The 72,089-nt window shown below is 38.7% G+C and overlaps 1 protein-coding gene across 1 annotated transcript; it reads right to left on the bottom strand.

The window, feature by feature from the left end:
- Nucleotides 1-12,488: 12,488 nt before the first annotated feature.
- On the bottom strand, nucleotides 12,489-71,644 carry ajap1 (adherens junctions associated protein 1). The gene is made up of 6 exons (XM_008413091.3): nucleotides 70,644-71,644; nucleotides 42,186-42,946; nucleotides 22,475-22,562; nucleotides 22,092-22,334; nucleotides 19,909-20,036; nucleotides 12,489-17,584 (listed from the first exon to the last, which is right to left on the bottom strand). The coding sequence occupies exons 1-5, from the start codon at nucleotides 70,670-70,672 to the stop codon at nucleotides 19,964-19,966; spliced, it is 1,194 nt and encodes a 397-aa protein (XP_008411313.1). The 5' UTR covers nucleotides 70,673-71,644; the 3' UTR covers nucleotides 12,489-17,584; nucleotides 19,909-19,963.
- Between the last annotated feature and the right edge of the window lie 445 nt (nucleotides 71,645-72,089).

Here is a 72,089-nt window from a genome sequence, read left to right as displayed (position 1 = left end):
ATATATATATATATATATATATATATATATAATGTATATATATATATATATATAATGAATTAATTTCAAAGGAAACCTAGTCTGTAGTTTGATGATTTGTTCCATTGTTTTGTAAGAAAGTCCAATGCTGCTGCTGGTGGCTTTACATAAACAAAACAAAACAGTTTAAAATGTCACAGACCAGGCGCAGCGAGAGGCTTTAAGAAAGAGGCTCTGTTTTGTCTAGGCAACGGATTTCATCTGTCTACATAATAAAGCCAGGCAGACCCTTTAGAAATGGACAAGAGAGCAGAGTCTGCGAAAAGCTCAAAAGGTAAATGTTGAATGGTTTGCTCACATGACACCTGCTACAAAGCAACAGGCAGCTTAAGGTGCTGACTTGGCCTTCAAATTTCCCAGATATAATCCAGTGGAGCATCTGTGGGATGGACTGGACAGACAAGTGGAGGCCCCACCTTGCAACTTGAAGGACTTAAAGGATCTGCAGCTAACATCCCAGTGCCAGATACTATTTCCCGCATTCAGGGATCTGGTGGAGGCCATACCTTCACAGACCAGCGCTGTTTTGGAAGAAAACGACAGTGGCAACAACACAAAGCTAAGCAATGGTGTGGAAAAGTAAAACCCTCTACTACTCCACACAGAATCAATCACACACTCACTTTACTAAATGCCCATTATTAAGTTATATATATATATATATATATATATATATATATATATATATATATATATATATATATTTTTTTTTTTTTTTTTTGTATGTTTCAGCAATACTTTTGAGAACAAAAATAAATAAATAAAAAAATGTGTTTGGCCTAAAGATTTTTACTAATTACAAACTGGGTTTTGAAGGAGCTGAATAATTCTGTCCAGGTTTGGCCTATAATTGAATCTCACCTTGTGTGTGTGTGTGTTTTTTTTTAAACATCTCTTAAATGAAAAAGCTCTTTAATTTTGCAGCGAATCTGGAATCTGGCTGCCACGTTTGGCAGCAGTGTTATCCCGTAAATCCAGTCATTTTAAGAAGAGGCAGTGGTTATTTTCTCTGTCGGGCAGAGAGGCTCTGTTTGATTGGACCGACAGGAGGATGGAACAGCTGCTGAGGCATGTTCTGGGTCTGCCGCTACAACTGGTCACACAACACACTGACACACACACCAGCTTTATTTGGGGCTAATTAAAAGTGAGTCAACACATTTCCACTGACTACGGCGGGTGCCACAATACTGAGGCTGATTTCCCTTTTATCCACATTATTGCCTCTTACTTAAAGTCACATTTTACTGCGTGTGCAAATACCAGGATGACAAAGCACCTCGGCTCAACGGCGCAAGCAGCGTGTGATAAAGCCATCCTATTGGAGGGTGCTGCATCCGTTCCACGTCTGTAAAGCTCTTCCCTTAAGCTCAGCAAAGAAACTCTCGATGAAGTCCATTTTCAAGGAATTGAATCAGCCTTTTGGAACAGAGAGTGTGCTGTTCCCTCAACGAGGGATAGCAAAACGGAAGCAGAGTTGAGTCATCAGAGTTTTAGAAGTTGCAGACATATTGTCTGGCTGGATCATCACACACAGGTAGGGTTTAAGAGGCTGCTGCTGCAGAGAGAGCAGGAGCGAGCTCATGAATGTTTAATTAGCATTTTCAACGTGCAGTCAAAACAAGCATTTATATTCCTCGAGTCGATATCCAGTGCGGATGTGAGGAGGCTGATCTATGTTTAGCCATGCAAATGTGGGGATTAAAACTTCAGGCTAGGCTGCAGAGTGGGGACGCATTTGCTGCTAAATTAGTCATTCTCAGAGAAACGCATTTGCAGGCAAACACTTAAAAATGCAAAGACAAAGACCAGATCAGTTTTTTTTTTTTTTATTTCCTCTCCCTTTTTAGTCCTGTGGAATATAGAACAGAGTGTTTGATGTCAACAGTAAACTGTGAATTTACTGCGTTGCCAGGTTTCGCGTGACAAGCCACCCTGCATTTTGAGTGATGGGTTCAGGATCTGACAAACACACACCGTCCTGGAGACATGGCCCATCCATTTCAGCTTCAGGCAGCCCGGGGCACAAAACCTGCCCCTAAAAAAGTCCATTCAGACCTCCTCACTCATGTGTTTTTTTCCCTCAAAGTTGAGTCATTTGTTCCTCCCCCAGACATCCTCTAATTGGATTCCAAATCTTTGGGTGATGATTAATCATATGACCTGCTTCGGAGGTGCTAATGAGGAGCTATTTTAGCTGAATGACATCACCACAAATCACATCTGGCAACGCTAGGCCATAGCTCTGAACCTGTGGCTCTTCCAGGAGCAAAAAGGAAGGGAAATGCCATTGTGATGCTCTCTGAAGGCAAACCATTGATTGACTGAAAGGCTCGATGCTTAAAAGCGCAAACTTTTCAGTTTGAGTCTGGACCTGTGTGTTTTGCCGATTGTTTAGCTTACCTTTCAGCAGTTCGTATAATTGATGTGCATTATTAACGTCAATTATATGAAAAGTGAAAAGTGACACATTTTCAGTTTGTCACTTGAAAATGTGTTGGTGTTTGTTATGTTAACATAACATGTTATGTTACTAGCAATGTTGCTGAGCATCATCGCGTTTTCTTGCAGTGAGCCATTTGAGTCCTCTGCTGTGTCTTTCTTATCTGAGATATTTTTGGTATTTTCTGTTGCGTGATACTGTTAGTCTTTGAAAAACCAATGTCGCCTTCAACGCCTATTTAGAGTAAAAATATGTAGAAGCCATTTCTCTAATATACAGCTTTAAGAAACATGCTATCAAAACATCTGTATATGTGAGCTGTATAAAAACAGACACTGTATGTAAACATATGAAAAAGACGGTGAAGGCTCTGTAATCTTCTGTGTACACAATATTAACATCGTTTGGGGTGATCAGATAAGTAAACATTTGAATATTTAACACATGCCTGCAACGACTCACTGTTATTTGGTGGTTTCATGTATTTGTTTCAAAGCACAGTTAGCCACAAGGAAAATAATAATTTTGTGAAGTGAAGAAAAATAATTGTGAATGAAGTGATGTCACATATTAATACATTTCTCCAGTTATTTTTTTTTCCAAATAACTAATTGCTATCAGTCACTTGTTACTACATTGTTGTAGTTTGTTAATTGCGATTGGCAGAGAGGAGCAGAGCAGATGATCCTGCTCACACAACAGAAAGCCTGCCATAGCCACAGGCTAACCACATGCATTAATTGTAGAAGTGGTCATCTTACCAGAAGGAGACACTGTGTGTTCATCAAAGAAGGACAGTCACACCAGTTTGTTGGCCGAGACACATTTGTTGGGATACTCAGGTCCACTCTTGGCTCTCAAACACGACTCTATTATAATTAAATGATGAAAAGGTTTTTCCTTCAACCATTTGACAAAACTGTTTTAAATGAGCATCTTGATAAAAGTCAAATGTGTTAAAATAATTCTGCGGGGGTGTGCGTGTGTGTATGAGTGTGTGTGTCCCAGAAACAGGGAGCTTATTCTGAAGGAAAAGAGCCTCTAAACTAAAGGCTCAGTCCTCCATTCTGGTCCTAAAAGTTCTCGTAAGAGCGAAGAGGTCTGCTGAGAGGGAGGTGTTCCTGTAGGGTGATGGGGAACAATGAACTCTTTCAAAAAAGATGGAGCCGGGACACTGAGAGCTTTCTATATAATGAAATTTTGAGTTATATCTGAAAGGAGCAAATTCAGGGATAGTAACAATGGTGAAGCACGGTCTCTCCTGGCAGTAACATACTGGACAGTATGTTTTACAGGTTGTTTTTTTTTCTTTTTAATAATCTAGTCAAGACCTGCGACAGCTCACAGCCAGTTTCATTCAGCTCCGTTTGCTTCATTTCTCTAGCGTCAGTTAATAACAAAAGCTGTCTGAGGAAACCTTCCAAAAAATCCCAGGTTCTCCAATGCAGAACGCATTTACTAAATGAGTTTCTTGATGTATTTTATATTTCATCATAATAAAAAGTTGAGGCTTGAGTGTGTTCAAAGTCAAACTCCGCTTCCTTTTAAGACAAAAGAAATCCGTCTGCGTATTTGGATTCAGCCAAAACATTTTAAAGCAGTTTTATTGATACTCTTTCTCAGCAACAACAGCAAAAAAAAAATGCTTGTGTTGCTGTTTTTTCCAGCATATATTTATGGATTAGAAAGGGATGGAGCAGGATTTATGAAAAAAACTAAGTGAGGGTTTTTTTCTCTCCTTATGCTTAAAGAAAGAAAAAAAAAATTGTCAGTGTTTCGTCTAAATATAGTCACCATACAGTGACCTGCGAAAGTCACTTTAGCCACAGAACAGTTTCATATTTCATGGTACAACACCAAATTTTGATGCATTTTTGGGGATGTTTTGTGAACACATTGCAGCGCACAGACTTGACATGAAAAGATATGGATACATGACTTATTTTTATGTTTTTTTTTACAAATAAACAACAAGACAAAAAAAACTGTGTGTTAGATAACTAACATTGCACTCCACCCTAAAAAAACAGCAAACCATAGCATTTCTGGATACAGCTAAATACAGGGCAGTCATGAAAAACATTTGGTGGAGATTGCAAAAGACTTAAGACTGGGATAGAAGATCATTGTACAGAGTTAAAAATTGCCTGGGACATTCTGCTAAAGTATTAATGGAACTGTTTAAATCTTAAGAAATTCTTCTGTTAAAATGGCCTATTAAAAGTATAACTCAGAATTTGTGGCAAGACATTCAAATACATTTATGGATGCTTACCCAACAAATTTGAAATAATTGGAGCAAAGAAAAACAAAATAAAAACAAACAAACAAAAAAAAAACAGAAAACAGAGAAGATATCTGCAGCTGTAATTGCAGCAAAATGTGGTTTTATAAGTTTTGATTTAGGGGCGATAAATACACATGCAAACCGCACTCTTGATATTTCCATTTGAAAAGACAAATATCCTTTAACTTCAAAATTACGTTTCAACATATTTTGGGTCAAGACATAAAATCCCAAGAAATTACGTTGAAGTTTGTGATTGTAATCTTACAAAATGTAAAAAAAAAAAAAAAAAAAGTTCTCACAATTTGAATTATTCAGCAAGCCTGCAAAGCTACGGCAACTGCTGCAGTTTGTCCGTGTAAAATGAAGTGAATGGCAAAAGTTGAAGATGAAAATTTTAGCTAGTCCTTCTGAGGTCACAGTGTGGCGCTTACAGTTCGTGGCCAACTCCTCACTTCAATCCGAGTGAGGGCCTGTGTGAGGACGTACTAAAAAATGGATGCAAACCAGCAAAGATGCAAAGCACATTTAGAGAGGCCATCACCAAGGACTTGGTAATGAATGTTTTAAAAGAGGGCCGTCTGTAGTTCACAGAGTAACTCAGTCCCAAACTTCTCCACTCTACAAACTGAAGCCTCCTTGGGCGAGACAAGGAGGCTCGTCCAAGGAGGCTCCTTGCCTGGGATGCATTCATCTATGTGCTTTAGTGACCGAAAAAAACTGGCTCCACTGTTTACCCTAAGAGGAGTTGTATAGATGAATAGCGTGTAGAGTAAAAGCACCTAAGTGGTCATTAAGTCTCGAAAAGCCCAGTCCATTTACTTGTAACCAGCTCATACAGAAATTGCACAACAAACGCATCTGCCGTCACTTTCTCTACTTTAGCCTCTGTGACAAGAAACGAGAAGTCTGAAAACTCCACTTGTTATTTTTTCAGGTGAGGTAAAAGCCTTTGAAGTAGCGAAGACGAACAAAGTCTAAATCTTGAAGGGCTTGCAGAGAGACAGATATTACCTCCTTCACGGTAATAATGTCATTAAAAAACTATGAAAGGAGGAGTTTGATAGTCCACTCACCTGCACTCCTACCTGTATAGCTGCCACTTTGAGGCGGTTTAGGGCTCCGACGCCAAATTAACTTTGAGTGGCCTGCACAAGTTCGGAGGCAGCACACTCTTTGAAGACCACAGTTTTTGCGGCAGAGATGAATCTCACTGTACTAACGTATCTCCTTGGCAGCTGTTGGCATGTGCTGTCCACCCCATTGATCGGGTCCTTCTGTGGAGGCACGGATGCATAATTCTGTTTAATGTATAAGGAGTAAAGGGGGGCTCCAGGCTTGTCACAGCCAGTGCAGACCGATCCAAGTGGCCTCATACTAATGTGGCCTGGCAGGCCTCCCTCGGGCCAGAGTGTGGCTTCAGGGCGTACAGAGGCGTGCTCAACCTGCCCGCGCTGATTCGTCAAACTGGAGCGAAGAACTGTGTCTCCAGGTGATCCAAAAAAATTAGCTGACAGCGTGAGAGAAAAGAGAGGATGAAGGCTGAGAGAACGTAAGCGGAGAGGAAGAAGACGCGAGGGATCCTTGTAAACCGTTAAAAGGAAAACTAACATGCTGCTTTGAGGCTTTAATCTGTCTTTTTTTATCGAAGAAATTAGTTTAGAAATGGGGTTGTTTGGGAAATGAGCCAAGAAACAGCATTACATATTTCATTTCTTTGAACTGACGTCAGACATTTGTAGCAGTGGAACTTCTTTACTGTAAGAAACAAAAAAAAATAGAAGTAGCTGAAAATAACTTCATTTAAAAGCCAACAATTGAGCCAAGTTTAAACAAAGTGTTAAGAAAATCTAAAGAACTTCAACAGAGCTTACAGAACAAAGTAGATACAACCAGTACTTGACAGAAATTGTGTTTTCTTCAGTGTTGCGGATTGTCTTTGGGTAGCTTACCTCTTGTCTTAATGTAGATAATTTCAGTGGTTTTTCTTTTGTAATTACTCTTTTGTCTCATATTTGCTGTGCTTAATAATGACTGGTATGCATATTTGATCTTGTGGAATTTCTGGTGCTCTTCTCCTGACCGATACCTTTGAACAATGAGACACTCGGCCAAAACAAAATTGTGGCTGGACAGCTACAAATGAAGGTTCAGCAGACGTTAACTCACAGGCATTCCACCATTAACATGGGTTTTATCAAACGTTTCAATCATTTAAAAAAAAAAAAGCCTTTAATGGAGCCCAGATCCAACCCCAAATTTGGAGGTTGGTGGCATATTGGAGGTCTGAATCACAGTGTTATTGCTAGATAGATGGACACGAAAAATACAGTTCATAAAAACACCAGTTATATCTGCAGATAAAACCTGTCAGCAGAAGTTGCTGTGCAGGTTTCTTCCAGCCGGAATGATGAATCTCCGGTACGTCTCTATTCTAAAACACAGAGAGATGGACCCGTTTCAGCGACTGCTTCTCTGACCCGCCAATCTCTCATGCTGGGGATGTCTGGTATTGTGGAGGATGGTCTGCATCAGTCACTTCATCCCCTTCTCCACCAGCTCCCCAACAGAGTAAGCACAGAGTGGAGTGTGTGTGTCAGACCTTGCCAGGTTGAAAAATCTGACTTGGTTTCGTTTTCATTCATTATTTAACTAGGCAATTTGGAGGAATTAAAAGAGATTTGTTCAGTCAGTTATAGAAAATATCACATACAGGATCTACTTCTCTTCAACTATAATATTTCAAGACCCAATAACAACTTCTATCACATTAATTCTACCTGCAAACAATATTGGACTGCAGTTTCAGAGGGGAATGCAGGGTTGGTACAGATGTCAACATGACCAGGTCATTCAAGGACTGGCAGAAATCCTGGAGAGGTTGGAAGCCAACAGGCCTGTCCTGGCACTAAACCTGGGGTTGATCATTTTAATCAGTCAGGAATAGTTAGGTCAGCTCTCCATTAGCAGAACATGGTTATTCAACAAAGACCAAGTGAAATATGGTAGCAGCTTTAGAACAGCCGTTCAAGGAAAAGCACAATAAAGTCTTTACCGTCCAGTATTGTCATTTGGTCCTCTTACACCAGCGTTTCTCAATTCCGGTCCAGATGTTAGATGTTTCTGTTCCAGAACACGTGATTCAAATGATTGCATGACCTCCTCTGCAGCCACCAAAGGCTGCAGAAGCCTATTAATCATCCACTTATTCAAGTAAATTATGTGGTATAAGGGAAATGTCTATATCCTGCAGAGTAGTGGTCCCTGAAGACCAGCATTGAGAAACATTGCCTTATACCAAGATTGTCATCACAGTCAAGCTGAACGTTCCATGGATGAGACCTTTAAGAGAGAAGGGAAAGGAAGCAGAGTAAGAGTATGGTTAGAAGCTGGATGGAGAGGACTGACATTCATACACTGGAGCAGTCATGCAGCCCCTGTTAAAGATCCAAGGAGATAGAGGCAGACACATGAAAAAAAGTCATTAAAGAGGTGGCGAAGAAAGGAAGCTTATGGCTCTGCTTTCAAAGGAAGGATAAACTGTGGGGAGGAAATGTGGATCCGAGGACTGGCTGCAGGGGGCGGAGGGGAGACGTCCCCGCTGGTACTTCATCTCCCTGAGAGACGTTCTGAGATCTATGGAGTGAAACAGCATGCAGGCTGATGACCCTGCAGCCAACAGGCATGGCACAGACAGAGATGCCACTCACAAAGCTGGAACAAGAATATGAATTAATGTCACACTTAATACCTGCAAACAATATGTCGTTTAGATTCCGATGCAACTTTTTAAAATATTAAGGCCCCTTCACTCTGCCAAGGTCTACATGGCAGCTTGTTCATGAATCATTTAACACCTTCAGTGCTATGGCTTGTGCTGTTTAGTAGATAGATTTAATTATTTTCATTCTTCATTGTTTTCAAAATATGTTTTTTTTTTTCAGTTGCATTTCTCAAATTTCTTTTGACATTTGTGCATTTCAGCCCCAAAAAATGTTTTGTACAAACAGCAGAACATCTTGGATTATCTGCAAAAGCCAGTTTCTTTCTCAAAATCTTTAATTCATGTCAGTGAGCATGTCAGTGCTTCAGAATGACAAACCTTTGTTTCACTGTGTAAGGATAAGGCAGTCAAATCAATTAGTCATGTCATCAATATATCTCTGTGCTCTGAAGGGACGATCTGTTTTAAACTATGGCTAAAGCTTGGACGACAAGTTTTGTAAATTGCAATTGTGGGAGATCTATGGCAAGATTCACATAAATGCTTTTACTGTAATTTGTTGACAGACCATGTTGTTGTATAGAAAGAAAAAACAAGACAGAACTGCAGAGCGCACAAAAAGAGAGGATATGAGAACATGAGATAGTCTGTTCAGTGCATGGGGATAACAGTGCAGTCATGCTATGCTTTCCAACATAACTTGGTTATGCATTTTGCATGCAAAGATCTACATTACAAACTTTTGCTTAAATGTTGTGTAGGTTGAGACTATTCAAAAGAAGCCAACACTGAACTTGACACAAACAACTGAAAACGTAGGAGAAAGCAGAGAATTGTACAAAAGCATTTGCAACTTGCTCAAATAAATGAGAAACTGATTGTTTTGGTGTACACAAGCAGCACAATGATCTCAAGACTGAACATGTAGTTTTGAAAATGTCAATTCTGTTCTGAGAAAAGCACCAAAGCGACCGAGAAAACTGTAACGAGAAACCAGCTTCTCTAACATTACCATGAGAAGTTGTGGGCTACAATAAAATGTGTCTTGAGAAAACCTTATGTAAGAAAAATATGAACCCCAGATGTATTATTAAAGATCCGTTATGAAAGTCTAAAAAAAAAAAAAAAAGAAAAGTGCTCACATCATACTGTGAAGTGAAGCTACATGAGAGGAAACCCACTGGTAAATCCTTTCAAAGCAGGCTCATTTCCTGCTGCAGTGAAGTTAAACTGAGTGACATTCACAAGACAAATGGTAAATAGCAAACTTAAGGCAAAGTAAAGCATGTTTTTGTGTTTATCTGTGAGTGTCATATTGTGCAGGCATGCAGCTAAAGTGGACTTTAAAGACCCGTTATAGGAGGGATAATCAACCCCTGTACGCACAAAAAAAAAACATTTCTGAGCAGTTAGTAATCGTTGAGTTCTTTCAGACATAAAGAAAAGCCGGCTGTAGAGATGCTTCACACCTTAATCAGGTTGAAAAATGGCTATTGGAGAAGTAACAGCCTTGTCTACATGCCGCAGTTCATTTTAGAGCTTTTTACCCAGGCGGACGATGGTGCCACAGTTATTTTTGTCAAATTACTAAACCAGCAACGCATGATATGAATCCACTGACTACATCCCACTGACCAAAACAAAGACGATAGCAAGATAGTGGGATATATATATACACACACACAGTGATTTCTTTTTTAATTTCTATAATCATTCCAGTGTATGTACTGGAATGATCTAAAAAAAATAAATAAAAATAAATAAAAAAATAAAATAAAATAAATATATATATATATATATATATATATATATATATATATATATTATTATTTACAATCTTCATTCTGCAAATGACAAATACTATCCACCACCAACCATTTAATAATTATAGAAGTATCCAACCATTTAATAATTATAGCAGTATTGCACCGTATGATTCAATTAAACCTCGGGCAAAGAAACACAGCATTATGATAATTACTGAACAGTGAAATTATAAATAATATTGTGACAAACATAATTCTTTTTTGGATTTGAGAAATCTAATAGCAGCACAGTCACAGAGAAGTAAAAAAAAACAAAACAGATGGATAAGCAACACATGCTGCGTTCTCTTGTTTGACTAATGCCAATGACAGAGCTTTTGCTGCCATTAACTTTGTGTAGTCAGTGTAATAGTCGATTTTGAAATTGTTTCAAAACATCTTTAAATCCCTGACCAGACTCATAAGCTGCTGCAGTCTCCTTCTGAACTCAGACAGCTTCTTTGATCTTCCTGTGCTGCTCACTTTCACTCCAAGTGTAAGGAACACACCAGACAAAATGCCTGAGTTTAGACGGGGCAAACCTCCAACATAATGCTGAGTAACCATCTTCTAAGCATGTGCCTATTTGTAATTCAAGGCATCTTAAGGTGAGGGTGTCCTAATTTATTTCAACCAATAATATTTTGTTAAAACTGCTTGTCTCGTTTCAAGCAATTTTATTTAAACATTGCAATTACATGTTCACTAAAAGCGCTACATATCTGTTTTTTTGTAAAAGAGATTGACAAACCAGAATTTGAACACTTTTGTTTACCAGAATTTGAACACTTTTGTTTCCGCAGTAACAGCCACTGTCACCTAAAAGCCAGTTGAATTAGACTTTCAGCTCAGGGTTTATGGGAAGCCTCAGACTGTCCAAGTCAGCATTCCAGTTGCTTTGTTCAACTTGCACCAAAGCAAGTGGAGGTCGGCATTACCACACACCAAGGTGCATGCGGTGGCATCTGGTCTGCATCTCTGCAGCACAGAGCTTCCTTTGTGAATTTCATATTTTTATATTGTGTCTGCACATATTTCATCCAGTTGTGGTCGTAAACAGAAGTGATGACGCTTGAAGGTTATGTGCAGAATTATATATTTTGTCACACAGAGGTAATGATAGTAAGAAATTTAGCTCACCTCATCTTTGCATTTTTTTTAAACATGAATTTGTCCATCCTCTATACTTGCCAACCGCTGCAGGGCGGCGCTCATCTCTAGCAGTCATTGGGCGATTGGCGGCGTACACGCTACACAGGCAACTGGCTCATCACAGAGCAACACAGGACAAACAACTGTCCACACACACACTCCTAAGGAGAATTTAGAGAGAGTATGTAACCTAACAATCACGTTTTTGGACTGTAGGAAAAAGTCAGAGCAACTGAAGAGACTGTCCATAAATGCACAAGGAAAACATCCTGACAGTTCAGGCAGGGATTCAAACCCAGGAGCTTCTTGTTGCAGGGCACTGGAGCTGCCAACCGTTTCACCATGCAGCCGTCAACATGAATATTCTTTAAAAAAAAGAAAGAAAACAAAGAAAGTCCATATAAGATAATAATAAACATTACTTATGTCTTGCTTGCAGTGATTCAATGAATAAATTAAATCTAGACAAAGAGAACTTGCATCTGTTACAGCAGCAGTATGTATCTTTTATTGAAAAAAAATCCTTTACATATTTGATAAAAATAAAGAAAATCCAGCTACTTTGCCTTCTCCCAGTGCTCCCAGTGCTCCCAGTTCTAACTGCAGAGATCCACCTCTCAGTCGGAAACTGAGACGGGAAATGATGGCGGATAAGCGGTTTACCTGGAACAGTAAGTTGTTTCTCTGCCATTAGCACATTGAGCAGCGCATACACAAGGTTGATTAACAGTACTACGACCTTCCTCCTGGCTCTGATTGGTTGTTTTTGACCAGTGTATTCCTGCAAATGGCGATAGCAACTCTGGAGTATCTGGAGGATTTCTGCTCACAAATCCTCTGTCACTTACCATACTGTCACGACATAATGACATTTTTATCAAATTTGTAAAAAACATATTGTTTTATAAAGTCCCACTCTCCGGTTTTAAATACATTCACATTGTATAACCAGTGATGTTATTCTAAGCTGTTTAGTGAAGTTATTTCTCTGCTCTTACCACAAGACAAGACAAAAAAAAAAAATATTACCGCACGAGCTCATGTTGTTTTATGTTTTATTAATAGCAACATCAGAGTACTAAATGTACAGAGGACGAATCCAGTGAGAATCGCATTTACAGTGCTTGCAAATACAGAGCTTAGTAGTACAAGAATAACCAAATCATAGTCACCTGGAAATTGAAACGTTTACCAATTACTACAAAAGGAAGAGATGTAGTTCATAAGACACAAAACAAAAGTTATACAACGCTTAGCCGTCACAGAGACAGACTGGAGTCCCTTTTTTTGGAGGTGTATAACGTGTGTGCGTGTGTGTGTGTGCATGAATGTGTGCGTTTATATACTATAGTCATATGTCTTATAGAAAAGTTAACAGAGGTACTCATTGATATATTAAACACAAATATAAAAAGTTTAAGAGTCACAAAGTACAAACTCTTCATTTTTATGGCGACAACACAACTGGAGTCGTTTTCCTTCATCGTAAGTATGAATGAGTTTTTGTCGAGTGTGAATGATCAAAGACACTTTCTACTTTTCTCTCCCATATTAGCTCAACTTCAGCCTCGGATTTTGCCGTCACTAAACGCTCTCAGCATCTCTCTTCCCGTTCCTTCCTGCTTCTCAGATTCCCTTTACATGCCGCTCAGTTCAGATCTGCACTCTGTTGCAAAAGGCATCTTACAGTGCTAGAGGCCTTCTGTGTGAATCAACGGCAGATTTGGGTCACGTTACTTCTCGCCCCCCCTCTCGCCGATGCGTAATGAGAAAATCCGGGGTGCTGCAAACAAAAATGTTTTTCTTTTATATTTCCAAGTCTTTCGCTGTATAGATAAGCACCAGCAGTGCTTTAGCTCTTGTGAGAAAAAATTATAAAAAAACATGACCCAAGAGCAGAGTCAGAGCCCTCTGCTGGGATTACAGTAAGCGCACAGTACGAGATTTTCCTGAAACAAGGAGAAGCGGAGTGAGGAGCTACAGTTTCCTCACAGCTAAGGAATTGATTTGGTGAGATTTACTGTCGCATCAAATATTTCTCTCCTCCTGCAGAGTCTCGCCTCATTGAGCACCCTATTGACTTTGATCAAATTCAAAGCACCACCTTGTCGCTGTCAACGCCACGTGTTTAATACGTTTCTGGGCTCGTCGGACATCAAAAGCCGGATAACAAAGCCGACTCGATTCATCGACTCTCTTCCTCTTACGGTAATGCTCTTTAACGATATGGCAGGGGAAAAACCCCCCAAAAAAACAGACCTTGGAAATGTTCTGTCAACATTTAGATGTTCAAACAATACATATGTCGATAAGTTCCACTCCATATGTCTTGACACATGCAAACACAAATCACAGGACCTGTAAAATTGTCTTATCCTTCGTCTTGACAGAGCAAACCTCTGCTGGTCGATAGTGTCTTTGTGCTGAGGGGAGCGAAAGAATTCGTAGGCGAGTGAGGTGACGGGAACAGGAGCTGCAAAATATTCATTCTCCGCGCAAAATAAATGCACCTGCTTAGAAAGTGAGATCTGACTGGCGAAGAATTGATTTCATTCCCTCCCTATTTGCAACAAAGAAACCAGCTATCCTTAAGTATTTACTGAAAATAGAAAGTCGTAGGGAAGTAAGTTGTGTAGGCAGACGATAAGAAATGAGTTCATATGTTGCATTTGTGGCGTTATGCTGCAATTGGTCTACACAGGTTGCCTCGCTGAAGCGTCTGTATTTCCATGCTAATCAGACATCCCAGTTATACCACTATCACGACTGGCATTCAAGCATTACAGGTTAAAATGTGCAGGTGATTTTACAAACCAGGAAATATCTTGTAAACTTTGAGGAAAAATAATTTGTTTTCAGACTATGTGTTTTCATTCATTCAGTTAACACTTTTATTTTTACATCATCAGCATCATGTACTTTATTAGTAGATGTATTCAGTACCTATAGAGAAGCTTATGCCAAATTCTGAAATTTCTGGGGCAAGCGTAGCAAAAATAAAAAATAACAAAAAAAGAATGACAGATGGAAGGAACTCAACATAGATCAAGTTTAGTTGGTTTCTTGGCATCGGTTGTTTTTTTTTATTAATATTCATGTGGTGGTGCTCTTTATATTAAATTCCACTTGAAAGTGTTTGAGAAGAGCAAGTCATTGGTTTTCCAGCCAATCCATAAATGCACCAGAACCTGATAAAGCCCCCCCTGTATTCTTACTTTCAGACCTTCCACTTTTCAGCCAGTGAACTATTGCAGCATCTACTGAAGTATTATACTGGTTAGCTAAAGATATCATACAAGTACTGCTCAAAAGTGCAGATAAGAAGCTTGGCACAAGGTTAGTTTTTGTGTTTTTGAAAGAAATACTGTAGATACACATGTAAACAAAGACACTATCCCCGACCTAGCTCGAAGCCTTCCCAACAACAGGAGAGGCCTTGAAAAATAGAACACACCTGTACACAAATAGAAGCAAATATATAGAAAATACATTTACACGTGTGTAATGTACAGTAGGTTTCGCAACCCCTCTGATAGAGAAGGTAAGAGTCTTCATTCAAAAAATATATGTTATGTCAAAGAAGCAACACAGCCTGACGCATTTGAGGCTGACCAGTTATGCGTTATTCGTTTTTTTTTTTGTTGTTTTTTATGTTGTGTTTGGGCCAAAAAGCAGGAGTTTTGCACCACAGTGTTGATCCCAACTCTATTTTTTTTTTTACACCTCGACAAGGGCTCGCGTTTACACGTAAGGCGTTTTCACACATGCACTACAGTCCTGGAATGTTCTAGAAACAACGTGGCAGCATTTCCCCTGAAATTCTTTCAGAGATTTTTCAGGCTGCCTTGAAAACAAAGAAATAAAAATCCGGAAGAACAGCTAGCGAGAAAATGTGCAAACGTAGCAGCGAATATCTCTATTTTACTGATGACCTGTTGTTTTTTTGTTGGGTTTTTTTGCCATTTGCTCCCTCACCTCACAAACAGTTCTTATTTCTTCCTAATTCTTTCTTTACAACAGTGATTGTAGAAAGGTTGATCATTTTTGAAAACATCAATTTCTCCGTATTCTGTCCTGCTTACAGCTTCTCCCATCCTAAACACTTCTAACTATGAGACCAAATCTTCAGAAGGAACTTTTCTATAATGAAGTGAACAGCCACTTTAAAAATAAACATTAAGAATAATATAAAAATAAAAAATATTGGACCGAACTGTGTGTAGAATCCCCAAGCCATCTTCAAACAATCATGTGTGAAAACGGCCTCCTTGAAAGTATTTGCCATGTTTTCTTGGTACATTTTAGGAATTGTGTAGAAGTCTTAAAAATAAAAAAAAAAAAAAAAAAAATGGACCCATGTGAATTACTGGAAATGAATTTTCCCAACACCCAGTGAAACCGATTAAATCTGTACATATTGCTGTTTGCAGCCCAAAAAAAAAAATGTTTACAATTACAGAATTGTGTTTGTGCTTTGTACAAACCTACAGCACAATTACAGGTAGATTATTAGACAGTTTTCACAAGAGCTTCGTAGCACAAAGGTAATCAGAGCTTGAAGTTTTAATAATAATAAAGTCATTGGTGCTAGGAGGCTCTCGGGAGAGCGCTGCTATTCTTCTCACCACGCAGTTCACTCCACCTGACTTCAGAGACTGTTTCAACCAATTTAGTGGTGGGTAATTGGCTTGTCTTAATCCTTTGACTTTAACAAAACAATCAGGGAGTGTCAGCTTTTTTTTTTAATTGAATTATTTCAGATACGGCTGGATCATTTAGTTCAACACAATCTGTTTAGGTGAAAACTGGTTAAATTTTATTCTCCTTGAACTGCTTTCCTGTTGGTAGAGGACCAGGTGGGTCTATAGAGAGGTGGCCTTTGCAATACATCTGGTAAGGAAACTTGCTGAGGATCATTCTGAGCCTTAGGATTATGTCTCTGTTGCTTCCCGTTCTTCATCCAGAAAACTGGTTCATATATTTTCGGAGATGTTTGAGCCTCTTTTTTTTTCACTTTCCATTTGAATTATACCAAGTATCAGAATTTAGTCTGACTAAATTGCTTAGTAAGAGACTAATTTGTACTTTGCATGAAACCTAGACAGTCCTGAGACGCTATGAATATCCTGTGGAGTTCCCTGCAGTGAGTCTGATTCTCCGTGTTCCAACTATATGAATGTGGTGCTGTTGCATACACCTTCACCACGAAAACCTTCCATATCTGTTTTCATTAACCTCCATGATTAAGAAGCAGTGACGTGAGCATTGGGTTGGCTTGAGCCAGATGCAGATGGGGTCCTTTGTAATAGTTTCGGGTAACAGTGGGGGGGCGTGTAACAGCAGCGGTCCTCCGTTCTCCAGACTTACCACTGTCGGTGCTGCGGCAGACTTTTTTTTGTGTGTTTTTTTTGTTTGTTTTGTGTTTAATTCCTAGGTGTACAAAAATAGACATAACTATTCTGGTTTTAAAATGGGACTTAATACAAATTATGTCTTTAAAGTCAATTGTTCAATAAAGCATAAACCATCTATATATGTTTTGTTGCAACTCTCTTTTTTTGTGATTCGTAGAAATATGTTTTAGACTCCTTTGCAAACCATTTCTCAAAATTACTTCAAAACATTTTCAAACACCCTTGAAGTATTTTCTTTTTTACATTTCTTTAAAAAAAGGACAAAAAAAAGAAAATTAATAAAGGAATAAGAACTGATACAGGTTTAATACAACACACTTTGTTTTAGTCCTTCAGTTATTGTTAAAACTTCCATTTATCCAGGTTGTGGCACATAGTGGCATTATTGGCACATTGTTCAGAAATATATAGTTTGTCTCCCACCCAAAGCAGCTCCTTGGGCTCCTTCATCTTAAGTCAAATATTTTCCATTAGACATCCTCGATGTCCACAGTCTCGTCCCATACGTCCTGTAAATATATCTATATATATTTAGATATATATATCTATGTACTCTCTACCTAAATGAATGCTGTTTTTCGGGAAAGATGGAAGAGCAGCTCCACGGCTGCTCAGCTTGTTATCTCTAGAAAAATAAATATCTTCACAAATGTCCGAGGAGAGATTACACTATTTTACAAAATAAGCTGTTTTTGTGTGTTTCTTGTTTCCAACTGGATCCTGTGGAAATGTAGAGAAAGACAAAAACAATCCAGTTACTCCTCGTTACGAGGCCAAGCAACACAGACATGATTTTTTTTTTCCTAAATTAGCCTACTTTCAACTTGCTTTAGAGGGGAGGGTGGCATTCCAATCTGGCCTGAAAAACATGCAGCTAATTTCCTTTTTCAAAGCCAATTAAAGTAACATGCAGTGTACAAAAAAAAATACAACTAAGGCTAATTGTTAGACAAATAATTTAGGTTTAGGTTTCACAAATGGTGATGTAATATTTTATTCAAAGCCATGCAATCTGGAGCACGCTGTGAAAAGCTGAACTTTATAATGTGTGGCCAGGCAACAACAAATGTCATGACACTCAGTCCTCTCCCTACTTTACCTGCAGGCCATCCGTTTAATTGAAAATCTGGCTCAGTAGTTACCCCCACCAATACTGCAGCGCTAAAGCATGTGTTCAAGGTTTATACACTGAATTTCAAATTCTTGGACATCCTAGCATGAACTGGCCAAGCAAAAGTTTTTGAGTGAGTTGTAATCCTGCTCTTTTTGCAAACAAAGTCTAGGAATGCGAGTGGCAAGGACAGGACAAAGTTTTTGGACGCTTATTTAAAAAGAAATAGGTGTGATCACATGGTGCTGCAAAAGTATTTATAACAGTTGAACTTTTTCCACATTTTATGAAGTCACAACCACAAACTTCAATGTATTTTGTTTCTAAATTAAGACTATTACATTTCCGCCTGGTGTTCTTGGCAAAGGAGCTCAGGGTCAGTCAGAATGAATGAAGAGCAACTCGCAAGATCAATTTTCAAGACATGCCACAGATGTTTAAGTGGATTTAGAGTTGCACCTTAATTGTACTTTAAAACAAGAATATGTTTCAATCTAAACCGTTCTGCTGCATCTCTAACCCTTTCATGCATGAGTCATGATCCTTTGTGTCAGGATTTTTTTTCATTTTGTTTTTATTTTCTTAAGGCATAGAAAAAAAGTAGGGAAAAAAAAATTGTAATTAATTTTTTTTTTCTTTTTTTTGGTGATCAATTGTAATTTTCTCCAAATACAAAGTTGTTATTTGAAAAATGCATTAGCAGTATTGTTCTTTAGGGGTTATCTGATGTCAATTTTTTTTTTTACCTGCAAGAGTCATCTAAAGTAGAAGGAGGGATAGGGTCTGTCGGCCATATTGGATTTAGCAAAAATAATTTCTTGCATTTGCAGCTGATGGCGAGTAATTTATAGTGTATTTTATGATGCATTAGTGTTCACTTCTGTGGTCTGTGTGCATTTATAACATAAAAATCCACAAGAAAGTGTCATTTAGACAGCTGTCCACTGTAGTGACCACTATGCATGAAAGAGCTAGATATTTGTTGTGGGTTACTGTCCTGCCAGAACGACACTTCAAACTCAGTCTCAAATCTTTTATGGCCGCTAAAAGAGTCATCCTTTTACAGTGTCTTTAAAAATGATCCGTCCCCTTGGAAATTTCACCATTGTACATTTACACATCAATTATGATTAGCAAAATTTGCCCTTTTTTTTGACAAAGAAATTACAAAATTCCTTTTTTTTGTTTCGTTCCCATGACTCATACATTTCAGTAAACTTTTCTCTGATTTGCTTGTTGTGTTCTTTTGTCTGCATGTTGTAACGTAGCCAAGAAAAGGGAAGGACATTCCAGACACCTCTGTCTTTATACAGCAATCGCTTGAGAGACAGTCATTGAACTTAGGAGATGTTAATTCCACTCACTGCGAGTCTACTAACACCGATTCTCTGGATCTTTGTCGACTTAGGTCAGTCAGTCACTTTAAAGGGGGTGAATATTAATGCAATCACTTTGTTCATTTTGTGAGAATTGGTTTTCACTTTCACATAAATCTTTCTGCTTTGTCCTGTCAAAGAAGCCAGACTATGTTGATCATGATTTCTATAAGTAATAAAAGAGTAAAAAGGGGTGAATCCTTTTTGGGGGGCACTGTACTGTAAGTGTTGCTTTGTGATGGTCTAAAACATAAAATCCAGATAGAATACACAAAGGTTTGTGGCTATGAATAAACAAAATGTGAGCAAATTCAAAGGTTGTGGAATTCACAAGAATTGCAGTAAGGCCCAAACGACTACCTCATTTCTGAGATGCTGCTATGAACTGATTTTCCTTCCACACAGGATATGGGAAAAATCCACAATTATGTCACAAATAACAAACATATGCCAAGTTCCTCTCAATTCCCAAAGTGGGGCAGCATTACCAAAAGGGACTGAGGCGGCTGAAGCCCGCTCCACAGTTTGTAGAGGAGGTAACATGGAAAAGTACCCACCAGAGTCCGGATTCATGAAGTCTTTCCCAGTAAACGAGTGAAAGCCTATAGCTCGTCAACAAGAGATCTCGAACCATTTCTCTGACACAAAGGCCACAGGAATCAGTTGTCTTTCGGTGGGGGAGGGCCTGTTGGGTAAAACGAAGGCAGTTAGGTCATTAAGCAAATTGACTTTGAAGTGAATGAAACACCGAGCTAAGGCATGTTTTTTTGCCCCAGAGATTTTATTAGCGTGTGCCCGCTAAGGTCTAATCATGCCCCTAGTTAGCCTTCAACGTCCCTGTCGACAGCATAATGTTGTCACAGTCGGATACTAAAAAAAGCTGCTTGACTCATCAGAAGTGTTTCTGTTACATCTGTAAAATAAAGCGATAAAAACGCTTCCAGTGACCTGCGATTGTTAAATATAGACACTAAATTAATCATTTTCATCGTCACTGCTGATGTATGGCTGTTAATTTGTCATCACTGTTGGTCTTTTACCTCACAACATCACCCGGTCTATAAAACCTGTCAGTGTAAGACCAAGCACTGTCCACGTAATGAGAGAATCATCAATAAAGACACAAAAATGTAAATTATTTTATCAGTTTCTTGGGTGTAAAGTTATATAAGTGTGTTAACCTGTTTGTAAAGAATTTACATGGTTATTTGGAAAACAGTCAGAAAAATGGAAGCTTATATTTGCCCTAAATCTATAAACCAAAATAATGTTTTCCTTCCCATCAATCTGACTAAGTGTGGTTGAGTCACTTTCTTCGAGTCATTTTCTGATTCATGAAGATCAACGCACATCTACTTTATTTGCATAGAATGCACTGTAATATTTGCCATTTAGAAACTAGGATAAGAGAAATGAGCTGGTGTTACAGCATTTCTATGAAAACAGGAAATCGTGCATTAATAATAAATAGTTCGTGTCAAAAACAATCTGCTCTACCCTACTTGAAGAATTGAGCTTTACTGAAGAATTGATTAATTTACTTTATTTTGTAGGAATTGGTAAAATTCCAATAGTAAGTTCAATAATTTTGCTTGGATTTTGTACGTTTTTTCCTTAAAGATCTTCTTCACTTTAGACTGAGATTATATCCATCCATCCATTTTCTTGCACCCTTGTCCCTCAGTGGGGTCAGGAGCGTTGCTGGTGCCCATCTCCAGCTAACGTTTCGGGCGAGAGGCGGGGTTCACCCTGGACAGGTCACCAGTCTGTCGCAGGGCAACACACAGACACACAGGACACACAACCATGCACACACACACTCACACCTAGGGACAATTTGGAGAGGTCAATTAATCTGACAGTCATGTTTTTTGGACTGTGGGAGAAAACCGGAGTACCCGGAGAAAACCACGCATGCACAGGGAGAACATGCAAACTCCATACAGAAAGACCGGGGCCGGGACTCAAACCCAGAACCTTCTTGCTGCAAGGCAACAGCTCTACCAACTGCGCCACCGTGCAGCCCACTGAGATTATACTGGCTACTAAAATTCAAGATTGATTTATTTCCCATTTTACAGGGCACTGTACTCTCATTACATTTTAGAAATCACACGCCAACTGTTGTGATGTGTTGTGGTAATGGAGAACCCAAATGCAGCAAGGCAGATTCAATGAGTACTTTTGAAGTTTTTATTAAAACGGAAAGCGAAGAACTTCCAAAAAATAAATAAATCACAGGGGGCCAGAGCAGAACAAAAAAACACAAAAACCTGGAAGAATAGCCAGTAGGATAAATCAGAGGACAAAAAGGGGATTTAACAGGAGGAACCAACAAGAAGTGACTGAGAATAAGTTGCATATAAACCGAGCAGCTTGATTATTGAACAGGGAACAGATGACTAATCAGAAATGGGTTGCAGGTATGAGGAGAAAGAGAGAGAAAATGGAACAGGGGCGAGGGAGAGTACACAAACTGGGTAACTAGGGAGATGAACACAAATAGCTAGACATAGCAAACTAAAATAACTAAGGACTGAACTAATGTAAAACAGAAACAAGGCTGGTCTAATCAAATAAAGAAACAATATAATGAAACTAGAATCAAAAAATCAAAACAACCCAGGTCCTGACACCAACAACACAAGTGATTATATATTTTTAAGTGCGTTCAATATTATTTCTGGTAAGCAGAAAAGTTATTTCCCTCTTTCACTTGGTCATTTTTCCACAATCGTACCTGTTTCCATTGTAAGCCGTCTTGTACACAGGTGTCTGCTGGATCATCTCGTCAGTGTAGATGGGGACGGCAGTCCGTACGCACTCATGCGAGCACTGCAGGCTGTCGTTGTAGGCAGTGAAGATGTCCACCTTGCTGGGCACGCGGGCCGGCGTGAAGTCTGTCAGGTTCTGGCAGCTTTCCTCCTGCTGGTGGATCTTTCTCTGATGGCTATTGTGGCGGCCATTTCCAGACTGCGCACAGCTACAAAAACACGCACCAAAGACAAGAAACAAACATAAAATCATACCTCGCACCTATGACTAAGCGAGTGAGATTCTCTAAAACAGAAGCGGAGCTGCTGACAAGGTGCTGAGAGTGAAGAGTAAAGGAATCTTTCCTACCAGTTTTTAAGGACGAGTGTTGTGATCAAGGCTGCGATCACCATGATGAGAGACACAGTGATTGTGATAATCTGGTGAACTGCCAAACCTGCAAGAAAAAACATGAAGAAATCACACTGATGTTCAGAGAAAATGTTTAAAGTTGTGTACACTACACCTTAGAGTTTAAAGGCTGCTTACTGAAAAAGTGGAGGACTCTTCTAGTCCTTCCAGATAGCTGTAAAATCAGTATAATCTCATAAAAAAAATGTAACTCAAAAATCAGTTTTCCAACAGGTGCTCCACATCCTGAGCACCGTCATGCTGTAACATTTGCACACCTCAAAGCAAGCAGGTTTTGCCCGAAGGCTTTCATTTAAGCTTTGAGTAGAAGCAAATTTTTTGATCCGATGTATCAAATGAAATATCTGATGAAAAGCCTAGGCTGAAAGGTAATCTGAGTTCTTTGAAAAGGGTGACAGATTGAGGAGACGGCAAAGAAACAAAAATAATTGATCTTTTGGGAGTTTGAGGAAGACAACAGTGGTTTCTTATCTAAAGAACAAGGCAAAACATTATGGAAAATATGGTTTCACGTTCAGCAACAAAACTTGATTTTGATCAAATCATACGGATTAAGGTTCTGTTCTGTATTCCTCTATACACACCAGGTTCATGTCATACAGTTATTTGCTTTGTTTCCCAAGAGCTGTTTGGGTCACATTCAGTTTCTTCTTAAGAGTCATCTTTCTACAAAATGTACTACTATCAAGGTTATAATATCAAAAGACTGATCCTTTATAGAACTGAAATAAAGGGGATGTGTTTGTGAAGTAAAAAAAAATAAAGTCCCTAATTTGTACGGCCTCCACGTAAACATATGAAACACTGGATTAAAATCACTTGTACCCTTCTCATTAACCAATGGAGAAATCATTAATAAACAGTCCAACTCCAAATAATTAGGGTTTAGAAGGTCTAATTCCCATCACCATGATCTTTAGTTTCCTTCAGATTAAAAGTTGGGTTCTGTCTGGGTCATTCCAAAGCAATTTTAGTTTTTCTAGTAAGAAAGAAATACTTTGGTAAAAAATAAATATTTTTTAAATTTACATATGGCACGGATGTTAATAGAGATCTCAATGATTTGGCAGGACATTGACGGCGCATTCACACTAGATATTTTTAGTCTGCTTTAATCAAGCTCTAGTAGTTCCTTTGCCTAGAAAACCTTTGCCTAGTTTGCTTGGGGAGGTGTGAAAGCACAAGTGAACTCTGATACGGATCAGAGTTCACAAGTGATCAGACCTGGGTTATTAAGCGCAACAAAACCTAGGTCTGCCTAAAAACCTAGGTTTCGGTTTGCGTTACTTGAATTCTATCATGGTTCAAATGCGTATGTGAACACCAAGTGGACCACAGACTGCTTCAAAACCACAATGCACAGGGCATTCTGGGTATATTTACCCAGAATATAGAAGAAGAAGCTTGTGATCTTTTACCAAACGCAAAACAGAAATCCTACCACTGCTAAAATCTGATGCCATTTTTTGTTTACAAATTGTGCTCATGTCTTCTTTGGAGGTTTCTTGTGTCTTGATGCAGCACAACCACAGGCGAGGGGGGAAAACGTTTTTTTAAAAGGGTTTGTTTGATCCCTGGACGTCAACAATTGTGTCAGTCAAAACGTCCTACCAGCTGTTCAACTGGTAAAGGTCAGATCCTAGAATCACCCTGAGACTAAACTAATCCAGATCTAATCAAATGTGCAAGTCCAGAGGCCACACCTGTGACTTAGCACCTAGTAAAATAAGAGAGACAGTTCAGTTATCTTGATTCATATGCACCAGTCAATGGCATTTTAAATTATGTTTATCATAAAGGTTCCTTATTTTACTATCTGAAGGTCAGCAGAATCAGATGTTGAACTTTCTCTACTATGTAGAGAAAGAAATAAAATGCTTATTGTTTACGCTGTCAATGCTCAGCTCCAAAGGATTACACAACCCAGATTATAGATCTGTACCAGACAGCAAAAAGTCATAAAATTAGTTATAATTTTACCTTTTTCTTTTTCCAAACAGCATGGGGACATTTAAAAAAGCAACATCCTTTTTTTTTTCTATTTTCATACTGAAGTGAGATCTCTCTCCTTTTTTTTATCAAAGCCACAAACACAACTGTGTAGGACGTGTTTAAAGGGAGGTTTAGTTCAGGACCACTGCACTGTACTTTAAGGTGCATTTGTGTGGGTGAGTGATAGAGCATGAGAGCAAATAGGGCAGAATGACACACTGCAGCAGGTGACATACTGCAAAATATATAAATAAAAAGAAAAGCAGTTATGATGAAAATGCCCATGTGGGCCATATACATCTCACCTCTCCATCAGCCAGCTGCCTAGCTGTTGATCCAAGCCAATTTGTCTTCTGAAAACGCTCAAAAGGAAGTGCTACTCTTTGGTTTTGGAAAAGAAAACAACCTCTCCCCAGCGTCCCTGCTGCCTGGACTGCCCCCCACCCCCTCTCACAGATAGCAACCCTCTGTGAGCATGAGTTTGGGGGGGAAAAAAAATCAGACCAGGTCAAGCTTAGATTAACATCTCCGGCTGGGTCCAGGAAGTCTCACCTTCCCAGCGCGATCAAATCCCTCGCCATGACAAATGCACATTTAGTTCTCTGGCGCGGCATTTGCATTTCCAGCTACCCACTCATCTCTGCCCTCCGTCTCCCTCTCTCTCTCTCTCTCTGTGTCCGTGTGATGATGGAGCTGGAGGAATTTGGCTACAAATGAGCATCTGTTTCTCTGAACTCAATCAAAAGTCGAGGTGTCCACCGATGGGAATCCTGTTTGCGTTCCACTGATGTAAAATTGAAAAGGCAAAACCTTCCAGATGGTGGATTTTAAATCAAAAGCTGCACTTAGTAGATTTTTCCCTGTAAAACAGTAACTGATTAAAACACGTTATAAGGGTAAATTAGTTTCTGCTCCCAGCTTCCAGTGGAAGCTACTCTATTAATTTTGATAAGAGGATACTGACTGACACAGCTGGTAAACAAGAACATTTTGTGTGCAGTTTAGTCAGGGTACTTAAGTCGGAGTAGCTCATTAAGAGTTACATCAGGATGCCATTTGGGGCCAAAATATGTATACAATCTCTGTATATTCCCTTAATGAAACAAATGAAGCTGAAAATATAAGTCTAAACCACACAAACACAACGTCAGACCTCTCATAACCCAATTTGCTAAGCAGCAATATTTAAAAGTTCTTAGAGAGCACAGCGGTCACAAATCTAAGTCAAGAGGCCAGCTCTGTTTTCACCCATGGCTGCCAGTTGGAAGGAGCAAAATTTGGCTCGTGGATATAAAAGTAATTTTGTCCTAGCAGGGATTTGGAGAAATAACCTTTGGCATCCACCTTACTTTAAAAATACCTGGTAAGGTGTTTTTGGGTCAAATTACAGTCAAAACATAGCTTTGCAGTGATGGTTGTCACGATTCTGGGGTGTTTGGATTTTGGGATTCGTCTCTGTATTTAGATTGATTACTTGTTTCTCGTGTTCCATGTGTATTCCAACAACCGTGTTTTTCCCCACTTACTCTTATCAGCTTTAGTTACTTGCCTTCCCTCACAGCTGCACCTAGTTTCTAATCAACCACCTGCTCCTTGATCATTAATCAACCTCACGATGTCTCTCACCCAAAATGAATAGTTTTTGGTTCATCAGTGTGGAGATTTATCCGTTCTCCATGCTGAGTTCTTCTTGTATGAGGTTACAGAAGAGTCAGTGAGTTGAATTAATGAATTCCACTTATTAATACCAAAATGCAGCTGGACCTTTATGACCTGCCACCTTTAAGAGCCAACAGTCAAAATGGCATCTGAGAACATTTTCCCACTCCCACTGTTAGCCTCTCTCTAAGCTACACTCCAAAGAGGGCGTTCCCTAGTTCCTAGTATCCTGTAATCTTAGCTTTGAGGGCGTTTCCCAACATGTAATTTCTTTTAGATTTAGCTTGGCTTTAGCTTAGCAACTAGCTAACAGAGACAGAAGAAAAACACAGGATTATTTGTTCTCAACATCAACCACACCCCCACACTGAGATAGGAATTTTGGTTGCCACCTCTCTCTGAGTCGCTCTGATTCAAGACGTACAGATCAATGAACCACATCTGAGAATCAGACATTTTTCTTCTAGAAATCTGTGATCAGCAAATCAAATCCCAAAAAGGAATCGGTTTTATTTTCTGTTCAATAAAAGCTACACAGGTATAACTTTCCATTATTCTCTAGCCTGCAAAATGCCTTAAACAACAGTATGTACGCTTAGGCACTTTCTCCTACTTTATACGTTAGAAAAATACAATCTAAATCAGTTGAAACAGGAATGAGCAGGTCAGGTCGCGGTTGCATGTCTATGACAAAGTCAGGCAGCATCACTATTGAAAGAGACTGAACTCAAGGTGTTAAATCTCCCCTGCTCTAAACATGGAAGTGAATTCTGCTTGCATAAATAGAGTACTGTTTAGGCAATTTATACTTTTCAAAGACTTATTAAATAGGACTCCACTTCATACTTGGTTATTTTTTAAGTAAAACAATTCAAGCATGAAAAGAATCCTCCGTTAAAGAGATGAAACACAGTTGCAACTGGTAGGAGGCTAATAATAAATACAAAAAATAAAAAGTCAATTTTTTAAAAACAATCTGGCCTCAAACTACAAGCCAGCCAGATCCTCTGTGTTGTTCAGATGATATAAGTAAATAAATAGCTGCGTTTCAGCTGCTTCTTACTGTCAGCTTGCTGCAAAGACAAATGCGTTTAATTTCTATTGTTGTATTTCCTAAACATTGCAAACAAACTCCCGCCTCAAGAGGAAAACACTTCATTTTTACTGTAAATTTGCCTGTTTAGTCCAGATTGGCATTTTAAAAAAGTTGTTTTTAAATTCCCTCCAAACAAACTGTATTACTGATAGATATTTTGGTATAAACCCCATTGGTTTAAAAAATGCCAAGATACAACATTTTTAAATGCCAAGAACAAAACTTTCTACATTTTTCCTCGCAACTGCTGCTTGTTTGGAGTGCTATCACACGAAAGCTGCCCAGTATGAGCAGGAGGCTCATACTGGGTGTGCTGGTCCGTACACATGACACGGAAAGTATGAGTAAGTTGGTCAGAAGCTGAGTGAGGATTTAAAAGTTTTCAGATTACGTTAGAGGGGATGTTATTTCCTCCCTTTGGCTCAACTGATATTTCGTTTGCATTCCCGCTGTACGTGAAGGTTCATTATCACACCCACTGACACCAGCGTTACCAGAATTTGCCTGTTTGGTCCAGATTTCACATTTGCCCAAATAAACTGCACTTCAAAAAACAGCTGTTTTATTTCTGAGGTTCTGCCAAAACTAAAAATGTAAGTCATATTTTTTTTAAGTAACATGGCACAATACTCTCAAAAAGGAGTTACATTTGTAAAAGTAATAAATGATGAAAGCTTGCAGCTTGTCCGTCAAAACTCAATGGCTCAAGAATGGACATGAGGTAAAAAGGAGGGATTATATGTTTTTTACTCAGTATTTGGTTTGTGCCAATAGGAAAACTTCCAAATCCTCTCCGCCAATGCTAAACAATAAATTCCTTGACCGACTTGTTTATTGTTGTAGAATGAATTAGATGTTTTAAGCTGAAGAAGCTAGACAGATTGAGAATTGGAAAACGTATCTATTCAACAAACAGTGGCCTCAGTGATGCGTGACAGTCAGCCACAACAGCTGGTTGTGCTTGGTCACACAGTGATGTGGGACGTCACCCCATTCCTCAAACAGCATCTGTTGCAAGTCAGCCAATGTGACTGTGTTTGTCACATTCAAATTCATCCATAATCGTTAAATGGGGCTCAGGTGAAAACAGCAGGCAGGCTGAGTCACGAACGTCACATGACACCTGATTCAGAAAACTGAGGTACTGAGGAAAACTATGAGATCCGAACCAAAAAACTAAAACAGGACACAATAAGCAAGTCAAAAATGACACAGAACTAAGTCACAAAAGAACATATGTGTTCAGCTCGCTGTAATGGTAGTAATCTATTACTGAGAAGATTTCATAACTGCAGTTCCTCTTTCCATCCTAACAAACTGTATTACTGACACTTATTTTGGTATAAACCCCATTGGTCTTAAACATGTCAAGCTACAGCTTTTGTATAGAATAAATGTTAGGATTTTTGTTAAAATGGTAATGTTAACTAACCATAAGTTCAAACTGTTATTTTCTGTAAACAAAGGCAGCATTCAGTGTGATACCACTGTTTAAAACAGTAAGTATTAATCTATGCTGTTGTATTGTTTACAGTACCCGGCTCTACGTGTGGAATAAAACTGGTGTGGAACATTTTCTTAAATGTCGTACTCAGATATTATCTTGAACAGGAAGTCGTCGTGTGGTGATTCTTGTGGCTTGAGAAAAAAAAAAACTTGATTTCACACAAAGATTTAAAGTAGAATTAAAATTAATCTAATTGCTTTTACTTGCACAGACTGTTACTGTTGAAATAACATACTGTCTACTACAGGCTGTTACATTGTCAATAATGCTCTTTATGTCATATTTTTTGGGTATATTTTGATTTTGAATCCAAGCAAAAACACAGAATTAAGCACTTCATACACCTTAGAAACTCTAGTCTTAAAAGCATTAAGAGTAATGGGTAGGTGGTATTCCCTTCATTAACGCTGTGCTGATTTTATTTTTCGGTTTCCACACCATGACTGTCTCTTTTGTTCCAACAGTAATTATTTATAAACATATACAATTTTATTTTTGTGTAAACAATGGAAAAGTCTAGAATCTCATTTTCAGCCAGATTGAAGCCTTTGTGCAGCAGAAGGTGAAGGTCAGAGAGGCCGCGCTGGAAAAGTGGTAATTAAAGCACTTTCTGTTGCATCGCTTCGAAAGGTCTTTAAACCGCAGGACTGGTTTGACAAAAAAATAATTGTGGTTTCTAAATCACAAAGTTTATAACCCCAGTACACATGCATGCCGGCATGTGTCTGCTATTAATTAAATCGAGAATAAAATTTCTTGGAAATGAGAAATAATGTTCTCGTTAAATAGATATCGAATCAGTGGGCATGCATGTATGAGTTACTGCTGCATGTACATGCTGAACTGTCTCAGTATCAGTCATTCTCTGCATGAAGCCAACAGTGCTCACTGCCACTCACACTTAAAATCGCACAAACTGGATTTACGAAAATAAATTAATTTAATGGAAACATGGCAATTTCGAAAAAACAAAAAAATTTTGAAAACAAAAGTGTTTTTAGGTGTTTCAAAATTAACGTATCTTGCACAGCTGCAATGAAAAAACCTTTTTCACATCACGAGTCATGCTATAAAATACCGGATATTACTACTCACCGAAAAGACGAAGAAGATGACGGGAAGTGGTAGGAGGATGGTGGCGCAGTGGGCTTTTAATTGCGAGAACAAACTTAATGACATGCAATTTTAAATGCATTTCTTATGGAAACGCTGCAAAATTGCGAAATTGTGTTCTGTGACTTGAGCGGAATATCAACAGTGTTGCGAACATTTGTAATGAGCACGTGGCTACCGTTTGCTTAAAAAGCTCCTGAAAAATGCAAGGATTTTATTTCACTATTGAGAGTTGCAGCTCAAAGAGCCTGAACCTCTTCACTGCCTCAAACCATAGAGCACATTTGCAAAAGAATATTCAGTCCACGCTAATGTGCTGCACAACCTCACCAGGATTGCCTCAACGCCCTCCTTCCTGCAACCTGGCGCCTTTTCTGGACGGTGGAGGAAGACTTCCGTCAAAGGTTGCTCGCTGATAGCCCAGAATTTCCAATTAACATTAATGTCAAAGTGTCAATCAAGGCTGATTTCCACTGAGTAACCAAGCAATCTAAAACACTCATTGCCAAAAGCAGCAGCAGCGAGAGAGAGGCACAAGGCAGAAAGAGAAGGGAAGATCAGATACAATTACTCTAAATGCCTTTTCATTCAGTGTCAAAGGCATTGCTGTATAATTCAGGCAGCCTGCGCTGCGAAATGGTGAAATGGCAGAAAACGGGACAGCCATGGTATATTGCCTCAATGATAGCCCCCATAAAGGGAGATACACTCATCTTGAGTCTGCATTAGAAACAGCGGGGGAACACTCAAGAGCTCATCACACAGCAGACAAATGAGAATAACAGCAATTTTAAGAGGGATGAGAAGTGCAACTGCTTCTAATGCTGCTTCAAACAGCCACCCTGTGCTGTCAGGATGGCGAAAGGAATTATTTATTTTTTTATATAAAAAAAAAAAAAACTTGAACCAGTAGGAGGAACAAATTGAGCAACTGGAGAGTTCCTGATTTTATCTCCTTCCAAAACCCCATTTTATAAATCTAAAGAAAACCCTCGTAATATAACATATTCTCAACGCTCTGCTATCAGAGTGACATAAACAAAATCTCCAGAGATTCTCATTCGACATCTGTAAGTTTTTGTCTATGAGGCAGATGTGCCAGAAAGAAGGAGTCAGAAACTGAAAGTGAAGCGACATCTGCTCGGCGCGGCCTGTCCGTCTCCTCTTGGCGGAGTCGTCTGTAAATCAGGGACAGAGTGTTTGACTTTGCACGGCTGTCACCGGGCATCAGCATTTAAGTCCAGATTTAACGCTTGAGAAAAAGATTCATTTTACCCACGTTATCGTGAGTCAATACCAAGAGCTATGGCAATTTTATTGGATTGCCATGGTAACTGTTGGGAAAAGTGGTTTCTCTCCGTCTCCATGTGTCTTTCGCTGTTGAAGAGGCTGTACTGTACGCCTCTACGGGTCTACCTGAGGTCAAAATGCTGCTTTACAATGTTCACACAGCCAGCTTTCTTAGAAATTGATTTATGAAACACTTAACATATTTTACATGCACAAAAAAAACAAAACTGCAGGGTTACTTCAATATTTCAAATACCAGGTTTATGCTGCTGGGATTAAAGTTGGGCAGATTTGACATTTAGTCATAAGCTGTGACCCATTTTGATGGGTGAGAAAACAGAAGAAAAAAGCCTCCTCATCCCTCACAGACTGCCTTTTTCTGTCAAATTTTCCTGAGCCACGTTTACAACATGAACTAAAACATTAAATGTCTTATTTTACATTATTTCAACGAACAGAAAAAGTATGTTCACCTTAGACAGCATTAGTGTTTTATCAATGCTAATGCTAGCTAATGCTAACGATTATGTCAAGATAATCAGGCTGAGATGATAATCTAAGTTTTCATAGAAGTTAGTTTTTCTGGTAACACTTTATTTGAAGGGGTGTGCATAAGACTGACATGACACTGTCATAAACATGACACAACACCTGTCATGAACATGAAGGAGTTTTTATGAATGTTTGACAGTTGTCATGAAGTGTCATTTGGTAAATAATGACACTTTTAATCCAAAGTTACTCTAAAAGTTGCATTGAAAGTCAATTAAAAATAATTTACAAAATCATGCAAAGTTGGTACTTTAATGGACTTTTAATGCAACTTTGCATTAAAAGTGTCATTATTTACCGAATGACACTTCATGACAACTGTCATAAACATTCATAAAGACTTTATGTTTATGACAGTGTCATGTCAGTCTTATGCACACCCCTTCAAATAAAGTGTTACCTTTTTTCTTTCAGCAGTGTTAAATTAATAGTTCAATTTTTGACTTTTAATGAAAAAAATGTTTTAATTTTAGGGTTTCACAGTTGGTGTCTACTTTACTTTACGAAGGATGTTTTCACACCTGACAGTCCGATAGACTCGGCTTGATCAGGGACCAACATTGCAACATGTGTCACATTTTCAGCTGGTGCTGTCAAATGAACAAAATCCTTTAAAGAATCTGTTTACCCCTTCACTTGTGGTGACACCGTATCAATACACAATTAAACAATAAGAAAACAAATTACGAAGGCATGAGTGCAATTCCTTTCTTTAGAAAATGCAAACAAAACTGGAGGAGCATCAGATTTGATCAGTTATAGGATTTCTCTTCAGCAAAAGACCACGAGCCATTACTAGCACTAGACTCACACGTTTCCTGCTTTTGGAGCGGTCTCCGTTCTGCTTGGCATTCTCATGCACAGTCGAACCACGCCAGAGTTCACTTCAACCAAGCCGAGGTTTTCAGGTGGACCAGAGTTCACTTTGTTTTGGTTTGTGTCAGAGTTTGATTGTACATTCACACCTCTCCAAACGAACAGGCAAACAAGCCAGAGTTTGATTAAAGCGGACCAAAGAGGGCTGGTGTGAATCTACCCTTAAACTTTACCTGTGAATCTATTCTGTCATTTATCAACATTTCAGGCTGATGATCAATTTAGTCCACCATTTTCAAATATAACCAGGTGCCCTAGGTGGTATTGGAAGATATACACTTAGCGCAATATGAGACCCTCACTACCAACCAAGCATTATTCAAAGGCCGTTGCTTAGCTGAGTACTGTGACCGTGTTCATAGATTTTTATTTTTTTTTTTACCACAGTGTACTTTACTTCTAATGAAATTCAGGCTTTATAGACTCCCAGGAACAATATCAAGGTCTTACTTGCGCTGAAAAAATCTGTAATATTTAATCTCCCATTCCACAGACCATCTAACAAGACCTAAGTTATCAGCAGCGGTTTGCTGACTGGAGTTTTAATCATTTCATATCCATAATGGAGCCGACAGCTCCATCTGCGTGGAGTAGAGGGGAGCCGGAGTTACAAGCAGCACAAACGGAGAACAATCAGCGAGCATCTGGAACCACCGCACTAAACGCCTCCACCCTCCTCCTCCTCCTCCCTCACCACCTGTATAATGACCTGAGCACCAGGGAAGCAGGATCAACAGGAGCCATCCACTCAGAGCTGCAGCATCCCTAACCCCCTTCTCCCTCCCCTCTCCTGCCTCATCCTACCTAATTGAGACATTCAAAATGCTTATTATGCACACTAGTGGCAAGTCATTATAATAGGACAACACACATTATCACCAACACTGTATTCTGTGTGTTTCTTTCTCAGTTTGGGCTTGGCCTGTGGCAAGAAAGCAGCTAATTGAAGAATTACACCCACTGAAGGCAGCAAGTCATTAAACTTCAATGCATGCAGTGACTGATGATGTGCAAGGGAATAGCTCAAACTAGTTAAATGAGGCAGAAAGCTTGCAAAGGCTGCTTTCTGAAGGACACCGATCTGATTAAAGGACTTTTCATTATTTTGAAATTGTTTGAATGATCATAAAAGAGTTGAATATCTTGTCCTGCATTCTCTGTGAAAATAGTTTTTACAGAGAAAAGTCACTGTTGTTCTTTAAAAAGACAGACCGAAGCCCCTTCAGTCAATTAAAACAATAATAAACGACATTGTCCAAGTATGGGTTCTGGCCCCAAAGAGCGTTAGTCCAATATGACAATTTCTTTTATTAATTGCTTTAATGTGATATTCTACTTTTAATGGTTGAGTTTACATTAGCTGTAAGTGGAAAATACTCAAAATGGAGGAAAAAAAGCTTTCAAAACATGAGTCTGTGATATGAATCTATGTCACTTAGAGAATGAAGTTACTGAAATAAATCAACTTTTCAGTAATATTCTCATTGTGATCGGACATGTAGTGTATGATTCATTCTGACATCTGTCTCTTGTGTGATGATGATAAAACAACATTCTGTTATTGTTTACTGTTATTTATTTTTTTTTAGAAAACGTACTTTCTCTGTTGTGGGGAAAGCATAATATCCAACAGCTTCAGGGGACTCTGAATGTAACACAGCAATTTCTTGAAATTGGAAGTGATTCTGGTCAATCAGTTTAAGGCCTTGACAAAAAGACAGATTCTGCCAAAATGTCCTGTAGTTTTGTGGTTTCACTTTGCTGCACATGCAGATGGGAAAGTTTTACACATTCATTTCTGTTTCTCTCTGTAATCTGAGTTTCACAAACTGAATCAATTATCACGAATCTCTTCAACAGGCACACGTGTCTGAGCATGTTGAAGCCTCAATTGCAAAAACATTTTTACTGATGCATTTTACTTGACAAAGTATTAAAACCTGAATCAAAAGCAGAAATTAGATGTCATTTCATTGTGCCGAGTTACGGACTCAGTGAAAGCAGCTCGTAAACTAAAGGCAAAAACAACCAAGAGAACAGAAAATAACAAAAAAGAAAAAAAAATTCATTAAGAAGTGCAGAATGCATTGATTGTGCATTCTGTCTCTTCCTTCAACTAAATTAAGTGTAAAAATGCCTGGAGGTTCTTCTGATAGACTCACAAATAGATCATTTATTTCCTAGTGCACTTTCTTCTTCTCCAAGCAAAACTTTTTCCAACTCCTTTTCCAGAAACTCTTGATCAATTTTAGCAAAAATGTTTGCTTTTTTTGTTGTTGTTGTTGTTGGGTTTTTTTTTAGTGGCAGTCATTCAGCTGATAGCGCAACAACATGTATGAATTATTAACTTTGATCTACTTATTTTTACGGAAAACCCCTTCTGAATATATATTCCTACAGGCCTGGGCACGAAGACAAAACCGTTCGATGCTAACAGGTGCTGAGTCAGGCCGGCTCTTTAGTGATGTTGCCCTAGCCTACAGCCAGCATCCATGACTCACACATGGAGCGTGGTGAGAGGGACTATTTCTGTGTCACCACATGGCCGGTTTTTAAACCAAAACAAGCCAGTTCCTGAATTGTGAAATCCCAAGCAATAAAAAGTAAAAGAAAAAAAATCACAAAATTCATCTGATCTGATGGCCGAGATAATGTTGAAAATGAATTCCTCCACCCTGAAACACTCTCAATTATGAGGTCAAATGAACAGTTAAGATGAGGCTTTGTCTGTTATTCTATCAGACAACGTATAATCTGCATCAAAATTGCTACCGCTATTTAACCAGAATGGGGTTATGTGTATAATCTTAAAAATCAAGACACTTTATTTACAAACTTTTAACATCTTTTTCACGTTTAGAAGGAGCCTGAACCCTTAGCTCATTCCAAATCCTTAGAGGAACAAAAGGTGCAGCACAAAATCCTGCCTACAAAATCTGAAATGCACTGATGCATAACATTGTAGTGTTCAAAGGCTATTACCATTCTTTTCAATGTGCAGTTGAAACCAGATGCTTGCTTACTGTCTAAAAGATAAAACGTCTATTTTCAATGTCTGACGTATTTATACAGCTCTCGTGAACATCTGGCTTTAACTGCATTTCATTTATTGAACCGCTGCTTTAATAAAGAACCCCCCACGAGCTCAAGTGAAAGAGCTTTTTTTGTAAGGTTGCCACATCAACTTAATGATCTTTCTGTAGTCAACGATCTAACAGCTACAACCTCTTATTTTGCTCTCGTCTGCTATTCGTCTTCCCTGCCGACAGAGTCTGATCGTTCTGCTATAAATCCTGAATCTTTCTCCTTTCTCCCAGATGGCTTAGTAAACATTTACACCTTGTATTATGTGACCTCTTGACTGTGATAATAAACAGCTCATGAGTAACATCAACCCCGCTGACCAACAGGAGTGTGTCAGTGGCAAACTGTGCTGAACAGCAGAAAGGACAATGAAACATTTTATAGACTGCCGTTTTGCACTTTTTATTTTAATGTAAAATGCACAGCACTCTCCACTATTACTGCTCCCCTGGTAAAGATGTTCATAAAAGCCCTACAATAAATAGTTGTTATGGAAACCCCAAAAAGCTGGTATTCTCTAGCGGCGTGGGTTGGACTTGTGATGCCTCCCTTACCATCATGTTCAGTGTGTGTGATGGAAAGATAGGTACTGGACCTAAATACTGTTTGTGTCAGTTAAACTATTTGTATTACTTGATATTAAAAGAGTAAGGTCTTTAAAGAGATTTTTACATTAAGAATTGTTCTTGATATAAACACTGACTAGATTTGGTGAGCAGCTATTTTGTGATTTCTCTGTTTTATATAAATAGCATTTTGTCTACTCTTTCCCGTTTTGATGTAAAACAGATCGTATTTAGATGTGTATATTATATTTTGTATATAATGTAATTAGAGCTAACTGTAGCGCTATCTAATTTGTAATAGTTCACTTTGCCACTGAATAAAACTGTTACAATAACAAGTGGGATTTTTCTACTACTTTCTGTGTTAGATTATGCTGCTTCTACAAGAGACACATTTGTTTTAAAGCTTTTTTACTCAATTTAGGAAGCGTGACATTACCGAGTGCCATAAAGGTACTTCATAAAAATGACAGCCACAATAAAAACACTATGAGACATAATGTCTTTCGTCTTACTTTAAATGTGCAAAGAATAAAATCTGGCACAATGTCAAATTCCTGCTTTGTTTGGGCCCACACTGCACATCTGACTTTTGTATGACTTCTTCTACATTTAAATATACAGACAGATCAGAAATATGATTTTTAATTTTTTTTGTAGATTTTGACTGCTAATGTATTCTATTTTTCAATGACCTCACTCTTTTTATTTGTCAGACTGAATTAGTGTATGCAGGCTATTTATTGCACAGATGTATGCCTCTTATGACACAGGGTCTAAGCTCTTAGACATTTGTTTAAGTCAAAACTTTTATGCAAAATATATGCATATGTAGAAAGTACGTTTGGACTGAAAATTCATTATCCACTTGTAAAAATGCAAAACAGTTTTGTCAAATTTATGCTGCTGGTAGTCTTAAAATAAAACTTGCATAACACCAAGTGAAACAGGATTTTTTTCTTTTGTAAAACAGGAGTAGGAGGCAGAAAAAAAAATCCTGAGGTGGGATGAAGTAAACAACCAGCAGAATATGATTATCAGGATAAATGTTAACGCAGATGAGCAAAACTGAAACACTGAACAACTGCAAACACCTTTCATCTATATTACTGAAGTGTCAAGTTAGTTAAAGAAACTTCAGACTGCAGCTGTTGATGCTACATATGTTGGGATTTTGGCTGTTTTTGTCCTTTGTGGAAGTGACAAATCAATCTAAGCATACTGCAGCTTCTAGTTCACATCAATCAATTAAAAGGTGTTGAATTACTATGTCATTAAATACACTGTGTATAGAATAATTACATTATTAGTCTTAATATGAAAGGTGATTAAAGTTTTTATAAGAATGTAGCTGATACCTGCAGCACACTGATCACAGATCAGCAGGGGTTTGTGAAGACGTGAACGGAAAGGGAGATTTAAATTAGAAAATCTAAGTTTGGATAATGCAATGCTAATATAATGCAGTCAAATGCAGCCTCTTTGTACAGTTTTTTCTAGATACTTAATCATTAAATATGACACTGTAGTTTTGTAAATAAGCTTTGGCAGAGCTCTAAACCAACTTTTTGTGCTGGTTAGTTAAACTGGTATGGTAAACCTTTTTTCTTTGGTACACCAGCACAAAAGTTAGGTGCACCCAAGTTTCTGACCACACTGCATTCAACGTTGCAGTTTTACAGATTTGCTTCTTATAAATCACAATATAATTAATTATAATTACCGGAACAATGATGTGCACCCACTTGGAAAGAGAAAAATGACTTTCTTCCTTTGTCAGCTTTCAGGAAGCCGTGTTAACTAATTTCCTCCTGCATACAATATCAAGCCATCATTTGAATCACAGGTGGCCTCGCGCTAACCTCCCAATCAGGGGAAAATCAAGAGATCACAACAGAGCTGACAAGACCATTAACTACTGCCATTTTGCATTCATTATACACAGCTCAATCACGGTCATGGAATACATATTTATGCCTGTAGCATTAAAGCTGTTTTTTAAAGATAGATTTTATAACAAATCATATATTCTCTTGCTGATTCTTTACATGTTCACAAGCATCAATGCAATAGCAACAGAAAAAAATTATAAGACTTTAGCTACCATTACTGCTCAGTGGCCCGGTTTTACGACATGTCTGCTGTTGCACCGTGTTGGAAATGTTCAATTAGACCAGTATTGTGTGATAAGATGTTGAACATAACTTATGTATCATTACATCAATGAAGAAGTCATGTACCTCATAAATGTAATGAAACGTTAATTCAGAAACGTCAGGCTGAGAGGCTGAACGTTGAGGGTTGCCTCTGCTCAGAGGGTCGCTCATAAATGTCGCCAGTGGCCATGTGCCGTATTTCAAGCATTCACTGTAGTCAAGGGCGCTGTATGCATGTAAGGGAGCCACTGCAGTAAGCTTCCATGCGAAATGCAGCAAGTGCTACGCATTCATGCTTCACAAAAAAATGAACTTAAAAAATGTGTTTTTAAAAATTTTTTGCATTGATAATTTAAAGTTAACAGCAGTTTAACAGTTTTGTGCATCTTTTATATTAATGTGCTAAACATGCACGTAACTGGACATAAACCATGGAAAACATTCATGTCCATGTTTATTGCAAAATCTTGTGTGTTTGAATTCTGCTCCTCTGTTTGCTTTTCCTTTACTGCTCATTCAAACAACGTCACGTATCTAAAAGCTGCACCGAAGATTATTTTTGATTATTTTTATGACGGCGTTTGGCAAAATGTAACGTTTTGTTTTGTTGCATGTTTCGTGGCTGTGCACAACTCTGTGGCTGAACACAGATCTCAATGTGTGGCTCCAATTATCTTTTTTATACTAAGTATAAATAAACTGAAATCATCAGGAAAGATAAAAGATGCAGAATGTATACGGCATAAAAAAAAAAACATAAGTATAAGCAGAAAAATGGGCTCCCCCTCTTGCACTACTGCCAACATGAGTCTGTGTGCATCTACTTTCCTACTTGATTGAATATGAGGCATGAACAAAGCAAACTGGATCACACCTTTGCCAGAGAATATTGGCAAATCCTTTCCATGTGAAGCACAGGATGTTCATCCTGAAAATCTTTTACTTTACAGTGCAGTGTTCTTTTATAAAAGAACACTGCAGTGCACTTTTCACACTTGTCTATTGAACATAGTCTGATTCATTTCAGAATCCTTGGAAAATATGAGTTATGACTGTGAACAATACTGAACAGTGCTGTGCAAATGCTAAGAATTTCTCTTGCAGCCTATTTTTGTCATAAGAACATTTTTTGCTCTTCCTTTTTTTCTTTTCCAGAACATTGCATTCTTAATTCTACAGAAAATGTTGGCAAGTCTGTCTTTTCAATTGTCTGTCAGGAGTTTCGATGTAAATTCTTTTCACCCACACACTTGCATGCCAACTATTTAATTTTATGCTTCTTCATATAATGAACAAAACCTTTATGACTACAGTAATGGCTGAAGTTTGTAGTTGGCATTTTCCAAATTTGCAGCTTTCTTTTTTCATTTTTTTAACACAAATCTTCCACTTACATTGCTAAACGGATTAAATGCGAAATAAGCCACAGCAAAGAAAGTTTGAAGAGTATGCATTATGACAGAAACATGCTTTATACTTTCTTATTGGCTTCAAGATATCCAGTGTCAAGCAAGTGCCAAGATGGCCTCCTACTAAGAAGTGGGCAATAGAGTCGAGTTGACACCAGTGCACAGCCTAGGTGGCATTGGCACAATGTGGGTGTGAGTATATCTACCCACACAGTCAGATGAAGACTTCTGGACAACAGCCTTGTGACAGGAAGGGCAACAAAGAAGCGGCGAAGCCAGAAACTCAGCAGGAAGCACAAAAGATGGGCAGCAGAATACTTTTCTTCTCTTTTGCTTGTGTACAGCAGTGGTTACCAAACTTTCAGCCTGTGAAGCCATAAAGGAAAACTGGACCAGACAGGTAGAGTTGAATCCTTTTAATATTACTTACACATGCTTTACCATCACCATTTTTATTCTTTAATTGAATTTATCCAGTGCCTACACATATTGGTTTGTGAACCCGCATAAATAATGGGGCGCATTGGGACATCCACTCTTCATTTGGCAGTAATCTGACAGGATGAGAGCAGAGAGAAATGGGGGGGACGTTTGGCAAAGGAACCGAGGACGGGACCCGAACTTGGGACAGTCGCATTGAGCCTTGTAGCCTCTGTATAAGGGATGCCCGCTCTAATCACTGCATCACACTCTTCCTATTTGAAACGTGTGCATACAAACTTTTTCCTTCTGCTCCTCTATCCAAATAATATAATCCTTCCCTCTAGTCCGACAGGTTCACACCGTCTATGTTAATTATCACTGTACATTTTCTATGGCAAGGAAAGATTAGCATTAGTCCAACTCGCTTTCATCTGGTGAGTTTGATCCAGTTCACTGCTTTTAATAGTCACTTGGACTAACCAGGATCCCCTCAGTCAGACAGCACACAGCAAGGAGAGGAACGTTAAAATCAACAAAATTGCAATCAAATTAAGTGTTACAGATTGCTGTATCTCACCAACTCACCACAGTTTTGATAAAATATACTAAAATAACATACGATTAGATTCAGGTTACAGGTGTGATGCAAACAGTTACGGGCATTTTTTGTCAAAGTGACTGTAGGTGGCTTGAAACTCTTAAAATTAGCATTTACTCAGAATATCATGGACATATTTGAACCATTTGGCAGTATCCTTTACGCCACCAGTCCCGTTCTTCCCACTTATCTATAGGGTTTTGTCAATATTGTTGCCACTGCCATTTCATGAGCTGTTTTAGATTTATGGTTTATATTAGGTATTGTACATTTACATGTATTCCTGTTATTTTATGGGATTCTTTTGGATGCCGTTGTGCTAACAATGTATAGAAGTCCAGTGTGCTGGTCATGTTCACACAGTAGTTAAGCATCCTAATGTGTGAGGTTGCTTTTCATTCAAAGGACTGGCCTTACACACAATTTTGCACAACTATTCTACCAGAAATAAAGAATGTGATCAAAACTTTGTCTAAGAGTGACTTCTTTTCAGAAAACTTTGGTGCTTGTCTGAGTATAATCTAACGCCACACCAAAAGGCAAAAATAAGAAGAAAGCATCTCAAAGAATACAACACTGAAACCTTATCCGACGCCCAGGAAACCCCACAAGTCACATTATAAACCTGTAGTCGGTTCTCAAAATGGAGGTAGATACGCAGAAGCCAACAAATTGTGATAATCCCCAAGGGTATATAAAATTTATATGGGTCACCACTCATTACAATTTGGTCCAGATCCAACAAGCCAAAGGAAACTGAATTAGGTATACAGTGATGTGGACCACTGCAAGTTGATAATTCTTTATATAAATGAGTTGTAATTGCTAATCAATGAGGTTGAAACTTGAACAAGGCTTAAACAGTTGTTTTATATTTAACATTAAAGGCACAAAATACATTTTTGTCCTGGTCAAAAGGTCAGCCATGCTCATCTGTCAATAAATCCTTTTATATTGAAAAGACAACTTTTATAGAATGTATTTTTCTGCACTGAAGTCATGTGTTGAATCTATTGAAGTACAGCTAGATGAAATGTTGTCATATTTTAAACCAGGCGTCTTCAACTCTAGTCCTCAAGTGCCGGTGTCCTGCAACAATTAGAGGTGTCACTGGTCCAACACACCTGAACCAAATAATTGAATTACGTCCTCATTATGTAAAGTTCATCAGAGTCCTGCTAATGACTTGACCTTATTTGAAACAGGTTTGTTAAAGCAGTGACACTTCTACAGTAAACATTGCAAGGAACTGTCCCTCGAGGACTGAAGTTAAAATCCACCATAAAATCCACACTAAACCGTTTGTTTTGTAGTCGTTTTGTCTTACCTGGTGTGTCCCCGTATGGCTTTGGTGGTTTGGCAGTCTCTGGTTTGCTGATAGAGGACTTGGTGGTACTCTTGGACTGTGTTGAGGTCACCACAGTGAACGTCCTTTCGGAGACCCTTGAAGTAGTGCTAGTAGTTGTTGCCACTGTGGTGGGTGAGGCCCTGGTGGATAGCCTTTCATTGATTTCTCCTTTGCTGTCATCATCAGTGCTATCTGTCCCTGTGGGTCCCCAGTCTATGAAACTAGGCACCGTAGTAGTCCCCTTAGTATGCACCGTAGCATTCGGGCCCTCCTGAAGCTTGTTGTAGCTGTTCCCTTTGAGTTGCCTCCTGGCTCTGATTAACAACTTTCCTCTCGTCGCGACTGGAGTTTCTACTATCCCAGCCAAAGGGTCACTTGGCTCTGTTTGAGAGTATTTGGACCAGCAATCCTTACATGCCGCTTGCCCTCTATGTGCTAACTTCCGGTGCATTTGACCTTTGGATTTTAGCCCCATCCCTGCCCTGTTCTCTTGAGGTGGAGGAACGGGGTGGAGGAGTCGACGCGCCAATGGGCCCACTGTTCTCCAGTGAAGCTTGTTGGGCATATCCCAGAGAGGTTGCAACCGAGGCCAGGAGCGAGCAACCAATTTAGGCGTGAGCTTGATCCCCAGGCTCGGGCTGAGGGGGCTGCACACAGAGAAGTCCAAGGTGAGGTGAGTCATGGCCAGCAGGATCCAGACCCAGTGCCCCACACAGCTGCCTGGCCTCAGAGCAGACGAACTGCAGAGAAAACACAAAATATAAATGAGACATGTCATTTTACTGACAAGGAAAATTTAATCAAAACATCCAGCACAGTTAAAAATGTAAATATTTGCATTTGGAGTTATTATCCTTTTGCACACCAATTAAGGTTTAGACTCTACAACTTCTGCAACAGCTGCTCCATTAGGCCTTGGCAATAATTACTTTTACAAAGGGGCTCTTGAATTACAGCGTAAAGGTCAGTTGTAAAGTAAATGTTGCAGAACATGAGAAAGGCGCTGGATTTGTACCTCTTTGCTTTGAACTATTAACGGCAAGATAGAGTTATCCTTGACATTCCAGATTTGTATCAATTAGACCAATGCACAAGGTCGGTGTGCTTTAGCTGATCATCATATTCCACATTATCTCTCCCAGACACAAAGTCATCTGATTCCTAAGGAGCAAGCTGATTATGCAGAGCAATGCTTAAGGCTGTTCTGCACTATGCCAGCATATTACACAGCATGACAAATACATAGCTGATTTCTTTTTTTTTTTTTTTTTATCATTTAGACTGAGATAGTTTACTGAATAGTACTGGAAAGTCTTGGCTTTGGTATAAACTTCGCTTTCTGATCACAAGGTGATAGATGGGCTGTGTATTCAGGCTGCGACCTGGTAGTGGGTTGCTTTTAAACTCAACCTTCAGAGGCCCCTGGGACAAAGCTACACATTGATTCCTGAGGGAGAAACCTCATTATAGGCTATCTTTAATCTCTGCTGTCCTTGCCCAATTTAAGCCCACAAGGATAGCTCCTTTTGGAGGCGTCACAGAGTTTGATGACAAATGAAAACAGGCTGGTCGGTTTCATCAATGGTTAGAGGCATCAAAAAGACATCGGATAATTATAGAGGCTTGTTTGTGCAACTCTGGCACTCTACTGTCACCCGTATACTGTCGAGTTGTACTGGAAACTATGTGTATTACAAGAGTTTAGTTAGTCATTTGACAACTTTAATGGAGCTAATGTGATTATTTAAGAATAAAATGACTCTTGATTGTCAGCATTAGGTTTTGTTTATGCAGTGCATAAAGACAGTGGGGCTGAGACTGATAACAGAAACCATGTTTTCATTCTTCCCTACTTCTCAACTGAGGTGTGAGGGACCAACAAGCCCCTTATAAAAGAATAATTTAAAACACAATTTTAAATGAGCTGATGTGATCACGAAAGAGCTGTGACAAGGTCAGAGTACTATCGACAGCTAAAAATACGGGTGATAATTTGGCTTGTACGAGCCCTGGCCCTGACCTCAGACTTTCTGGCACTGATCCTGGCTCCGACCCAACCTGGAGACTCGAGACGATTCACTTCTGACTCTACAGGCCAGATTAATTCAATATGCGATAGGGGAAGCGGATGTTCCTTGTCATTAATAAAATGACTTTGCAACAGTAGAGTTGTACAAGATTAATAGGCATGATTATAAAACATTTAGCATTTAAATCTGAGTCCAAGTGAGGACTGGAGCTAAAGTTAGCAGAGAGAAGTTCTGCAACAGTCATGTTATTTTTCATTTGTACGTGGAAAATAAGCTGGATCTGAAAAGCAATATGGTCCCAAACTTCTAACTGATGTCAAAAGCTGATTTGCTTATACATAATTCATTTTCAGTAATTGTATTTTTTGATTTATAAGCAAGATTTTAACATACTGTATGTTAAATTAAAGACATCTCTAAAGGATCTTTTCAATTTCACTGAAACAGCTGTAGACACATTCCTCTTTTTTTTTCCAAATAAGCTTATCATCTAGAAAGTTAAACTTCCAAAAATATGATAAACATAACATGGTGAATCAGATATGCCGCACAGAAAGTATTACACCCTATTGATCTCTAAGAGCCAATAGCTCTGATCTCACTCTATGCATTATAGGGTCAGCTAAAAGAGAGCTTTGAAGACTGAAGGCATTAGATTAGATTAAATAAAATGGCTATTAATGAAGAGTAAGGTATAAAGCAACATAAATGAAATCATGGGGGGTGGGGGGGGGCAGAATTTTGGGTACTTTTCAGAAAAGAAAAACACTGATAGAGTTACACACAGAATACAAAAAATGTGTAAAGCCTGTGAGGAAACCTTAACTATCTTAAAGAAAATCTAACAATTCAATTCTTCAACAATCAGGGGACTCAGCTGGTATGTGAGAGAATCACGCACAGCTCCAATCACCTGGCACCTCATTCTCATGCTGATCACCAGCTTGATCACACACTGCTGTGGGGCAGCAGCATCCAATTCCTCAACGGTGTCGGTGGTTTGAGTCGGTGAATTTGTTTGTGGTGGTCACTGGCACGAACTGCACATCTCCACCTGATTCCACAAGTGGTCAAAGGTGTTGCTGTCTGGGCAACAGGCAGGTCACCCCGTCTTTCTTACTTAGATCGCCTACTGTGACGACAAACACTGCCTCCACCAAATGCATTGTGGCCGCTTCTCGACTGCTCAACCTGCAAATCCATTTTCCTTATGAATGCGGTTCCTCTATAAATGGAAGTAAATTGGCTTAAGAGCTGTATAAGATCTGCTGCTAAGAATCTCTAATACAAAAAGAAAAATAAAACTTTTCTAACTTTTTGTGATTGATTTGTATTGCTTAAAAGCAAAAAAAAGTATTAAAGTATATCCAAGCTAAATGGATGTTATCCCCTGAACATAATGTAATTATTCAAGCAATTCAGAGCTACCTAAGCTAAACATCCTTAAATAATTTACTATTTTTAATCCTCTTTGTGTTTTTTTGTGCTTTGGAGTTACAAATTTAAATAAAAGAAAAAAATCAATGAATTACCATTAATTTAGAATATATCTTTACTTTTTAATAAATTGGAAGAGAACATAATTAAATACTGCATAAATAATTTTCATTTGCAAGGCATGCAGTTCTTCTACTCATTCTTCACACACACACACAATTCTGCATGCTGATATGCTTCCTCAATCCTACTTGGATTGCGTACTACTTGCATAACTCCAATCACAACAGGACTTGCTAGAGCTATAATATCTTAGCCGCAAGTAATATTTTCTAGGAACTGCACATTGATAATTTAAGAGACACTAACACACTCTGACATCTTGCATAATGAAAATATAATTTGGAAGTACACTGCACAGATGGCGGAAGAAGTAGTGCAACATTCTCGCCGTGAACAAACCAGATTGCTTTCTGATGGGACTGGTGTGCATGGCGTCCTATTTTATGAGCACATGCTATATCATACTGCCATGGCTGACTTCAAGGTTTAGGTAAGCCCCAGGAATGTGGCAGGAAATCCTTTTAGTGGAGCTTGTGACATGGCCTTATCCAGAGCTTCTCCTGCCCCAGTCTCACAATTTTATCTTCAGAGCGTGATAACACATGCAGCCCTTCTGGTCTAGATATAAAGAGTCCGGCAAAAGTATTCACATCCCTGAAACTTTGCTTTTTTATGCGACAGACCAACAGAAAATTTTGTATTTTTGTGAAGTAAAAAAAAAAATTATACATGGATTTAAATTATTTCATGAAAAGTGTGGAGTCTGAAAAGTGTGGTTTCAATGCTTGGCAAAACAACATTTCTTCCCAACTACAGCTGCAGGTCTTTTGATGTTTGTCTCTACCAGCTTAAATTTCAAGTCTTGCCAAGGACTTCCAATTGGATTTAGGTCTAACCTTTGACTGGGTCATTCCAACACATGAATCATTGATCATGTGTTGGAATCTTTGATCTAAATCATTCTGCAGAAGCTCCTGCTGTGTGTTCAGGGTTGTTGTACAACTATAGTAGACTTCTGCAAAAATACATTTCATGGCATTCTTTCATCAATGGCTTTCTTTGAGCAATCACCTTCTCCTTGCTACACTTACATAAATACCATTTTTGTGGGGTTCATGGCCGACAGTTTACTTGTTGCCAGGTTACCAAACATGAACTGTGGACCTCTGCATCTCCTCCAAAGTTACTATGGGCCTCTTGGCTCTATCTCAGATTAATGCTCCCATTTCCCACTATACCAGTTTGGGAGGTTTCTAAGTTTATAGCTCTGTCATTCTCTTTCCTTGTCGGTGGTTTGGTAGTGCACTATCGGAGGCTTATAGTTTGGGATACTGTTACAACACAACTCTACTTTTCTCTACAACTTTCTCTTTAACCCATCTGGGTTTCTTGGTCTTTATGAAGCCACTTGTTCACTAATGTTCTCTAACACACATCTGAGGTCTTTACAGGACTGGATTTAATATGTACATTAATATGTACACTAGTGTTGATTAAGCAGCAGTTGGTTGAAAGAGTTGTATAAGAATAGAGGCAGAGAAACACCAGCGAATGTCTAAATGTTTTGGTTTTTAGTTGTAAAAATGATTAAAAAAAAAACAACTAAACATGCAAAGTTTTTCTTCTGCTTCACAGACATGCTGTGGTTACAGCCTGAAAAATGTGAATGAGACACTTTTTGCCAGAAGCTGTGAATCTTTTAGACAAAAAAAAGAAGAAAAAAAGAATGTAGTAGAATATTATTTAGTCTTTTAGTCTAAAAGGCTACGACATCTAGATATCTAGAAAGAAGATGATGCCCATTTTCATCAGCTGACGCGCGAAAGTTATAACTGGAAGTAAAGCAGAAAATATGATATGGCATTATTTATCATCTCCCCAAGTTCTATCTCAGGATATCAAGCTTCTGCTTGAGCCAGACGTACTGGGAGCTGCATTACCAAGTAAAGATTTGGAGCAAACCTTTAATCAGTGCGTCTGTTGCCCCGGAGGACTCTGGTTTGAAGGTCACCAAAAGACTTGCTGGATTGATGATTTTACCCAAGACTTGACAGACAGCAGATGAAAGAGGCACCTTGAGCTTCAACCCACATCAGGCAAAAATCTCTGAGCGTGGCACGTAAAAGCTCACAACGTTCAAATATCAAAAAACACACAGCATGTTCACATGTACCGTATTAGGCGATCTCTCTCGTGGTTTTTCGACTCAGAGTTAATGATATTTGCCATATGCTCAATCTTGCAGGAGTCTGAGCTCTCCCACTGCAATCCTTCATCAAACTCAGTGAGGAATTTCTACAGGAAGCTTGTGATGTAAGAATAGATGTGACATGTAAAATTTTAGAGCAGTGAATTGGGATTATGCTTTTCAAGCCCAATTATGAAAGAGCGCTACAGCAGGCTTCGCTGACCAAGATTCTTTTTTTCCTTTTTTTTTTTAGCTTAAGCTGTGCTATATTCAGTAAATCTACTGGCAACTTACTCTGCCGCTTCTTATAGATGCTACAGTCAGTGGGGGCTTTGCATAAGTCACTGACAGTCACGCCAAATCCAACACATGATGTCCATGTGCAGAAATGTCAGTCTGAAAAGCACAACCAGGGTTTTCTGTTTACACCAAAACATTACTGGAATATGATTTAAGATTTGATTTATATAGTTTATTTGATAAATCATTTGTGTTTTGGATATCTTTAATCAGCAACAACCAATAGAAAAACAGCAAAATCTCAATCTGGAATAAGAAAGGCTGCTTTTTTTGGTTTATTCCCTGCAAAAATTTCTCATCAAATCCCACCATGATCTGCTGAAAGAACAATTCAGATATATTACAGTTACCAAGCTTTGAAAGTGGAAACTTAACGCTGCCACTACAAAAGAATCAAAAGGACTATAATGAACAAAAACAAGCATTTGAAGTGTGTGAGTAAGATCCTCAGTATAATCCTGTTTGAGCTGCTTGAGCGAAGAGCAACAGTGTTTATTAACAAAAAGCCTTCCTTGTGGCCTGTTCTGCCCTGAAGATACGGGTCGCTCTGCATAAGTAAATGTCTGCCCATATGACAGGTTTTTGACATGCGGAGTGGTCCTCTGTGGTTTGCGCTCTTCCATAAATAGCAGGGTCACTAGCCTGTTGTTTTTCACACCCTGGTGTGAGTGAATTCTGCCTGAGTAGCACTTCAAGCTTCTTACTCCATTTTCCACCTCGTTATACTAATATAACTGCAGTTTCAGGGAGGGTGGGGTAAAAAAAAAAACATTGTGTTTTTTTTTTTGTTTGTTTTTGACAGTAAAATATCTGGGTCTATCCAAAGTGATGTTGTTTAGCTACTAAGATTTATTGTGGTGTATCAAACCCCTCTGCGCTCCCAGCACTGACACCATGAGTGCTGTGAATGCTTAGAAGAGCATAAACTGGTCGCAAGAAAGACAAGCATGCTGCCATGGAAATCCTGTGATGACCTAAATCTGACTAATAGTGTGAAGTCACAACTGCATTCTGTGAATTTACAGCAGTAGTTATTTGGTCAACAAAAGTATATGCTAATACATATACTTTTATTGAAGACATAAGCACTGGTTATAATGTATTGTCCAATCTTCTCGATATATTTCAGTTAGTCAATCTAAACTTTTGGCTGATCCAAATCGCTCCACTCCAACACACATTGCTTCAGTAACTGTTTTTTTTTTCTCCTCAAAATGTGTTTATTAGTTCCTTAAACTGTTTAAATATTTTGCCAAAGTATTTAACATGTGTCTCAATTAAATGCTTATTATTAATGCATTTCCTAATTTAAAAGGCAGCATCTTAGTAGCCTCAAGTAGCATTTATTACTTCAAAAATGTGAAGGGATGAATTTTGTTTCCACGTGATGCAACTTCTATTATGTTCCTGAAAACGCAGCATTTCATAGCCTTCCATCTAAACATTGCATATCAGTGAATCTCTCTTAGAAATATTATCTCAATAAATAACCACAAAATCATCCTTGAAACGCATGCATAAATGAACTGAACTGCATATTTACACTGATTGTGATTTCCATCCCCATCTACGATTACTGAATTATAATGCTATAAGAAAGTCTGGCCCCTTGTGAAACTAAAATAATAATGGTGACATACTTTTATTTACTTTGCTACGTTTTACATAGCCAAATTTCACTCCTAAAGACGCATAATGTCATACTCAGTATATTGGAACATGCATTCACATGAGCCCTGTCTGTCAAATTAAAAGTATCTTTCAAAAATAATAAACAGGTATTAAGCATATTTTTTATTAAGCCAACATTTCTTTATTAAATATTAGGTTTTTTTAATGGTCTGCTGTAATTTTCGAATCTTAAATCTCATGTTTTCTTTACGTGTACATGGAAAATTATCAACATCTATCTGTGTGTAGTTAATCTATAAATTGTGGTTGGCTTAATGATAAAGATCCTGAAATAAATTTTCTTTTGGTAATGTCGTAATTTATTGAATCGGTCTGCACATACAACATAGAAAGTCTTTACAACAGAACGTCCTCATTAACGTGTATGAAGCATTATTCAGTTCTACAAACCATTGACATATTACAAAACTTGAAAAGTAGGTGGCGTTGAATAAGAAGCAACTTCTATTTTTCCTTTAAGTGTTCATATGCGGGAGCTACACTCAGCCAATCACACTCAGACAGATCAGTGGGCAAAATCAGAGTAAGTGCCTTGCCCAGGGCAACGTCAGGATGCAATTAGAGGAAGCTGGGATCAAACTCACAACTTTTGGATACCAAGACAACTGCTCTTCCCACTGAATCGGTCGTCCCTTGTAGTGTATGTCATTTTTATGACAGTACAACAGTCTGAAAACTAAAGGCTTTTCTGATTCATGAACTCATTTTTTGCACCACATTGAACCTGGTGAAACAAAACTGTTATATCTGCGTCTAATCAACCAGTGCACCTAATTATTGTTTCTGCACTTTATGCCTGGCCCACTTCCTGTGTCATCATCATATTGCAATCTCCTGTGCAAAGTAGGTCTTAATTAGAAGTAGCTGAGCGTTTTGCAGGAGCAAGGTCTCAGTAGATGGGTTCCTCACCTCAGGGAGGTGAAAAAGGCAACTTGTGTCCCCCGGCTGAAGTGAGGAGAAATTTCATCAATGTACCCTCAACCGCTCAGCCGCAGAACACGCTTAGCTTTCTAGTCGATACAGCCGTCAAAAATGCTCCACCCCTGCTGAAAATGACGTGATCAGGCAGGATTTAAACTGATTCAGTGGAAGACATTTTCTTTGACCTCCCATTGGGGATGGGGGGCACAAAGGGGTGTTTCCTGCTCCTGAAGAAAGTGCTTCTATTCAGGTCTGTGTGTTCACAATATCAGAGTTCAAAAAGTAACCATGCATTCAGGGTAGCACTTGCAATTGTTGGGAGTATTTACAGGCTGAACCACGGTATCCATTTCTCTCCCACTCGCTTCCAAAGTAAGCACTTGCTGGAAATAAAGAAGAGCCACTGGGGGAAAGGTATACCAGCAACAGGTCACAAAGTTTCAGCCTGGAGTGGGCGTTTGTCTCTCGTGGGTCCAAACGGGCACAGCAGAGGTTAAAGTGAGATTTTGTGAGTACATAGTGGAGGACTGCATCTCAAAAAACACTTGTTTCAGTTGACTTGCCTTTTTCTTTCAGCTCTCACATTTCATCTGTCGGGGTGTGAACTTAAACAAGGCATTCAAATGCATTTCACCTAAGGAGTCTAAACATAGCATGCATAGTTAAGTGTGTGCAAATTTGTTCTTTTAATTTACTTATATTCTTAAATTTACATTAATATCTGAAGTTACTAAATTTACCTTCCTTTATGAATGTTTGATGGCTTTGTGCTCTTTAATGTCTTGTGACATTTAATTTTCTGCAATTAGACTCAGTCAACGAGCTCTAATGACATTATGAAAGTGTGCTTATCGAGTCTGGCTGGGAGATTTTGAATCTGTCCTGGACCTCGACTGACGACCGGTGTGGCTGGCACACGAGAACAGAGAACTGTGGGAGCATACAAGCACAGCTGTGAATGAATAAATGATTAACATTTGATATGCTTATAATTTTAAGATGATCTTATCATTAAACCCATATTTATTGATTTTAGTTTTAAAAACTGAGGATTTTGTCAGATACTACACAGCAGACACAAGTAGGGATCCTCTATATTTAAGAACAAACAGCATTAATTAGTACATTTTGGTGCATTTTGGACTTAAAAATGGCAAAAAAGATGCTTCTTCTTAGCCCGTGCAGAAGAACAGAACTTATGTTTTCCAACTTTTGATTAGAAAACAAAATCAAAAGTTGATTAGAAACTTTTTCTAATCAAAGTTTATAATCAAACTTTGATTAGGAAACAAAGCTTGTAAGACTTTATTCTGCCTTTTCTTAGTTTTAGTTTTCTTTGAGTTGGGCAAAGAGCTACTTACTTACTTGGCATCTGAGCCAACTTAGATCAACTATTATAAAAAAATATTAAAAAATTATATATATATATATATATATATATATATATATATATATATAAAACCAGCTTTTTTATTTTTCTGTACATTTTCCCCACACCTGTTAAGACTTGGATCTAATTTAACTGTTTTTCTAGACTCCTTTTCTGTGTATAAGTTCATTTTTACATTCCTGTAAAGTTGCTACAAATCTCTTAGCATTATAAGCAAAGGTCTACATGCAATTCTCAGGACTGCCAAATTAATAACATGAGACTTTTTGACTGAAGCGGTCCGACAAGCATTCATTCAGCAGGTGAATTATAGCAGGTGATATGACATTTAAAATGAAATGATTAGAGAAAGTAAGCTGTCCTCTGAACTTCAAAGAACATTCTCCCCATTCATACATTACCAGTTCACAGTCTGAATGCAGGGTACACTGTGTGCTCAGGCTGCAGACTGCAATTCATCAGTGACATCATCCAATAAAGGGCAGTTGCCAAAAAACTCCAGCAACAAGAACATCAATGAGATAGTGACTAAAATTACTAGTTACTATTACTTCTAATAATATTATTTATGCTACAGAAAATCTTAACAGTGCTTAAGTCTGAGTAAAACATCAGTATCCAACACCAACCCACATCTAGCACCACCGTTAGAGTTGCCAAGCAACCTAACGTTCATCTCTTTAAAATGTGGATGAAAACTGGAGTTGAAAATATTTGAACGTACAGAAAGATCACGCAACTTTAAACTGATTACACACCCTGGCAGTAATCTACTAAAGCATCTATGACGGGTCTTTGCATGCTACGCTGAATTTACCTGTCACATTTTTCCAGTCAGATCCTTGCTGGGTATGATGGGAGGCAGTGAACCAATTCAGCATGCTTTATAGACGGTGACACTTTGCATCGAGAGTTGACTCCTTTAGTTTGCAACAGTTGAACTAAAACAAGTGTAAATTGAAGGGATTCCTATAGCAGATTGCGTGTGTGACTTCAATTTACATGTACAGCAATGCCAGCACTTTTACTAAGCTTTGTCAAAACATTTGTGAAAAGAAAGCCTCACTCTGATTATCACTCATGTGAGCCATGATACTAAATCAAAACAAAGTATAAGGACGTCTGCTGCAGACAGGAACTCTCTTAATCATTCTAAATGTTTGATCATGTATTTAACACTAAATTACTATTACCAGTAGAGCTGAAGCAAGGTGTATAAGCAGATACGCAGACCTGGTTCCAGTGGAAGTGCTAATATCCATGTTGAGGACAGATGATGTCTCCTTATGTTCAGCCTTGTTATAAAAACCATCTAAAGATCAATTGCCTGTATGGAAACCTCTTATACTGCCGTTGTAGTTTTGCATCACAGTCACTTATAAACACTTAAGCATCATCACTTAACCGTGCACTTGAATTGAGCAAAACTGCCTGTACTGCATAAAAAACTTTGGTTTGAAAGTATGGAATGTTGTTTTTTCCCCCCTAAAAATAAACTGTTAAAAATGTATATATTTTACAAGCAAAATTTCACAATAAAAATGCATGAATTTTTGCATTTAAATTGACTTGGCAACAGGTCAATGAAAAAAGTTTGTGATTTTTTTTTTTACGGTTGCTGTCAGTCACATGTTTGTGCTCCCACAGAGGCAAAAGCCATTTTGATATCGAACCAGAGGCTGGTGGTCAAAAGTAAAATAAAGTAAATACCTGTGACTGTCAAGATGCATCAAGCACACTAAATACATTTGCGTGTCAAAATAAATAAAAAAAAAAAACGACTGGAAAATATGAACATTTCTATGCACAAAATGAACTATATCATATTACATGAACTGCATGCATTACTTTCTCCGCCTTGTACTTTAAACAATTTCATACATACTGTGTTGAAGAAAAATGTATTAATTATACCGATTTTTTGTATTGCACAGCTGATATGTCAGACCTTTTGATAAGCGATGTTCGAATGAAAGGGACATGTGAAACATGAAAGGGTACATTATTCCACGTTGTTACATGTTTTCTAATTATGAAACATGTTTTGAAATAAATGCATCTCAGAAAATCATTGCATTGCCTCTTCATTAAATATTTATTTTCCAAATAATTTCTAAAAGTTTGAAATAATAAAATGTACATCTATTTGATATTAAAAATAATTCTTATGAAGTTAGAGCTTAAATATTAACTCTAGGACAGTCAAAATATTAACTCTGGGAGAGTTAATATTTAAGATCTAACACCGAGTTAGTGTTACTTAGTGTTAAATGACAGATATTTGACACTTAATTAGAGTTAAAGTACCAACTCCTCAAAAAGAGTTAAATTAACTCTTTCTGGTGTGGATCCATATAGACACTATAAAAGTGTTGAAATCAAATCTGACAGAGTTAATTTGGGCCTGCTGGATTTGCTGTGTGTGTTGTTGGGCTTCTTTGGCATAAATTACTGCAACATTGCGTTGATCAGTCTGTGGTTCTATGGGTCATCTGCATTGTTGGTTCTGCTGTTTCATCTATACTTTATAGGTTCTACGGCCTTTTTACTGGCCAATCAAGCACAATAACACCACTGAAGCAGTTTTTGGTTTCTTTGGCAGAGTGGGGAAATCCCAAGTCCCGTTCTGGAAAATAATTATCTTCATTTAATTATAAACAGTGCAGTAAAGATATATAACTTACGCTGGTTTCTTAAATAATTATTTTATCAATTTTATTGTGACTTGTATGATTATTACAATAGGAATCATTCAGCTTCATGTTATAACTGCATGGAGGCTGTTTGTTGTGACTTATACCTTAATTTATAAACTAACCTGGTTTTAATTAAGCTCCATTAGACAGAGAGACTTTTATATTGTGGTGGTTGTTGTTCTAACTCGTTCATCAATGATTTTGTCTTCAACATATGTTTGCAGTATAACTATGCAAATGGAGATGAAAGAGGAAGCCAGATAAATCAGGTGTTAGAAAACCTAAAGACTTTCTGTCTCAGAAGAAGCTCTGACTCCACCAGATCACCAACCAGCTCTGAAGATGAAACTTCACATTGTCTTCATGATGTAAGTTTGTTTTTGTTTTTTTTAATGAGGAGCTAGTTACATTTTCAACAACAAAAACTGCTGTGTTACCAACACCAAGTGCTTAATAAACATGATTTGATTTAAAGGTAACTGGAAAGAAATTTTCTCTTCTTGTTAATCTAACATTTCTCTTTCATTCTTTTTAATTGTTGTTGACTTTCAGGGCCCTGTGATGGACTGGTGACCTGTCCAGGGTGAACCCTGCCTCTCATCTGATGGCTGCTGGAGATGGGCACCACCAGCCCCCCTCACCACCCTGCAAGGATCAGCATGTTCAGATCATGGATGGAAAGATTTTAAGGTAGTTTGTCTCCTTAAGTCCACACTTAAAACAGCTTCATAGTTAATGCCAACATCAACTGATTCTATGACATTGCTGACTATTTTTTTTCTACTTCTAACATAAACAGACAAAGACGAAACCCAGAAATGTTTTTCCACCCCAGGCATCCGGTCCCAATCATCATCAGTTCTTATGATGTCACATACATGGCGAGTCCACAACGTCTTAAAATTCCATCCATCCATCCATTTTCTTACACCCTTGTCCCTCAGTGGGGTCGGGAGGGGTGCTGGTGCCCATATCCAGCTAACATTCTGGGCGAGAGGCGGGGTTACCCTGGACAGGTCGCCAGTCTGTCGCAGATGTCTTAAAATTGTAAGTATTATTTTTTTATTTGCCATTTTTCTGTTCTCTTTAAATACAAATGCTTTCTATGTTTAATTACTCTGTTATGCATTACATAACATGTAGTTATGCATGTAATGTACAAAGTATGAATAAAGACTTATTAGTAATTAAAATTGTAATTTATTAGCAATAGCAGTAAATCAAAAATAAAAATTAAGTGTAAATTAAATACATTACTAATATATTAGTAGTATATTTAAAATATATTAAAGGTATATTTTTAATATAATTCTATGACAGAATTAGTACACTCTATAAAAATGAAGCTGTTGAATATTACATTTAAAGTATACTGTTTACCAAGTACAACTTGAAGTTGTTCCAAAAAAGTATGGTGAAGTATACTAAGTATACTAAAAGTTGTAATTTTATACAACTTAAGTACTAGTAAAGTAGTACTTTACTAAAGTACTTTACTAAAGTAAAGTACTAAAGTACAAAATTAGTTGTTCGAAAATAGTACATTTTAAGTACATCAATCAAAGTATGCTAAAGTATGTTAAAACTTAGTATACTAAAGCATTTTTTTTTTTTTTACTTGGGTGAAGTGCTCAGAAAACACAGCGGACCAACACCGGCGTATCACATGGCATCCCAAATCATCACAGACTGTAGAAACTTCCCTCCAAACTTCAAGCAGCATAAATTCTGTGCCTCTCCACTCTTCCGCCAGACTCTGCGACCTTGATTTCCAAATTAAATACAATCTTTACTTTTCATCCGCAAGCAGGACTTTTAGAGCAGTTACCAAAAGTCCAGTTTTTCTCCTCCTTAGCCCAGTTAAGACGCTAATGACATGTTCTGTGTTTGAGGACAGGCTAGACACGAGGAATGCGACATTTGAAACACTCATCAGTGTGGAGCCTCTTGGTGCCCGACTCCAGCCCCAGTCTGCTGATTGTGGAGCTCCACCAAATGAATGGATTTTGCTTGACAATAACCTACAAGCTGTGGTTATTTCGATTGCTTGTGCATCTTTTCCTGCCACTCAATTTTCTACGAATGTGTTGGAATATGTCACTCTATGTCCAACGAGCTTCTTTAGCAACAACCTTTTGTGACTCCTCCTTCTTTAAGGATGTCAATAACTCGGTTAATGACTTGAGTTTCACTTTCAGAAATGAGTTTCCTCATCGTATATCTATGATAGAAAAAACTGAGAGGGACTGTGCCCCTTCAAACAAACCTGATCAATTTAAACATGTTAAATAGTCAACAGGCCATGATGAAACCCATTCAGGGGAGCAGAAAGCAGAGCTGTTCTGTGAGGTGACTTACCAACGTTCTGCCTGCCTCAAACATCTGAAACCCCATGCCCATAAGCTATGCAGTTATTCATGGAAATTGTGTGCAAAAGTTCAATTTAGTGACTAAGAGTTTGTGTGTGTGTTTTTCTGCGCTGCCCTCAATCATATGCTGCCTCCATAAAGTGGTAGTCATCCATCAAAACTTTGAACCCCCCCAACCCCCACCTAAACTTAGCTCTGCTCTGTCTCGGTGATATATGGACTTTTCTGGTTTTATAAAATCTTGCATCGTGACGCACAAACGGCAAATGAGAAGTTTTGATACAGCAATTTAACAATCCAGCGGCTTCGCATCCTTCTCCCTGACAAGTCTGGGGGAAATTTCATGAAAAGCTGACCTACTGTATGTGGCAACATCTACAGGAGTAACACCTTGTCTGGTTATTCAGAAAAGTCTTCGAGATGAAAAAGCCCTTTCTGGTATCCAGCGCCTTGTAGTGTTAAGAGGTTATTTATAGCTAAGTTGTTTAAAAAGCTCGGCGCTGTCCTGGCTTCCCTCAAAAGCCTCCGGGGGGGGTTTGAGGATGGATTACGTCGTCTTCTCAAGTCAAACGCATTCAGACCACTATGAAGGAGCTCCGGCTATTTTGTTCACCTTTTCAGGGATTGTGTGTAGAGAATACGCCCAAGACAGTAGGGAGCGTGTGAGAGCTCTTACATTTTGTTTCCATTCACTCCACCTTCCTTGATCCTGCCAGCCCCCAGCGTAGCGAGTCAATGCTAGTGAGGAGAGTCCTAAAATAGAGATGGAAGGACATGGAGTATGCATTTGCATTACCCTAAGAGAGTGACAGAGATGGAGAAAGAAACGAGTGAACGGTGAAGAAGCTGTGCGGTAGTGTCGCCCCTCTGGGCCGTAAAAACTCTCTGATAACATTCAGGCCGAGGAGCAAGGACATTTCTCCTTACAGATGACTCACTGTGAGTACAGTGCAAACAGCAGCGCAGATTGGACCCCAGCGGCAAGGCAAAGATGCTTTTTGACCGCTACAGCTGAATTTAATAGGAGGAACGAGACGGTAGTTTACATACATCAATATTTATAGACAAACTCCAAACGCAAGAAGAAGCCAAAATGGATAGAACATCCGAATGGTACAATTTTCAAATGATTCAGCATGTAACAGCCAGATATGTTTGGGCCGTTCACAGATCACAAAGCTGGAGTAAATTAGAAATGTCATCATTGGTAAGTTTGTTGAGCAGCTGTAACACAAGTGCATGTGAAAAAGAAGTGGGGATGCTTCACCCACTTATTTCTCCTCCTCCATTTAACTCTGAATTTCATGTGTATTTTTTCCACATGCCTGGAAAAAATACACAATTGAAAAATTGCAGATTTTTTTTTCTACTCTGATCATACACAGTTAAACAAGATTTTTCTTATAAATCCTCTCGGCGGTTTAATTCTACCTTTACCGCCACGTGCAAATGAAAACGGAAAGAAGTAGAAAACAGCCCTACATTCTCCGAAGACTGGGCACCAAGAACAGGCTTTAAAAGTAAAATAATATATTATATATTATACATGTAAAAAGACAAAAAAAATATATAGATGTATAGTGGTACAAATGTTTTACACTGTTAAAAAGAACTTATGAAAAGACTGATGACGATGTACCTTTAAAATTATACCAAAACAACAAAGTTTTGCATTTCTGAGTCATGTCTGCCTGCAGGTCTAATCATTAAAACCATTTCTTATATGGTTACACAACATAACAAATTAAAAAGACCACAGAAAATGGCAGTGTTACAAATGACAGTTGAAATATTAAAGTCTAACATCAGAAAATAAGTGGAAATTGCAAATACAAAAAGACCAAAGTCCCTGAATTTATCCACTCAAACTATTTCTGAAACATTGAGAAATAACTTCATCAGTGGCGCATTTAATTTTAACCTAAAACAATGCTATTGCTGAGGCCTGAAAATATTTTTCACTCTTTTATAGCATCTTCCATACCAAATCATTTTTTAAAAACTCTATTTGGTCAGTTAGCTGATGATTTACCAGTATATAACTGCATTGTTAGATTAAGATAGCAAATCAAGGCTCTCTGTAATAGAAAGTGCTTATGCTATATTAGAATCATTTTAAAATTACAAGTAAATGGGAGTTTTATGGAGCTTAAAATCTCTCCTCTCCTTAAAAAAGCAAACACTGCTGATACGCAAACATTTAATCCTAATTCACACAATGTTAAAAAAGAAAAAAATCTTCAAACATTTTTTTTTGTAATTACATAATTACATTGCTATCTCGCAGAAAACATGAATTGGTATTTAAGGACCCCAGTGAGTTTAATGAAAAGTGACACTTTTTCTCCTTCTTACAACTGCAGCAGACTGAGAAAACCAGGACATGATACCAGCCCCGTTTTCTGCCCTTCTCGCTCCCATTAATTCCAGCATGTGGCTTCAAAAGAGTCTGACCCAGAATAATCACTGTTTTCAAGTCAGGGTCAGCAGACATGTCCTGTAAAGAAAATCAAGACTCTGGTAAGGCAGCACAACACCACTGAATACAACAAGAGCTCTCTGTACCGTGTGAGCCAGATCATCGCATTACCAACATGAAAATATATATAATCTAGTCATCGAGCTTATTCTATAATGCCAGTTAAAACATGTAGACATACCATATATTTCTTAGTCACTCTAATAATGTTTCCTCTTCAGCATTTTACCAGTTCATGTAGTTTAGAGAGCAGGTCATAGTTCTTCCAGCTTGCGCTCTTCTTGTTCAGCAGGTATTTGATAAATTGTTCATTATGTCTTTTAGCGGTAGATATGAGCAGGATCGCAGCCAGATTCAAGCTTTTGATTTGTGTGTGCCCATCTGATAAAAAGAACAGGCGAATGGAGACAGAAGGAGCGAGCCAAAAAAAAAAAAACAGCCAACTGAGCTGGGCTGTAACAACTGGTTCGGATTTTATTTTCAGTTACGTTTTTTTTTTTACTTCCTTCCTACAGGTTACAGCACTGGGTAAAGGTTAGCAACTCTGATAAAGTATATTAACCTAATTGCTAAATCTGAAATGTCTTTCAGGCATTGCTATTATTTAATACTACAAGTAAACTTGCAATGGGAACAGCAGGAGTAACAGGGTCATTGTAGGTTTTGCGGTACATGAGATATTTCAAAGGATGAAGGGAAAAACTGTTAATTTCCTATTAATTACTTTTGTTACTTTATTGAAAGCTTTTCCTCACTTTACATGGTGACAAGATAGCCTGGCCCCACCCAGCCTTGCTTTTCTACTTGAATAAAACCGCATTTTTTTTAAAGTACTTTTCTGATTGTTTTTGATGGGCAGGGTTAGGTGAGTAGCTTATTGTCTTGTAGCGATTTCCTGTCTTATGAAGACTGGCACATACTGTACCTGCTTCACTTTAAAGACTGACTGTATGTTGCATCATCCTCCAACTGTGGATATATCAGCATGCTTGAATTCGGAAGAGAGCATCCCTTTGACTTTCAAACCACCATTTCAGGTGCCTGGCATTAACTGTAGTTAATATTTTAAAAAGTGAACCTAATAACTGATTAGAAGAATCTGGATGGGATGGAACTGTGTTCCCAATGCAATTCTTTTGCTCTGGCACCATAGGTGTTATTCTTAGCTGCTTTTAAAAGTCTGTGTAACGTTTTGCAATAATTATTTCCTCTGTGTTGACATTTAGCCATTCGTATGTAAAAATTATCGCACTTTCAGACTAGTTTTGCATGCAGGATGTACACAACCAGATAAAACAGCAGAATACGTCTGTATGCTTCTGTCTTGACACGCTGTTTGAGGAGACATCAGCAGCAGGGGTTACAGCTTCTGAAGTCATGGATGACAGATTAAAGTTTCTGCAGACTGATGAACTTAAAATGTCAAGCATAAATTTTAGAAAATGCTTCAGTACATCTGGGCTATATCAACTACCAAGGGATCAATAATTTTTCTGTTCAGTCATTCATTGGGTTCTGTTTATCCGAGATCGGGTCATGGAGGCAACACATCCATGAGGGAATACCCGACCTCCCTGTGTCCAGCAACAAGGCCTTCTCAGGGTAGATTGGATATGTAGTCTATGCAGTTAGTTCTGGGTCTTCTCCTGGTTCTTCTCCCAGTGGCATTTTGGTAAAAACAACAACAACAAAAAACAATCATTTGTCAGAGCTGATTTTAAAATGTACACATCCATAGTTTTTGCGATTAAGAAATCTGTCTATGATAAATAATTTAAAACCTTAAGCCAAAAAAGAAAACCTGATTAATCCAAAAATGGGCTCAAAGGATCAAAAGGTTCTAACTCTACAATCACCAAGGATAAAATCATCAAATGCTGCAGGAAATATTCAAAAATATGCTCTGAAATTATAAAGAGACTACAAATGTTATAATGCAAAAAAGATTTTCCACTTGGTTATTAAAAAAAATATATATGTTATCCTTTAATAAAATGCAAATAAAATATGTATTTATTTATTTTCAAAACTACTTTCAGTGTTCACTCATCTATTGGGTGATGCCTGTCCATTTATAAACAAACATGATGGTTGAACTGAAATAAATTTAAGCCTAAATCTCCAATGGTATAAATAGCTTTGGGCTCAACTGCAAGACTATAATTTATGGAATAAATAGAGGAATAACACGGGATGATACCAGGAACTGACTCTGGATTTGAAGCCCCCATTGTAATCCAGGGCATTCGGACAATGCGACATTGTGAAAAGCTTTGAGTAAAAGTTAAAAACTGTAAGAGTGATATATTGTGTTGTGGGTGATTCTGTTTGTAGCCTGGAGTAACTTTGTAAACAGAACATTTCCAAATATATTGGCAAAACAAAAAACAAAAAAACAAACTGCACTCCAGATAGCAGAGATCCACAATGAGTTTTGAAAATGACTATAACAGATTGACCATCTGTCAACCACCATCTGCATTCAAACAGAGAGCGGAGCGACGGTTATGTTTTGTGTTATTGTAAGGGAAGCCATTGTCTCTCTCTCAAAGCATCAATAAGTGGCATTGTACACCTTTGGGACATTCAGATTAGACCATGATTGCATTTCATAAAGTGGCTTGCTCGGCTCAGATCTCTTATAGAAAGTGGCAAATCATATACAATCTTCAACTTAATTAACCCAAGATTGCTCAAGTACACGGCTGCTATTTTGTTCTTTTTTTTACTTATCAGTTGTTCAGGTGTCACTCCGCTTAGATATTTCTGCATTCACTGACGACAAAGCGATCAGCGCTGCACTGATTTTATATGATGTTACCACGTAAATTAGGTTGTACTTTCATAAAATGAAAAAAATATGATCATTGGGGGGGAAAATCCATATCATAAAAGATAGAAGTATGAGTTTCAAAAGATTTCACAATGGATTTTTTTTTTTTTACCAAACATGTCTTAAATGTATAATATGACCTTCTTTTATCTAGCATCAAACAGCAGGGAGAAGTCAAAACTGATTGAACTCTTCTGCTCTTCAACAAGAAAGCAAAAACCCGCAGCAGGAATTAAAGTATTTTGCCCCCAAATATCATTCTTATATGATGTCTATTTGGAAAGCTGCAGTTCTAATTGACATTTTGTTAAATCAATTTAACAGACTGTTTGATAGAGTAAATACAAAATGTTAAGAGTATGCATAATGCCAGAAAGCAATTCTCCGCTTTGATGAATGCTGCATCCTGGATATTTATGAATTACGAGGCTACATGACTTATTCAGCCATTCCGTTTAAAACTCAGTTCAGCTGGCACCTTACCCACAGCGCCAGATGAAAATATACTCCCTCTGGTGTCCCTGAAGGAATGCTTAAGTACATTCCTGAAGTGGCCCTTTAGATTGAATCTGCTCCTAAAATCAAGTTTTTTGTCTTCTTTTTCCTCAAGGAAATTAGATCTCCATTCAGAATAAATGTCTGTTGTGCTACAACCATCTCAACCTCTCCATTCAAACCAAGAAGCTTTCTGACGGCTCAGGAAATGTCGAGAGTGTATGCAGTATTTGTTTAAGCTTCTTTACGGTCTTTTTAGTCATCTAGAAATTTTCAATCAGACAGAATCACAACATCAATGTATATCTGTGAATTCTGAAAGGGTAATTGAATTGTCTCAACAAAAAAAAAAAACGTTATAACATTTGTTTGTCTAATATTAAACACACACACGCACGCGAGTGCACCCACACACACACACGCACACACACACGCACAACTCTGAAGATATACTTACAGACTTTGAAAAGTGCATGGATGCCCTTTTATCAAAAATAAACCAGCAGAAATAACTTACATAACCAGTGAGAGACCTTGACAATTCTAGCAGGCATTGCTGTGTGCTCCATAAAGCCATTACAAGATTTTAAATGGCAGGAAGGGTAACGTTTCAACCATTTAAAATCCTGAAACTTTGGTCTGCATTTTTACTGATAGCTGACTTATGCCTGGAATGCATAAATGCACCGTGCTAAACTCATAAGACCTTCTCGAGAAAATAAAAAATTTGACTCAGAAGTCTGAAACAAAGTTAACAGACACTTTTTGATGCTCCTCCAATTGCAGGCTGAACATTTCCAAATGCCTGTGAGACAAATTACAACTGTCCAACTGTTCAGAGTCTTTTCTGTCTTTTCCCAATGGAAGGAGTTTATAAATACAGCACATCATTGACGTATTCTGTCTCAAGTTTTTATCAAGTGATCACTACCTCATGGATTTAAACTATCTTTTTGCCCCTGAGAAAGAATACATTTTACTTTTGCCCCTTTTACTATGCATGTGTAATATTATGTTATGGCATCCAGATCAACGATTCTGCAGGTGCGATATCTTCAAGGGTATTTTATCTCTGAAGGTAAAACCATCAGAGAGTTTTACGAAAGGTCAGGGAGATTTGCAGGGTTTGTTGTGAACTGGAAAAATCTTTCCTAAACATACGTTATGTCTGCATGCTTTGAAGGAAACGGCTGCACGTCACCCATTCAAAAGACACATTTCATCTCTTTACATAGATAAACATCGTCCGCATGTCTCTTGGGGGTGAAGGAGCTGATCTGGTCTCGGTGGATATCCCGTAGCACCCAGATAAACATCACGGTTGGCTTTCCGTGGACTTCCAGAGATTTATGGATTGCCTCTGTGGAGCAGGCCACTGGGAGGTAAATACTGTATGAAACCTTCCAAATGTCCCGGCAGTGTTCATCACACACACATTTGCACACATAACTAGACCCAGACTTCATCTGAGCCTTTAGGTTTAAGTTGGAACAGCTGCTACTATGGCTGCACCAGAAAACAGTTTAAAGGGGGAAAAAAAGAAAAGAAAAAGTGAAAACAGCAGAAAAATATTGTTGCATTTGGTTAACTATGGGGTCCAAGACGTAACAGCCAAGGTTCTTGCATCATCCCATTAATTTCTCCCACTGCACAATGTCCTCCAGCACTGTGTATATGACCCACATGCTCAGAGAGATGAGGCTTGGGAGAAACACGGTAAGAAAGAAAACAGAAAAACTGGAAAATTGCTCCAATTATAAAAGCCCTTTGATGTAATAATTCTTACTGTGCCCTGTGCCACAGTCCACATAAATTACCATGTAGAAGCTAAAAACAAAATAAGGCTTTTATTAAGAAGCATTTCAGCCGAGCTGCGAGATTCCGGGTCAGTTAATGGAAATGGGCTATGACGGATACATCTGGTCCTTCATAGAAGAACTATTGATCCAGCAACAGCTCACTACATTAATCAGCTACAGTATAAGATCAGTGTTGGTAATTCTGTTACTCTGCAGGATAGCTGTGCTTCAGTGAAACAGCAACAAGACACACCTTCTCATTCTGCACAAACTGGAAAAGATGGTAATTACAGTTTTCACCAAAAGTGGCTGGAACAAGTGGCTTATCTAACATCAGCAGCACATTGTTAGCCTTTTGCTGATGCAGTCAAGCTGCAGATTCGGGTCGTTGTGCATAGTTTAGGGTATGAAGCAGTTAAGATAAACGGGGACGTATGCAGAAGATGAGGCAAAACACTTATAGAAGCACAAATAAGCTGTTTCAAATATAAATGTAAATTCATTAATTTCTGACAGTACGGTGTTGTATTTGAGCTCTACTCTGTTCAGCCTTCTTGATAGCTGCTGAAAGTTTTGTGCTTTCTTATATGCAGAATGAACCTGTTTCCTTTTAAAGAAGAAGTAATATGTATTTTCAAGGCACATAGTGCCATTTCATAGCATAATCAAGGAAATATGTTATCTTCAGTTGTTATAAAAATGTTGCATATGTCAAACATGACTTAAAAGAAATTTGACTTTGCAATTTAACACCTTTATATTTACACTTTTTCATGTGCTGTCTCTTTAAGAAGCTCCGGCTCCTTAACTCCATCTTCAGAAAGGTGAAAGATGATCTCAGGAAGTCATCACAACATTGCTCCTCCTGCCAAGCGTTTTGCACATCTTGAATGGTTGCCACGGGAGATTAAATTATTTCTCAAACTGGATTCAAGGCAACACTCCAAGTATATTGTTAGTGAGGGAATAACATGATGTAAAAGCTCATAAAAAGTCACTTTCACATTATTCTGTCCCTTCTTTTATCTTGGTACTCCTTCTGACTTCACTTTAAATGCCTCCCTGATCCTTTAAATAACCATCACTTTCCTGTAACAGAGACCAAATGGCAGAATGATTGTCTGTGAAAAGCAACAGATGTTTTACTTTTCCAACCGTCTGGTAACCAGTGGCTGATACAATTTCCATCACCTACCAATTTCTTTATTAAAAACCTGCTTGTTGAACCTTTAGCTTGCTGTCTCTATGTACTACCGTATTTTCCACACTATAAGGCGCACCAGATTATAAGGTGCACTGTCGGCTTTTGAGGAAATTGAAGGTTTTTAGGTGCGCCTTATATAGGGACCAATATTGAGCCATAACAGGCCTAGCAACTACGGTAAGCAGCCGCCGCCGAAGAAGAAGCGCGCGGTGCATGCTGGGATAGTTGTCCGAACGCTGGTTTGTAATCTATTAATAAAGTTTGACTGACCTATCTACCTACCGACCGTCAAGAATCAGGTCGTCTGCAGGTCATTTAGCACCACTTCTTCACGAACATGCTGTGCGCGAATGGAGAAGGGTGACCGTCATCCGGCCACGCCCCGGCCCAGACGCGGAACGCTCTCTTCGCTGACCGGAGTCGGACTGTTTTGTTGACATTCTCTTTAGTGCAGCTCTATCTAGTGGATGTATAACGTAACTCCAGCCTCTACTGTAGCGTCTATTTTAGGCGCCTTATAATCCGGTGCGCCTCATAGTGCGGAAAATATGATACTTTAAATTCAAATGGTTGAAAGTTGTTAGATTGGAAAGTAATTCTGCTCCAAAAAGTCATCAGTGGTTTTCCGATCAGATCACCGTTTCAAACTTTACAGCTCAGCTCCACGCTCTAAGGAACTTTAGAGATTCAAGTCATATAACAAAGCGGGATAACTATAATTTATGATACTGTGCTGTCACAGTGCACAACTTTAACAGCTGCTGTTATTATTTTTCCCAGGGCTATAAAATCAAACTCCGGCCCTTTCATCTCAAGCATTCAATATACATTTATGTGTTGCAGGGGGTAAAGGAAATCAAAACTGTAGCCGTGATCAAAATCTGGTAATCTATCTTTACTTACAGCTGCAGTCCAAGTTAGTGTTGTGTAATTCATGCCTTCTTCCTGCTGCTGTCAAAACCTTCAACGACAGATCTTGTTTTCATGCCTCTCTAGACAAATTCTCAAGTTTGGTCAAATGAACCACAGATGGACGCTTCGTATCTTTTGCCATTAGACGGGGACAACCTGTCTTGGTCCGCCTGGATTTGACAGACTACTGAGCACATGGTGTTAGCGACACGCTCTTACAGACACACACGCACACACACGCCTCCAGAGGAGAGGATCTCGGGGAAGCAACACAGCCTATTTCACTGCAAATTAGGTTAATCACACTCCAGAGAGGCCCAGTTAATAACCCTCATAGAGGCTATTAAGATGGCACCTAAATCATAGGACTATCTGCATATCTGATGCCCTCTCATAAAGAAATGCCACGTTTGGCACTGGAGTTGTGCCGAAAGCCTAAGAACGAAGAGGCGGGTCACATAAAGTCCATCAGCTGCAGGCCGCTGATGCTGCGCAGTTGCTTTGTGTATTAGGGGCCCTTGTTCATTAAGCCACTTGTATTATTCAAAATTACACCATCAGTCAGATACAAACCACAATTTAGTGTAGCGGTAACACGGCGCATAGAGCACATGCTCCCCGTGAATACTGATATGAGGACATAATGCCTGAGCCTTCTTAGCTCACAAAGATCAGCCGAACAACTTCCTCCTTTTATCAACGTTTGGGTAAATTTAATATTTATCCAGACTGAACATAATTATACACTCCAAGAAGCGGTAGCCTCCAGGAGATGACTCGACAGGAAGAAAAGTCCTTTGGAAAGATAACTGGTGTCTCTGCTGCCCGTTACGTTATGCAGCCACAGTAATCTGAAGCCTGATAGCATCTCCTGTGTGCTGGTGGGATGAGGGCTCTCTGTGGGGAAGCAAAAACCGTGTGACGTCCATGAAAGATTCAGTGCCGAGGTGCGGAGCCTGGCATAGATGAATGGTGGCCGGTAGTCTCAAATTATACACAATTACAGCTGCTTTTGTCTTTGGATCACAGGTAAATTTGTCTTCCACTGGGAAAATCTATCATGTACCCAGGATTTTATTTGCAATGAGAGAAATTCCAACGTGTTTTAACATAGTTGTTTATAAAAAAAAATCAAAAAACAAAAACACAAAGAGATCTAAAACATATTTTCTCACCAACAACCAATTTTGCAGCCATATTTCTACACAAATAACTTAAAGCAACCAGAAGAGTGTTAATAAAAAAAGTACTTAGCTGTTTGTGTGCTACAGTTCTTCTGTCAAACTAGATGTAATTTTCCCTTTAGGCCAAATGGAGCTACAGTTCACACACACACACACGCACACGCACACACACACACACACACACATTACAAGAATAGTTTTTTTTCAATTAGAGTTTCACAGCTGCTGCATTTCTAGCAAAAATGTGCAGAAAGCCTTAAATAATATTAACATCATTATTCCAGTTTTATAATCTCAGGTGTAAAATTTGAGACAAATCTTCTCAATGATAAAAATTAAAATTGTATTTCATTTATTTATTTATTTTGATATCACAGATGCTGGTACTGCTGCTGTTAATCATCTTGTGCTGCCTCCCTTTACCAGTGGGTCCAGTCTTAGGTTTCTATGGTATTTTAGGATGCCTCACTTTACTGCATTTCTCTAACAATAAGTTGGATTCTTGTTTTTACATCCCTTTCCGTCTCTGCATGATGGCAATAAGAGTTTGCAGTTGATTTTTATAATAGATTCCTCACCCACCCCCCCCCCACTGAATAAATGCACTCAAACTGAGGGGTGAATTTTTCAGAAGTCGGTGTACGAATGAAAATCATTTTCAAGGGGTTTTACAGCTCTTTAATAGTGGATCCACTGTAGATATAAGACAGATTTATGCTTTAAAAGTATTTATACAATCTAATCCTTTTACAAAGTCTTGTACCTAATCTTAAATGGCAAGAAAGATTATGTTTACTACAATAAATCAACCCTAGCCAGGGCGTTTACAGGTTGAAATTTTGACAAAGAATAATCACTAAGCCTTTTTAACAGAGATTCCTAATGAGATTAGTTGCCTAGAATCCATAATGAATAACATAATGAATGAACAAATAACAATCCAAAAGTTGTGGTGTGGATATTTATTTATTTTTTTTATCTTCCAAAATTTCCTTTTTGAAAATTTTGCTAAAACGGTGCTTTTTAATTTACGCCAACATATCTCCACTCTGAGGGCAGGTTGTTCTTTATCTGTTCAAACAGGTACAGTAGCTCTTCCTGCACAACTTCCACTTTTTATACCGCATAATCACACATAGACAGTAAGAATTTTTCCTGCAGGATTCACTCGCCATCACTGAGCGAAAAAAACAAAACACCCAACAACAAGAACGACTCAAGCTTTCAGCTGCCGTTTGAAACAAAGTGGCATAACACGCTGCTGCCGTCCATGACACCAGTTGCTGTTTCTCCAGGCGTTCCCCTTTTTGACGTTCCACATCCCCACCCAACGAGCAGCAAGGAAATCCCTCAACAGGGAAGCAGATCTGTTCCAACTTTGGACCACACCAGATCTGAAACCAATTCATCTCATCATCTTGTGCATCTGCTGCTCTGCCGACGCCGTGCACTGCCATTACCCTGTGAGGTCAGCCTAGGATGTGGAGAGTGTGTCATGCATAATAAATGTGCGCCTGCAAACGGGAAGGAATTAGAAATGCCAGGCAGGAATGAGATTCAGTGGGTGTCCGAAGAATCTGAATAACATTAGACTGTTGCTCATTCACGAGCGCATCCTTACTCTTATTGGCTACCTTGATGAGGAATGAATGTGGCAAATTTTGACTTTCAGTCGGAAACTTCTTAGGAAGCGTGAACTAAATAGCCCGTTTCCCATCTATCTTGTTCAAAGTCACATGAAACTGAAACATTGAAAAGAATAACAGTTCTGTCAGGTTAACCTCAGAGCCTCTCTCCCAATAGCTCCCATGGAATATTGTTTCCTACCCTTGATAAGCTCAGATCAGTAAATTCCAAAAGAAACCTTCAGAGCACAAAACTCTGAAACACGTCACGGACATTTACCCTTAAATCGATGGCTTTGCGATCACAGGAACGTATAATTACCTTTAATTTAACCTCCATAAAGTTGCCTTCTAATTACTTTCTGATTGCATCTTTCCATATGTTTGCTCTCAGAAGTGGGGCGGAGCTGCCAAGGCTAACCTTGAGGCTGTGCGCGCGTGCGTCTGTGACCGCGTGTGAGTCGTTTGAGCTGTGCTGTTGGTGACCCCTAGCGTTCCTGATGTGAACATTTTTAATGTTTCCTCTGGAAAAAAAAAATAATGTTTTTGTCTAAATATTCCCATGTTGACAGCACTTTACTGCAAAAACTGTGCAGCGTGCGAAATATGTTCTTCCCCTTTGCAATTTTCTTTTCTTCCGAGTCTTAGCGTGCATATATTTAATTCCGATGAACTCATAAGTTGCCGTGGCGTAGCTTTAAAAACTGAGACGTGTTGTGAAGAGGGGTGTCCAATGTTCGAAAGGATGGGTTATTCGAGCGCTAAAGTGGCAGATTTTAACCCCAACACGCTAATTTAATCAGCAGCAAACGTGTCTCACCTGCGCGCAGCGCTCCTTTTTATCCACATCTTATCTCGGCTGCCGAATCCGCCTCAGTCCTCCAGGTATCCTCCCATTTGGACGGCTTTTCACCTAAGTCTGGGGCAATTTCTAGTTTGAAGTGAGAAAAGCACTCAAGTCACGGACCTTACTCCAGCTGTCAACGCCAGCATCTTTGTTTTAAGTCATATCCTTCAGCGTGGCGCACATCGAATTCCTCCAAGAAGGTGACCAAATCCCACTCAAGCGAGAATAAATAAATATATATTTAAAAAAAAAAAAACGCCAGAACAATAGTCAGCTCGCTCAGAAGTTCTTCATCTGTTGTTCCGCTCTCTTCCTGGTAATCAGTTAAAGGCAGAGGCGGGCAGGTGAGCAGGTGCCCTCAAACTTTGCCTCCGCGCAAAAATCCTTCATTCCTTCCCTCCGGCTGAAAGAGCGAGCACATAAGATGCGGGGAAAACGGGCCAAGTAGTGCGCTTCTTCATCACTGAACTGACAGTACGTCGCTTACATTGTTGAGAGGCAGATGAACATCCGAGAAAAAGGAGGGAGAGAGAGAGAGAGAGAGAGAGAGAAAGAGAGAGAGAGACGGAAAAAAAACACAGAGCAAAAGATGAGGATGCAAGGATCTTCCAAGTCAGCAGCGCTGGCAGGGGGTCCTCATTATCCCCTCACATCTCTGGAGGTGTGAAGGGTTGAGGATGGGTTTCAGAGAAAGTAAAAAGAAAGGGATGGGGGTGAAAAAAGGATGGAAAATAGGCAAAAGTGAAGGAAGGAAGAAGGAGCGCGATGAGGGAGAGTCCTGGAGGATGAGGATTGTTTGTGAGGAGTTGGAGAGGGAGAGAGAGAGAGAGAGAGAGAGAGAGAGAGAGAGAGAGAGAGAGAGAGAGAGGGATGAGAGCTTGTCATTACAGAGGAGAGGAGGATGGTCCGTCTCCTCCTGCTGCTCCTCTTCTCTCAGACTGACGAACGACCTGCCTGCCGAGCCCCACGTTACCGTGACGTCACTTTAAAGCCAAATATGTCATGTGCCGGAGCGCCTCGCGTCATGTGGGAGCGCGCGCACACGCATGGTCGTCTGGGCTTGGCTACATGGTGATGATGTGATCGAGAGCACAGAACTGCTACTTGCCTGCACAGGTAGCGGTGTGACCGAGGCGTCATCTGTTTGGGAAATAAAATTATGACGTAGTCATTTGAGGGGGGTGGAGGGGGGAGTGTTCACATTTTAGTTTTCAAGTAGTTTATGCATTACACATTAATGGCGTTGATGATAAAAAAAAAATACAAATAAAAAAATGACACATGGTTGCAAGATTTTTCAGTCAGATTGGGTGGGCTGCATCTGTCAATATCGCTTATTCCGATTTAGTGCTTTACTTTGACTGGGCCAATCTTGCACATTGTTTCATGTTGGGGTTGTGCCCAGTGTTAAGGACGGCT

The sequence above is a fragment of the Poecilia reticulata genome, chromosome 7, assembly GCF_904066995.2.
Source record: "Poecilia reticulata chromosome 7, P_reticulata-male-v2, whole genome shotgun sequence".
NCBI lineage: Eukaryota > Metazoa > Chordata > Actinopteri > Cyprinodontiformes > Poeciliidae > Poecilia > Poecilia reticulata.
Note: the sequence above shows the minus strand (reverse complement) of the source record. Positions and strands in the feature narration are given on the sequence as shown.

Coding starts and splice junctions, on each gene's coding strand:
- ajap1 (XM_008413091.3), bottom strand. CDS start 70,672: ATGTGGATAAAAAGGAGCGCTGCGCGCAG. Junction 42,947..70,643: donor AAAAGGAGCGCTGCGCGCAG/GTGAGACACGTT, acceptor TTTTCTCTGCAG/TTCGTCTGCTCTGAGGCCAG. Junction 22,563..42,185: donor GCCATACGGGGACACACCAG/GTAAGACAAAAC, acceptor TTTTTCTTGCAG/GTTTGGCAGTTCACCAGATT.